Raw genomic sequence first — 72,089 nt, 5'->3', positions numbered from 1 at the left:
AGGGTAATCTACAAATGCAGCATTTTACTTTGGGAGAATAGGATCAAACGCTCTAGGAAGTTTCCAGTGTGCAGCTCTTTGTAACTCATGCATTAAGCCAACAATGCAGGTAAACATGGTAATTTAGAAATGAGTAATAACTAAAGCTTGCTCAGATACTGTCAGCAAGGCAGACTTTTTGTATCGTGTGATGTTTGACTGAGTTCCTATAATCCTAGGTGTTATGGAGCTAGACACTATCAACCTTCCATTTCTCCTGGATGTAACACTGAAACCATGTCCTTTTCTGGGTTAACAGAAAGTAGTGACTAAGAGAAATCCTTAAGCTTGTGTTACAGAGCAACAGATAAGGGAATAGCGTGTTGAAGAACTGCCTCAGCTTATTGGACTCACTTTAGTTATTTTTTTCCCTGTCTTTCTTTAATTCCATACACTCCAAGCTTCACGTAACCTAGGTAATATACAACAAAACACTTTAACCACCACTGTAGATAACACCTCCAATTATGGGTCATTATAGTAACTGGGAGGTTTAAGTTGTTTTCCAGGAATTTCGAGTTGGTTCCTGTTCAGTGCAATCCAAAATAGATTGGTTGGGACCCACCACCCCTAAAACTGGGTCTGCCCAGGGGTCTGATGAGTGACCATTTGATGTCAGAGGGCCTAAACCTCCAATCTCAGATTATGCTGACTGCCTCCATTTATGAACATGCATCTCATAGAAGCCTGTGATCCAGATATACCTGGGGAGAACACTGATGACCTCACCTTTTCCCCACCACCAACCACCTTTCCTCATGCTAAAGTCGCCCTGCTTCTTTATCCTGTAAATATCCTGAGCCCTCACCTTCCGGGAGGTGGATCTGAGATTTGTTCTCCTATCTCCTCACTTGGCTGCTTCATGAATAAACACTTCTCTGCTGCAAACTTGGCGTCTCAGTGTTTGGCTTGCTGTGCATCAGGCAAGTGAACCTGGTTCGGCAACAATATCTGTTTTAAAATTTCAGATTTAGGGCTTCCCTTGTGGCGCAATGGTTGAGAGTCCGCCTGCCGATGCAGGGGACACGGGCTCGTGCTCTAGGTCCGGGAAGATCCCACATGCCGCGGAGCGGCTGGGCCCGTGAGCCATGGCCGCTGAGCCTGCGCGTCCGGAACCTGTGCTCCGCAACGGGAGAGGCCACAGCAGTGAGAGGCCCGTGTACCGCAAAAAAATAAATAAATAATATAAAATAAAATAAAATTCAGATTTATTGAGGTAGAATTGACATAAAATTGTAAGATATGCAAACTGTACTTTAGATAAACTGTATTTATCTAAAATATGTATAAATGTGAAAAGATGTCCCCCCCCCGCCTAGTGAATTAACACATCCGTCTCCTCACATATTTACTTTTGTGTGTGTGTCAGAGAACATTTAGGTTTCAACCTCTTGCAAATTTCACTTCCAAAAACAGTGTTATTGACCATAGTCACCGTGGTTTACATTAGATCCTCAGACCTTAGCCATCTTATGGTTGAATGCTTGTTCCCTTTTACCACTCCCTCCCTCTTTACTCTAACCTGGAAACCACCATTCTTTTCTCTATTTCTATGAATTTGGCTTCTCATGGCTGTAATATCTGAGTGATGTAAGCAAATACAAAGTTGCTTTCACGAGGTCATCCCTTCAATTGTGCGTTATCTTCCATGTTATGTAAAAACACCCTCAACCAACAATGGATCAGGTCATGTCCCGAGAGCCCTTACAGAGTGGAAAGCATTACTTTGGGAGTTGATCAAGGGATTAATCAGTTTCCCAACTTAGAGCAACCTAATTTGACATCACACAAAAATGGATTTATTTATTGTTAGAAGGTTGATGTTAAACCAAACCCATACAACTGGTGTATAAACCTAGTCACCAAGGGAAATCAGATATTTACAGGTACAGATGGGTTACAATTTTGCAGGATAACATGGGTGTCTTTTGAGACTGTGATCAAAAAGACTAGCCTCCAGCCATGACCCTTCTGGTATAAACAGCCAAAGCAGCCCATCACCATGGTAATAAACATTCCAAATACGGCAACTATAGATGAAAGAAAGCTCTGGTGACAAGATTTATTTTTAAGTATAGAACTACAAGAACAGTGATGCCAGAGCTGTGGTTTTATTTCGCTGTGTTTGTTTTCAGTTATGTGGCTGAGACGTAATGAGAAAACTTGTATAGAATCAATCTTTAATAAAGCAGGCAGGCTTGTTTAATCTTCTCACCTCTTGATCATCAGGACAAGACCAAAGTGAAAATCCTGCACGTGTTGAAGTACATGGAACACTTAATAATCAGTTCATCACAGAAGAAAACACTTTAAACCAGGAAGCACAAATGTGCAAGGGCAACAATAGTAAGCAGATTTAGCTAAGGGCGAGACTACCAAGGATTCATCGTCAGTAAGTGGATGAGCTTTTTATTCTGATCTCTCCGGCGAGAATATGGGTTCCTCCTGCAAATGTCTGGCTGTGGTGCAAGAGGTGCGCTCAACCTAGGCACGTCACTCACGCTGCTAAATGGGTAGAGATCACCAATTTCAGCGAGCTTATGGGTGGAAGCAGGGACACTGCACTGCAATGAGAAGAGAGAGAGAGAGAGAGTATGTGTATCAATGATGTGACTTATAGGTCAACCAGGAAGAGATTTTTTATCTCCCAGAAATGGAAGCTTGAAGCATCCAGTTAGGAATCTCCTAATCAGCACTAGTTAGGTCATCTGCCCACAAGGCCCCTCCCATCCCCTAAAGGAAAGGATCCTTGCAATTAGCAACCAGCCTGCTGCCTATTGTAACTCTCTTGCCTCTGCTCCCTTCCACCTGTAAAACCTCTTGTTTTCTTTAGCTCTTGGAGCTCCTTTATGTCTGCTAGACCGGATGGTGCCAGATTCAAGAATCACTGAATGGAGTCAATAGGATATTTAACATTTACTCACTTGAATTTTGTTTTTTAACACTTTGAAAATTTGTCAGCTGATTTGCCAAGATATAGAGCATCAAGTTACATAAGTATCAATATGTGTAAGGAAAGATCTGTAAAATAGCCACATGTTAAGGGTAAATTGATCCGCTGAAGCACTTTTTCATCAATGAAGGGTCAACACAGGTCCTGGGAGGAAACGGAGTGTGAAATTTGGCCTCGTGGGGAATGATGACAAGGACACAGGAATCAGAGAGAAAAGCAACCCTATGTTGACTGCAAATACCCAGAACAGAGTCCTGCTTGAAACAAAGAGGCTTTTATTTGGGGTTTGTTCGGACTACAGCCCAGAAGACACACATCCAAGAAGCACTTGAACTGTGTTCCCGCAGACTACAGAATTGGGAAAGTGTATAAATCCAAAAACCTGCAAGGTTACATAAATTCTTTGTCAAGAAGTACGACTGAAGTTGCCAAGAAATAAGAGCCTTGTTAAGCAAGCATTGGTTTGGGTTCAAAACCAATACATAGTTTTGAAGGAGGGTGATTTTGAAATTCCAGGGTTGCAACTGGCAGCTGCTGGCAGACATTGTTTGGAAAATGCTAGTGGTGTCCTTGAGTTTGATACAAGTCCAAAAATTCAAGTTCTCAGTGATGCAGGGATGTATATAAAACAACATCGACAATGGCCACTCGACTCTATATGGATGCCTGAAGCATAGTTACTCTATTTTGATTTTTAAATGGTCTTAGAAATGTCATCAACCACAAATGAGCTCTGAAACCTCCCTGTTTACAAGACAGCTAGCACCCATCTACTTTCATCTTGGTCAGGTGTTCCCCTGGTGCATGACTGCCATTTCACTCTGGCCACAACTGGAGACCAAAGCCAACACTGGAGAGAGACCAACATTGATGACATCTGAAAGAGGGAAGGAGAGGGTAACTAGACAGAATGAAGAGTGCAGGCCAAGATGGAGAAGACTGAAGACCCAGTGAAGATAATTGTTGTAGGTATTCTTCCCTTGAGGTAAATAATATCCATCACTGTACCCAGTCCAGTCATCAGGATGCCCTTTGTAAAGTGTCTCTAATTTCACACAGGAAATATAAAAGACATAATAAGATGACACTGTATGCCTATCATGGCCAGGACACTGTGAAATTTTACAGGCAATTTCTTATTTAATCATCAAGACAATATTATCCTGTCGATTTTACACATAAGGTCACTGAGGCTTGAAGGGGGTGAGGTGTGAGGGACATGTCCTGAGTCACAGCTCCCACGAGGCAGAGCTGAGAGGCACCCCAGGTCTGTCTGTAATTATAAGCTGAGCTATTAGATGGAGCACGAGGTCAGTCAAAGCTCAGGTCTTTATACAAAAAAAATAAAAAATCAAAAACAGAAGTAAAAGTATTTATGTGAGATTTTTGAAGCAATGGCATTAGTTGAGGATTTCATTAACCAGGACTGTAGTATTACTATGTTATACGATGTCCTGCTGCACAAGTGCTTTCCCCTCCGTGACTGGCGGGCGGCAGGCAGGCTGAGGCTGCGGCGTCCCCTGCGGGACCGTGGCCTGACCTCTGCTGTCCGGGGGCCTCTTCCCGTTCTCTCCACTTCTCGCCTCTTCTGCTGTGACTCCTTCCACCATCCCCCCCCAGGTGCTCTGTACTCCGCCCCTTCTGCATGTCTCTTCTCTTTCTTCACTCTCTTTCCTCTTGCGGTGCCGTCGCTGCCTTTGGCTCCCATTCATGACCCAGTTTTCACATTTTCTCTCCATCTGCTTTGAACACTCATCTTCTCCTGGGGTCTGGTCTGCTCTCGGGATCCTGGGCCTCTATGGAACCTCACTCCATACTCATCTTCAAGTCGTGTTGTGTGTGACTTCCCTGGTCACAAGGACTTTTGCTCCCTCTGCCCACCCTGACAATATGGCCATGTTGACCAGGTAACTGCTCATCACTGTGGCCTTGAGGTCCGGGCTGGACCCATAACTCACGTCGTCACGGATGTTCAGTGTCAGGAAGAACTTATCTACTTCCTGATGTGGCCGAGGAACAGCAGTGGCTGTGACATGTAGGACGTCCCCATGAGGCAAGGGAACAGGCAGAGTCAAGGTGGAATGAGAGGAGACTGTCTGTGAGGGGAAGGTGACAGGGTGGCCTGGCCAGCCCTCTGTCCAGGGACAGGATGATACCCTTGTTTTCTGAAGCAAATGCAAATCAACCATCATCCCGAATTCTAACCCCCAGCAGGTAATGGCTTCAGATCTTTGCAGTGCACCACCGCAAATAACCCAAGAGGGTCTCCCCAGCTCAAGATGCTTAACTTAATCACCCTATACAAGTCCATTTTGCTAGGTGACTTTACATCTTCATACTGGAGATTAGGACCTGGACAACTTGAGGAGCCATGTTTCTGCTGGCCACTCTACCCTTCTTTGTCACTTGAAAGGACGCTATTTTACATAATTGAAAATTTTCTTCACAACACTTTAGAATACAGCTAAGTACTAAAATATGAGTTAGAGATAATCAAACAATGGGGGTAATCAGCCTGGGTCATAATAGATGGATACAGAATAATGCTTTGTTAGTTTATCACCTTCAAGAAGCAAGGCGTGCACACTATATGGGTGACAGCCTGTCAGGACAGCTTCATGGAGGACGAGGTGGGGAGGGCTGGTGGGGTCTGCACAGCCAGAGATGATCCAGGAGGGGACCCCGGGAAACACAGGCACAGAATCCAATGGACAGCTATGCCTGCTGGGGAGTTTAGGCAGGAGGAGCCCAAGACATTGGGGTGGCGGCTGGGTGGGCAGGGTGCAGCTGTGGGTGTGGGTGTCCCTGAGATGCTGACGCTGCTCACTTCAGTTATTTGCGCAAGTTCCCCACCTTCTTTAACACCTAGTCTCACCCTGGTGTCCCCATGTAGAGTCCATTCAACACAAAACACAATGCAGCAGAGTATTCGGAACACAGAGTGATGTCCCGACCATTGAGGTCAAGGAGAAGCACAGGGAAAGACAAAGGTCTTGAGTGAAGAATGGTGAACCCCACTTTGATTTGAGGACACACAGGGTGGAACAAGGGCAGAGAGCAAGGAAACGCTCCTGGCAGGTGTCCGTGGCCTGGAGTAGGTGTCCGCAGGTGGCCTCCACTTCTCTGCCCAGAACTCGCCCAGACCCTCCGGAGCTCACGTCGCTGCCCCTGCGGGTGGCGGACAGCGCTGGCCGCCTCCTTTCAGCAGCATCTCAGGGCCCGCGCTCGGGGTTGGGTTGGGTTCCTGGGATAAGAGTAGGGGCGCCCCGAGGCTATGGAAGGAAGGAAGGACAAGAGGAAGGGCTCCGTGCTCTGGGGCCAAGGGGCGGGCAGTTTGACTGTTTCTTCGGGCGGAGCAACAACCGGCCTCGTTCGGAGCCCCTTCAACGTCCAAGCATCTCAAACCCAGAGGAATCTGAGCCGGGCTGCGCTGTCCCCTCACGTCCAGACGCAGGGGCGTCAGGGTACCCTGGAGGCACAGCTGCGAGTCTGGAAGCGCAGGGACCTGCCCTTCGAAGAGCCTGCGGACATTTTACATTGTGCCTCCTGGAGCTGCCGCCCCGGATGCCCTGCACAGAGTGCGCCGTGGCCGGTGAAGAATGTCCGAGGCCCCGAACCCACGGCAGGGCCCCGTCCCGGTAAGACGCTGCCGCATCCGGGGCGGGAGGCTCTGCTTCCCCGGGTCCTCCCACGCTCATTCCCAGGACCTGCCGACCCAGTGGCAGCCCGAGCCTTTGAGCACGGCCTCCCGTCTAAGTCTGGGGTCGCAGGGACACTGCCACTTCCCGCTCCGCCTGCTGCCGGTCTGGTGCCCAGGAAGCGGGGGGACTGGGACGCTCCGGCCCCTCCGCTGTCTGCGTGCTGTGCGCGGCGCCGCTGCTGGGACACCAAGTCCACGCCGCACCCCGCGCGTTCCTTCTCTGATCCTTGTCTCTGGTGTGAACGGGCCCAGGTTTCCCTCCTGGTAATAACGGTTCTATAAAAGTATTTTGTAGAAGGTGTTCGGTCCCCTGCCAAAACAAGACGGTTCATGAATTGAAATGCCAGTCATCCTTAAGCTTTGGCTGTGAGTCTCAAGAGCTGGTCACAGTCTCAACCACATTTGGGTGCACAGAGCACAAAACAGCTGCCATGCTCCGCTGGCCATTAGCCGTCAGAGAAGCAGGACTCAGTGGCCGGACTCCACGTGCAGGGATGGGGCTGGAAAGGCAGCTTAATGTCCCTCTGGGAGACACTGTAGGTACTGGTGACTTGACGGATGACAATCTGTACCCAGCAAGTAGCTGCTGTTCAGAATTAATGGGGGCCCTGCACGCGGCAGGCCATGGGGCAAAGGGACAGGACAGCTTTCACTCACTGCCGATGGCTGGGGATGGCAAGAGGAGGAGGCCGTGCATGGGGAGCTGGGACATCTTGAGGGAGGACTTGATGGGGAACATTTTGTAATTTGGTATTTGTTTTGTTTTAATATTTTCTGGCATGTGTCAAGTGCAATCAGTTTATTTTGGAATGCTGATCTCTAAAAAGTGTCGGTTCCACTGTGGCTCTGTAGATCATTCCATGGCATCCTGCATCCCGTGCGCCAAATCCTACCCCAGGCTGTGCTGGTAGGACCTGCAAGTTAAGAATGGTTTTTATAATTTTAAATGTTAAGATATTAAAAAAAAAAAGTTGTGAGACGTGAGAATTATATGACCGTCAAATTTCAGTGTCTATAAATAAAAAAAGTTTTATTGGAGCACAGCTATGCTCATTCATTTACCTTTTATCTGTGGCTGCTTTCCTGCTGCAATAACAGGGTTGACTAGATGCAACACAGGTCATGTGACAAAGCCTAAAAGATTTACTATCTGCCCTTTAGAACATTTTGCCAGACCTGGGTTAGGAAAGTAGTATTTTTAAACACTACATGTTGGAGTTTTACCTAAAGAGCAGGTAAACTTAGGAAATTTTGCCATGTGAAATAAACCTTTTTTTGGTAAATATAAAACTGGTGACATTACTCTCAGTAATCTTGGTTAGAATAAACACTAAGACACAAAAGGTACAAGTTTTACTGCTCTGGGGAGGGAATCCACCTGCTGCCTTCTCTCATCTAAGAAAAAAACCACAAATCCCTGTTACTGAAATAGAGCTTCCACCTGGATGAGCTTCAACTATTAAAAACTACCAGGTATATTCTGAGTATAAAAACAGGGCATCAAAACCCACAAAACTATTTAGTTTGAACTTTGGTTTGGAGACATCTCTTTTGACTGTGGCAGTGTTTGCCAGAGGTCATTGAGTATGTAAATTTTTTTAAAGAATAGGGGGAGGATTCAAGAATGCAGTGTGGGAAGATGCGGAGTTAGCGTCTCCTCAGCACTAGGGCGCCTTCAGGCCGCTGGTGGGGAACTCTGACACCCAAGGAGAAGGGAGGAACCCCAGAGTGAACTGGTAGGACATACGGGGACTGAAGGGGGAGGAGAAGTGTAAGCCAGACAACATAGGCGCCCCTGAGGCTGGGGAGATCAGGAGAGGCAGGTGGGAAGGACTCTCCGGGAAGAGCCGGAGAGGAGTGGAAGGCGATCGCCTGACCCACTTGGGCCGGAGAGCTTGCTGAGCTCCTAAGCCTGTTCCCCCACTTCCAAAGCCCCATGCAGGCCGGATGGGCCCTGGGGGCATAGGAGGGAGGCCGGCTGGATCAGGAGAGGTAGGTGGGAGGGGCCCTCTCAGACCGGAGGAGAAGAGGCGAGGAGAGGAGGGCGTTTGCTCTACCCACTGGAGCACTGGAAACCTGATGGGCTGCCAGGTGAGGTCCCCTACCTTCTGAGGCCAGGGGTGGCAGGCACGCGTGGGTCCCTTTTGTTCCTTAAGCCTAAGCTCCACCTCCCAGATCCCCCAGAGCCCATTCCAGCTCTGTGGGTCCTGAGCATTGGCGCCACCCACCGCCCAAACCTCACCATTGCTTATGTCCTGCTCTCCACAGCCAAGTCCTCCCCCTCCGACCAGCCCGTTTTTTTCTTTTCCCCACTCCTCTTTTTTACTATTGTGGTACTGTTGTACCTTCCAGTTGTTGATTCATCTATATATTTATTTTTATATTATTTCTAACATATCTGTTATTTTCCTAGTCTAATATTATTTTTTACTTGGTTGTAGTTCTTTTCCCCTTTTTTTTGCTTTTTGGCTGCCCCACGTAGCTTACAGGATCTTGATTCTCGAGCCTAGGGCTGGGCAGAAACTCCTGCAGAGGGAGATCCAAGTCTGAACCACTGGACTATCAGAGAACCTCAGGCCCCAGAGAATATTCCTCAGAGTGAGGTCTCACAGAGGTGCTCATCTCAGCAGAAAGACCCAGCTCTAGCCAAGAGCCTACAAACTGCAGAGTTGGAAGGCTCAGGGTAAAAATGCAGTATTACAATATCACAATCCCAATCATAAAACAAAACAAAACAAAAAAAAGACATAGCAAAAAACTATGTCACAGTTTAAGGAGGAAGGTAAAAACCTACAAGACCAAATAAATGAAGTGAAAATAGCAGCCTACGTGAAAAATAATTCACAGTAATAAGAGTAAAGATGATCCAGAAACTTGGAAATTGAATGGAAGCATGGAATGAGAAAATACAAAAAATGTTTAACAAAGATCTAGAAGAACTAAACAACAAACAAACAGAAATGAGCAACACAATAACTGAAATAAAAAAGACACTAGAAGGAATCAATAACAGAATAACAGAGGCAGTAGAAAGAATAAGTGAGGTGTAAGACAAAACGTTGGAAATAACCGCTGAGGAGCAGAATATACACAAAAGAATGAAAAGAATTGAAGACAATCTCAGAGACCTCTGCGAGATCACTAATGCACCAACATTCGAATAATAGGGGTCCCAGAAGAAGAAGAGAAAAGGAAAGTGTCTGAGAAAATATTTGCAAACATTATAGCAGAAAACTTCCCTAAAATGGCAAAGGAAATAGTCACCAAGTTCAGGAAGCACAGAGAGTTCCATATTGGATAAACCCAAGGAAAAACACACCAAGGCACATATTAATCAAACTATCAAAAATTAAATTCAAAGCAAAAATATTAAAAGCAGCAAGGGAAAAACAAAAGTAGCATACAAAGGAATCCCCATAAGTTTATCAGCTGATTTTTCAGTGGAAACTCGGCAGGTCAGAAGGGAGTGCCAGGTTATACTTAAAGTGATGAAAGAGAAAAACCTATAACCAAGATTACTCTGTCCAACAAAGATCTCATTCAGATTCGATGGAGAAGTGAAAAATTTTTCACACAAATAAAAGCTAACGGAATTCAGCACCACCAAACCAGCTTTACAACAAATGCTAAAGAAACTCCTCTAAGTGAGAAACATAAGAGAAGAAAAGGACCCACAAAAACAAACCCAAAACAATTAAGAAAATGGTAATAGGAACATACATATCAATAATAACCTTGAATGTAAATGAATGAAATGCCCCAAGCAAAAGACACAGACTGGCTGAATGGATACAAAAACAAGACCCATATATATGCTGTCTAAAAGAGATCCACTTCAGACCTAGGGACACATACAGACTGAAAGTGAAGGGATGGAATAAAGTGTTCCATGCAAATAGAAATCAAAAGAAACCTGGAGTAGCAATACTTGTAACAGATAAAATAGTCTTTAAAATAAAGAGTATTACAAGAGATAAGGAGCGGCACCATATAATGATCAAAGGATCAATCCAAGAAGAAGATATAACAATTATAAATGTTTATGCACCCAACACAGGAGCACCTCAATACATAAAGCAAATGCTAACAACCATGAAAGGAGAAATCAACAATAACACAATAATAGTAGGAAACTGTGACACCCCACTTACACAAATGGACAGATCATCCAAACAGGAGATAAATAAGGAAACACAATCTCTAAATGGCACAATAGAGCAGATAGACCTAATTGATATTTGTAGAACATGGCACACAAAAGTGGCAGAATACACTTTCTTCTCAAGTGCACACAGAACATTCTCTAGTATACATCACATCTTGGGTCACAAATCAAGCCTCGGAAAATTTACAAAAATTGAAATCATATCAAGCATCTTTTCTGACCACAACGCTATGAGATTGGAATTCAATTACAAGAAAAAACTGTAAGAAACACACATACATGGAGGTGAAACAGTGCACTAGTAAATAACAAAGATATCACTGAAGATATCAAACAAGAAATTAAAAAACACATAGAAACAAGTGACAATGAAAACACACTGACCAAACACCTATGGGATGCAGCAAAATCAGTTCTAAGAGGGAAATTTATACCCATTCAATCTCACCTCAAGAAACAAGAAAAATCTCCAATAAACAAGCTAACCGTACACATAAAACAACTAGAGAAAAAAGAACAAAAAACCCAAAGTTAGTAGGAGGAAAGAAATCATAAATATCAGAGCTGAAATAAATGAAATACAAATGAAGAAAACAGTAGCAACAATCAATAAAACTAATAGCTGGTTCCTTGAGAAGATAAACAAAATTGATAAACCCTTAGGCAGACTCATCAAGAAAAAAAGGGAGAGGATGCAAATCAATAAAATTAGAAATGAAAAACTAGAAATCACAACTGACACTGCAGAAATACAAAGGATTATAAGAGACTACTACAAACAACTATATGCCAATAACATGGAAAACCATGAAGAAATGGACAAATTCCTGGAAAGGTACAATTTTCCAAGACTGAACCAGGAAGAATTAGAAAATATAAACAGATGTATCACAAGTAATGAAATTGAAATCATAATTAAAAATCTTCCAACAAGCAAAAGTTCAGGACCAGCTGGCTTCACAGGTGAATTCTATCAAATTCTATTCTATCGAATTCTATCAAATACTATTTAGAGGAGAGCTAACACCGATCTTTCTCAAACTCTTCCAAAAATTTGCAGAGGGAAAAACACTCCCAAATTCAGTGTATGAAGCCACCATCACCCTGATATCAAACAAAACTAGAAAAAGATATCACAAAGAAAGAAAACTACAGGGCAATATCACTGATGAACATAGATGCAAAAATCCTCAACAAAGTACTAGCATACAGAACCCAACAGCATGTTAAAAGGATCAGACACCATGATCAAGTGGGATTTGTCCCAGGGGTTCTTCAATATGCGCAAATCAAACAACCTGATACACCACATTAACAAATTAAGGAATAAAACCCATACAAACATCTCAATCGATGCAGAAAAAGTGTTTGAAAAAATTCAACACTGATTTATGATAAAAACTCTCCAGGAAATGAGCATAGAGGGAAGCTACCTCAACATAATAAAGGTCATATATGACAAACCCACCACAAACCTCATACTTAATGGTGAAAAACTGAAAGCATTTCCACCAGGATCAGGAACAAGACAAGGATGTCCACTCTCACCACTCTTATTCGACATAGTTTTGGGAGTCCTAGCCACAGCAATGAGAGAAGAAAAATAAATAAAAGGAATCCAAATTGGAAAAGAAGAAGTAAATTTTTCACTATTTGCCTATGACATGATACTACACATAGAAAATCCTAAAGATGTTGCCAGAAAACTACTAGAACTAATCATTGTATTTGGTAAGGTTTCAGGATACAAAATTAATGCACAGAAATCTCTGGCAATCCTATACACCAACAACGAAATATCAGAAGGAGAAATTCAGGAAACACTCCCATTTACCATTGCAACAAAAAGAATAAAATACCTGGGAATAAACCTGCCTAAGAAGGTGAAAGACTTGTACTTAAAAAAGTATAAAACATTGATGAAAGAAATCAAAGATGACATAAACAGATGGAGAAATATACCATATTCTTGGATTGGAAGAATCAATATTGTGAAAATGACTATCCTACTGAAAGCAATGTACAGATACAATACAATCCCTTTCAAACTAACAATGGCATTCTTCACAGAATTCGAACAAAAAATCTTGCAATTCGTATAGAAAGAAAAAAGACCCCGAATACCCAAAGCAATCTTGAGAAAGAAAAACGGAGCTGGAGGGATCATGCTCCCTGACCTCAAACTATATAACAAGCTACAATAATCAAGACAGTACGGTATTTGCACAAAAACAGAAATATAGATCAATGGTACAGGGTGGTACAGGTACCCACACACATATGGGCACCTAATTTATGACAAAGGAGGCAAGAATATACAATGGGGAAAAGACAGCCTCTTCAATAATTGGTGTTGGGGAAACTGGACAGCTACATGTAAAAGAATGAAATTAGAACACTCCCTAACAACATACACAAAAATAAACTCCAAATGGTTTAAAAACTTAAAAATGTAAGACCAGACACTATAAAACACTTAGAAGAAAACATAGGAGAAACACTCTTTGACATAAACCACAGCAAAATCTTTTTTGACCCACCTAACCTACAAGAGTGACAGAAATAAAAACAAAAATAAACAAATACGACCTAATTAAACTTAAAACTATTGCACAGCAAAGGAAACCATAAACAAGACAAAAAGACAATCCTCAGAATGGGAGAAAATATTTGCAAATGAAGCAACAGACAAAGGATTAATCTCCAAAATATACAAACAGCTCATGGAGCTCAATATCAAAAAAACAAACAATGCAATTAAAAAATGGGCAGAAGACCTAAATAGACATTTCACCAAGGACGACATACAGATGGCCAAGAGGCACATGAAATGATGTTCAACATCACGAATTATTAGAGAAATGCAAATCAAAACTACAATGAGGTATCACCTCATGCCAATCAGAATGGCCATTATCAAAAAAGCTAGAAACAATAAATTCTGGAAAGGGTGTGGTGAAAAGGGAACCCTCCCACACTGTTGGTGGGAATGTAAATGGATACAACCACTATGGAAAACAGTATGGAGGTTCCTTAAAAAAAATAAAAAGAAAACTACCATATGACCGAGAAATCCCACAACTGGACATATACCCTGAGAAAACCATAATTCAAAAAGAGACATGCACCACAATGTTCATTGCAACGTTATTTACAATAACCAGGACATGGAAACAGCCTAAATGTCCATTGACAGATGAATGGATAAGGGAGATGTGGTATATATATACAATGGAATATTACTCAGCCATAAAAAGAAATGAAATTGAGTTATTTGTAGTGAGGTGGATGGGCATAGTCTGTCATGCAGACTGAAGTAAGTCAGAGAGAGGGAAAAAAATACCGTATGCTAACGCATATATATAGAATCTAAAAAAACAAAAAAGGTACTGATGAATATAGTTACAGGGCAGGAATAAATAGGTAGATAAAGAGAGTGGACTTGATGATACGGGGTGGGAGGGCGAGGTGAGCTTAGCGTCGACGTATTTACACTACCGAATGTAAAACAGTTGGCTGGTGGGAAGCAGCAGTATAGCACACGGAGATTGGCTCGATGCTTTGTGATGACCTAGCGGGGTGGGATAGGGAGGGTGGGAGGGAGCCTCAAGAGGGAGGGGCAATGGGGATATGTGTATGCATATGGCTGACTAACTTTGTTGTGCAACAGAAACTAACACAGTATTGCAAAGTAAGTATACTCTTATAAAGATGTATTTTAAAAAAAAGATATGACTTTAAGAGTGATCACAGATTTAATTTTCCAGGTATACTGAAAGAAACCAGAGTAGTGAAATTGCACTAAGGATGATGATAGCAACCGACTTCATTTTTATTTTATCTGCACATTGCACAAGAACTCTTAAGCCTGTGCATCACTGCTTTTTAAAAGAGAAGCTTCTTTCATTATAGGATCCTTTTTTTCTAATAAATATATTTATTTATTTAATTTATTTAAAAAAATAATTTATTGATATAAAACTATCAGGAGTTAATGAGTTCTAATCTACACTTGGGAGTAAAGCAAATTCGAAAAATCATCACATTGATGAAATAATGAATACATAATTTAATATGCTACTCAAAACTTAAGAAAAATAACTAAAGTCTAGAACTACATAATTTAGGTTATTAAATACAAAAGCATTTTCATGCAACTTCCAGAGATTCTTGCATGTCGTATAACATTTCTTTCTTAAAAGTGCCTTCCTGCATAATAATAACACAAACAAAATACATTTTTTTCTTTTTCTTATGTATTTATCAATACATTTCATTTCAAATTTATCAATAATGTATATAGCTTATAGCACATTTCAGGAAATGTCTATATGACAATATTGTGTTGTTTGGGGTGTTTTGGATTCTCTAAAATTAAGAGAAGATTAGGAGCCCCAATAATGATTAAAATAGAGATCCTCTTGTACAGTATTCTTGAAAATGGTGCCCCATGGATGGTCAAATAAAATGGCAGATAAATAGAATTTTAAGGGGCATGTGCAGCCGATTTTCTATTCTAATAAAAGCCATTATTGATTTTCAAAACGTTATTTTCGAATCCAAACAATTAATTTTAAAAATAATTATTTCATGATCCAGTAAACAGGAAACCTGGCTCTTAGGAAAAGAAATCTAGCTTTACTCTTCCTAAATCTTGCAGAGTAACTTTACAGAAGTTCAGAATTTTAGGCAGTATTTTTAATAACCCAGCCTTTCTGAAAATATACAGGCTAATCAAGGATCCAGAACTGATAATGTTTTAAATGTCAACTTTATTTTGTAAAGTGCCAACTTTTCTTTGTAAACTAGTAGCAAAATTTTGGAATTATACAATGTGTAAACCCTTATTTACATTTAATTTTTAATATCAGAAGTTTTATTTTGCAGGGTAATTTAATTTACTGTGTTAAGAAGTAGAAGTCTATGAAGGTAAGGACATAGTACTATTTACCTTTCAATCCTCATAACAGTTCACATTCTGAAATATTGGAGGTTCTCAGAAAATAGTTGTTAATAAATGAAAATTTGATTAAGGACTGAATATGGTGATTTAGATGATCTTTCTCCTGAATGACACATTTATGTGGTTGATTCCAGAGTCATATTTTCCCGTAGGATCATATGGATGCTACAGTCTCTCCTGTGTGTTTGTGTGTGTATGCTTTAGTTTTTATTTTTAGCACCAGTGGAAGTCCTACAACTTGCTATTTCCATTGAACAGTCCATCATCAACATCTTTCCAAGTCAACATCTTTCCACCTATAGATTTACTTCATTTAAAAATATCAAAAAGTAAAACACAAATTAATAATATTGCATTGTGTAGACATACTAGAATTTCCTTACCTGATCCCTCTTAATGGCTATATTTATTGAATGTTCGTTTTCATATTAAATAATTCTGATATCAGTAATCTTATTACACATGTATTTGCACAAATGTTGCTCACACACCGGTTTCTTATCATTGGACTTTGCTTGTGGAATATGTAAAGATGAATTTGTGGTCAAGTTTATCATTCATTTCTTTGATGGTTTTTGGACTTTAAAAAAAAATGCTTTACAAGGGCTCCATTTTGAAACCACAGAATAAAAATCATTCATACATGTTTTCTACGTGTCCTTTCATGGTTTCAGTTTTACAGTCCACGCAGCCCAAGTCCCCGCAAAATCCCCAAGTGCTCCCAGGAGGAGGGACCCGCCCGAGCGCTGTGGGCCGCTAGTGCGCCCGCCCCGCCGGGAATCGCGTGGGGAGCGCTTCTCCGCGGCAGCCTCCCGGCGACCTCTTCCCAGTACCCGCCCTCTTTCCGTTGCCGGGGTCGCTTCCCGCGGTGCCGATCCCCGAGCTAGCTCCGAGGCGGAAGCCGCGGGACGAACTCCGGCGTTTGGGCGGCCCGCGCTGTACCCTCGCCGGCAGGCAATCGGGATCAGTCCCTCGGACTTTCCCGCCGCTTGTCGGGCGCCAAGTGGCCGCTGCTTGGAGACCGTCCCTTCCATCCGGAGCTTCAGTGACCTTCGCGAGGGCTGAGACTCAGCCTCCGGGCACGAGGCAGAGTTCCGGGAGGCCGGCGACGCTGGCGGCGACTGTGCCGGTGGTGCCCGCCGTTCATGTTGTCGCCGGCGATAGGCCGCCGAGGAGGCCTAAACCTTCTGAGGCTGTCGCTGAGCCCTGGGAAGGGTTGGGTATACTGGATGGGTGGACCAGCACCCCGTGGTGCCCCTCGGGTCACGGTGACCACAGGGACTGTTGTGTGTGACCAGGAGAGTGTGTCCGTGACTGGCGTCGTCCTCCGTGTGTCCCGTTGGTCGTACTTTCTCATATTTTCCAACTCGCCTGGAGGTTAGGAGCAACACGGATGGACGCAGACATCACCAACCCTAACCCTAACCCTAACCCTGACCCTAACCCTAACCCTAACCCTCCCTTTTTGACCTTCAATGAGCCTTTCTGCGTGTGTGTAGTTGGGAATGAGGAATATGTGCTCTTTTATCTCTTATCTGGGCAGGGCCCAGCCTCCTCTCTCACTCCTGGTATTTTGGAGTATCTGTCCACAGGGGAGAAACTCCAGCTCTTCACCCTGGGACCCATCTATCTCCTGCCTCATAGGGATGGTGCAGGGGCTTAGACCACAGACTTCAATCCTGAAAGCTGTTACAGTGGAAGTGGCAGTTCCAGGACTCTGGAGAGGGACGCTGCTAGACCTCCAATGGCCGACCCTGGCCACTTTCATACAGTGCTTCACCACCCAGGCCCTCTCCTGGGCCATCATGCCCAGGTCTCCGAGGCAGGTGGTGATGATGCACTTGGCCACACTGTTGAACTGGGTGACAGTGGCATGGATGGTTGGTGCCATGTGCTCATTTCCAAATGTGTTTTCTGGGACCAGATGGAGCCCAGGCACTGAGCGGGTACCACCTTCTTCAACACGTCCCGGGGAGCAGGGGGAACGTCACATGGGTCTGCCACACCCCGTCTTTGCATGCCCGGCAGGGGCATCACTGACAGTGGGAGCTCAGAAGTGGAGGATATAGCCAAGCCTGCCCATCTCCACTAACTGCCAGCTCCACAAGGCAGCTCAATTCTGCTCAACCCAAGGGAGCATCTTCCACCCACCCCAGTCACCCTTCTGCTCTAATTCCTTGTTCAAATGCACATTCCTCTGTGCAGCTACAACCAGGGGATTTGCCTGTTTCTGTCCCTTGAGGTTAAGGACACTTCAGATGTGTAATAGGTGCTGAGGCTGCTGAGTCTCTGGGCAGATTGGGGGGTGACCCGGGTACCTGGCTGCACACAGTGAGCTCTCCTCCCCCAAGCGATGGACCAGGCTCTGCCTGATGTTCTGCCTGTTCTACCTCTTTTAATCTGCACAGCCACTGTGTGGGAAGTCCTCTCATTGTCCATCTCTACTGATCTCAGGTGGACAGTGAACTTGCCCAGCTTACGTGGTTGATAAGTGGTGGATCTGGGGATCTGCACCCTGATCATAGGAGTCCACGCCATGAAAATGCAGGTGTGGGGCCCCAGGCCAACCATGAGTACCCACGTGCTCCGCACGCCCATCGGAGCCAACGGTCCTGGTGCAGCTGTCTCTAGCACTGCGTTGACCCTTCTTCTGACCCTTCAGCAAGCAAGAACCTTGGAGCTGGCACTAGAGCAGGATAAAGAGAAAGGTTCACCCACATAACTGACTTTCCCTGTGCCTTCCCCCAAACAGAAACATCTACTGTCTTTAAAAGGAATACCCAGCCCCTAAACCCTAACGCAGACAATCTTCCCTGCCTGCAGTCCCTTTACCCTCTGGCTTTGCCTCAGTGGACTCTAAAATCTCCTTCTGGACCAGGAAAATGGGGCATGGTGTTTCATGTCTGAGGCAGGCAAACTGACCTGCATGTATGCCAACTTTAGCCTAAAAAAGGGACAGAGCAGGGGCTGCCAGGTAAGCTGCAGGTACTAACACAACCAGGTGCCTAAGATGAGAGGCAGAGCGTGGGGGGAGTCACGTGTATAACAGAGCCGGATGCCTGGCCTCTCACTCAATGCTGTGCACCCGAAGCACCCTCCTTTGGCTCTTGGACCCAGATGATGGCCTCAGCCCACTTCCAACCCCACTGTGGTTATCCTTGTACTGGAAGGCCTGAGCCCGACAGAGATTGTGTGAGTCTGGTCTTCTTATTGACACTCTCCTCTCCAAGGTCATGGGCACAGCATACTCCATCCTCCATGCACATGAGCACCAGGACTGAGCTTGAGACAGCTTTGTGAACATGTTGCTCACCTCACCTCCTCTTCTGGTCCCCAGTTATGGGTGTCAGAGGAGGGTAGGTGGATTGAGATGGGGCTACGGAGGGGATGAGTCTCTCGGGGACCAACTCAACCCCTCTGATTCCCAGGGAGGCTGGGACCCTATCCACAGCTTTCTGCCCCATTTGCTTCTTCGGGGGAAACCCCCAGACATAAGCGTTCCCATGGGAACTGAAAGGTGTGCGGGCTCCAGCGTTCTGCCTGTCCTTGCCCAGCACGGCCTCCACACTCCCACTCTGTGCTGAGGCCTAGCACAGTGGTATTTGGGTCGACAGAGGAGCCTGTGAGCCCAAGGCCACTCAGAGTTTTAGTTGGTCCTGCCGTTTATATTTGTGTTCTAATATGGGAGGAGCACCCCTATCCAGAGGCAGCCATGAGGACATCACTTCTCATGCACTGTGGACATGACTACTTAAGATGTCTAGAGAGATGATCTGAAACTCAGTTTATAATTTAGCCCCAGGGATTGTGTCTGTTTTATTCTTTAAATTTAGTGTCTAGGAAAATGCCTGCATGTACTGGGTACTTAATCTATATTACTGAATGAGTGAGTGCCAACCAGAACCATCCCAGGTATCTGGGTGGGCCTGGAGTTCCTCTGCCTGCTCCCAGAAATTCCTAATCTGGCCACACCAAGGACTAGGTCCAGAACCAGATGGATGCAACCACAAAACTTCTTTGCAAATAGGAAATCAGGGTGATTTTCATGTGCTTTTCCAAACTCAGAAAAACCACAGGCCGGTGCAGGATGAGGCAGAGAGCTTCTTCACTGGGAAGAGAGAAATATAAATGTGAAGACACAGAGCATGGCCAGCAGCCCTCTCTGCAGAGCCAGCCACCAGGCAAGCATCTACCGTGACTTGCTACAGTAACCCTACGAGGTTCATACTTTTATCCCCCTACTTGTGTGAAGAGGAAAGTGAAGCTCAGAGAGGTGTGGTGACATTCCAAAGACACACAGACAAAGGTGGGACACTCGCCACCATGCTGTGGCTGGCACAGCCCTCGCCTATGAAACTGCTCATGTAGGACCTGTTGGGCAGTAGTGAAGGCCTGATAGGAGCACAGGGACAGCGTGGTGGAGGTGATGTTTCTACCTGGGAATGCTGGTACCAGGGACTCTCTCTGATTCTTCCTTGTGCCTGCTTTGAGGGGCAACATTATTCAGGCATCGTCCGGGGACAGGGCTGTCTGTTTTCACACCGTGTGGACAAGGAAGGACATATACACAATGGCAGCATCATAAATCACCAGTAGGATCAGGATGTGGAGCTCAGACCAGAAACTAGTAGCATAGCAGGAAGTGGTGCAAGAGGAGGACCTGAGTGCCCATCTCGAAAAAAGTTCTAGGTTTAAAAGTATAAGTTAAGTGGAGGGGGCTGATCGACAGTCGACCCTTCAGGACATTCTGTTATCTGGTGAACACCAGCACCTCCCTGTTTTAAGTACATCAGCCCAGTTAGGCATCAGTAAACATCACTGTTGACATAAGAAAATAGACGGTTAGGAATTACAAACAAGTACTCAAGATCATACAGGTCAAACAGGGAACTGCCCAAAGCACGGGCTGAATGACATTCCCTCTAAGCTGCCTGAGGCTTGGTCTGCTCTTGATGTGGAACAGAAGGCCCTGGAAAACCACATTCCTCAGAGGACCCCAAGCACTTGCCAGATTCATGTTTGTGTTCTAGGCCAACTCTGATCACCTGTAAGTCTTGGGATTTGAGACTCCTCTGCACCTGTTTTCACTGAAGACCAGAATTTGATGTTGTTGGCGGCCTGCCCCTTGCCTCGAAACGTGGAAGAGTTGAACCCATTGACCAGCTCCACAAAGATCTTTGGGTGGAACTCTGCAAAGAACTGTCTGGTAGGTGGGCCAGGATTGATCAGGAGCCTACCTGAACATTGCCACAGGGAGAGTCCCCATGAGAATTTCTGTTCCTCAGTTCAGGAACAGAGAGGCATCTGTCAAGTTCCCCAGCCAGGGGGGAGAGCAGATGAAAGCTCTAGGGATCAGGTTTAACATGTGCACAGATGATCTTGGTCTCGAGCGCTCACCTCACATCCTGCCAGCTACGAACTGGGGTTTGGGCATGACAGACCCCCCGGGCTGCTGACACTTGACAACCTGCTCCTGCCCTGGAAGGACGTACCCCTCATCCCCTGTCCCCACCACCCCCTTCACACACAAACAATGCTGGGCTGCTCTCTGTTACCTTTCGGTGCCTCCTGCCAAATGGCCAGAGGTATCGGTGATGAGGGCTGAGCAATGTCCACAGCAACCAAAAAGTCCCTCAGCCCAGAGCCTCTGAAAAGTGGGGCACAACAGGAGAATAGATTGTTCTCTTGAGAGTCTCCAGTCGAGTGAGCTCTTGGGGGGCTCTCCCTATAATGTGGTGGCGTCATAACCAGTGTTTAAGTTCTGTTGGGGCCTCTCACCAAGGAAGTGAGGTCACTTATTCAAGATTTTATTACCTGGGATCCTCCCTTCAATCAAATCTACCCAAATCCGCTTCTATGCTGTTAACTGCTCCACCCCCCCATGTCATCCTCTTTTTTGTACACGATGAGGTGATACAGCCCTGGACACAGCTGTCTGGAAATGTAACTAGGGTCCTAACTTTCAGGAGATAGAGCTGAAATCACTCCCTTTTCTCACCAGTTCTGTTTCCTGGAAAACACCGTGCTCCTCTCAGCTGTTCCTCAGTCTTCCAACCTGCACAGTGGAGATCGGGCTAGAATGTTCTTTCTAGGAGCATCACCATGTGCATTGAGATAATATCTATAACAGCTGTGGCTAGTGTCACATGTGTCTAAACCGCAAAGTAGAGACTGGAAAATTACAAGAAGGGGGGTGGGTCACAGCATAAAATAACTCAAAAGATGTCCGAGTTTCAGTAAGGTGAAATTGGAACTGTCACTTCCCCTCTTGGCCTCATTTTTAGGTCAGCAGCATGAAGGGGTTGAAATTAATGGAAATTCACTCATTGTCACCCTTCAGAGTAAAACTGTTCAGTTGTTTCCTGTTATAATTTGAATGAGACCCAAGTGACTCAAATTGGCCTGTGCGGTGGGCAGCCTCCACATGGCACCCAGTGACCCCATCTTTGCTATACATACCGCTGTGTAACTACTAAGTGGTTAGCAAATACCCCAATCAGTAGATTTTAGTCAAAGTGTTGGAATGTCACGTGTATGCTTTAATTTCAAAAATCGCTCACCTTCCTTTTATTCCCCAATTTTCCACTTCCCTCTCTCCTATCCCTGAATTGAGGAATCAAACACAGATATTTTGAGCTGTCATATAAAGAGCCACACAAAGGAGAGAATCGAGGCATTGCCCAAGTCAACACACAGAAAGGAACTCAAACTCCAAATCCAACCTGCATCCTGAACCCTGTGAGTAAAGTTGGGACCAAATCCTCTGTCACTTGAGTCTCAGTTGAGGCTGCAGCCCCAGCCTGTGAGGCACCTTGAGGCAGAGGAGTCCATTAAGCTGTGCCTGTATTTCTTACCCACAAAAATTGCGAGCTATTAAATGTATGTAATTTTAAGATGTAAGGTTTGGGGTAAATGTTGTTAGAAAGAAACAGATACCTACCTAACAGTCTAGCACACCCCAGGATATGGCCCTGACTTCCTGACTCCCCCTAACCCCCGCAGGTTTTTCTCCAGTTCTACTCATCACTTTCCAGCTTCTCTGACCCACTCACTTCTGCCCACATGTGTCTGCAGAAGTGGTGACTTCTCCCTGACATGCTGCTCCCAGATGTGTGAGGTCTGGCTCGCTCTTGTCATTCTGGTCCCCGTAACTGTCACTCCAGTGAGGCCTCTGAGACCCTCCTACCCAGGGATTCCCCAAACCTCCCTCAGAGCACAGTCTTTATTTCCAGTCTCACACTTGCTCTTTTCTTTCATATGTCTTGTTCCTGTACTTCTGGCCATCTCTGCTCCAGGCTGTGAGCTCCTGGAAACTAGGGAACTCTTGGTCATTTTGTGCCCCACACAAGGGCACCTGGCAGAGAAAGAGTGCTTGGTGCATAGTTGCTGAAGGAATATATGTGATTATCTTGGCGTCCTCCTCCCTTTTAACCAGCTGGACTGTGGAGGTGAATGCTACTAACAAGAGTTTAAAGGTGTATGTGTAGCAGGGGGGACAACATAGCCCTCTATGTGGCCCTCAGTGGGTATCAGTGATGCAAAAGCCTGTCTGCTCCTAGGTGACCAGCACTACAACTGTGGTCCCGGGCCTGCACACCCCTCAAAACCTGGTCCCTTTATTTGGGTGTCCTCAACACAGAGGCTCCTCAGAGTCACAGGGGCATAGAGGAGACCATACAGGTTCCAGGGCAGTGCAGTGAAAGTGGCCCCAGAAGCTTCCTTTTCCCCACCGTTTTGTCCATCACTGTGGTGTCTCTTTGCTCGTGAGGGATGACCTCAGCCAAAACAATGATATTCCCACATCCAAATGAGGACCACGAGGCCCCAACAAAGACTGGTCTTCTTCCTAGAACCCTGGCTCTGGGTCTGAGGCTCTGCCCGCTTGTGCTCACAAGGCCTCATTTCCCCAGCTAATCCCTCCTCTAAGGGACCTCCGTGAAGTGGAAAGCATTTTGCCAAACTCTCAGAACACAGTAGTCAGTGGTGGAGAAACAAGGTTCTCAACAGTCTTTCCAAGCATGCAGAACACTTGCAATCCACCACGGCAAGCACACAATTTGAAGAGAAAGAAAGCCCTTCTCCCCTGCAGCACTGTCTACACTGGGGAATGGGGTGTGTGCTCAGCCTTGGTCTAGAAGATCAGAATGGTGGACTGTAAGACCCCAGGCCCTGTCCCCTGGAGAACACTAGTGAGATGGCCCACGCCCAGGCAGGTCTGTGGGAACCTGGAGAATCCCCCTCATTCTTTCGACCTCTGGACACACTGCCAGAGGGGTGGACGCCCCTGCTCCATGGCAGAGCTGTCTCCAACATTTTCCTGCTCTCCTCGGCACTTACATATTGTTTTCTCTTCCTTAACCACCCTCGCATCACCCCCAGCTGTGAACCCGATTTCTATTTGTACATACATGCGTCTGCATGGAGATGCGGAGAGAGTAATGGCCCAACTTGCGCCGGCTTGGCAGGGGTTCACCAGGATCTTAAGGGCTCTTATTTCAAAACTAAACGTGATGGGAGGGACTGAGTACTGGCTTAGGGAGCTGGATTCCTCACTCTTATTCTGGCCTCTGGTCACATATGATGTCCTAGACAAGTCCCTGCCTCTTTCTGGGCTTCAGTTTTCAAATTATATAAAGAGGGCTTCGATGCAGAGATGCATAGGCACGTGCACAGCCAGACAGGTCCTCAGGCTCCAGCAAGAGTAGATGGGTTGTTGGCGTGAGTGAGCTCAGGCAGGCACAGGTACACAGGCCTCCTAACATGGGCAGATGCAGGCGGACATGTAGCAGGAGTGACCAGGATACCTATGTCCTAGCACAAGCAAGAGAGAGGGCACCTGTACCCCACCTTCCTGCACCAGCATGAACACTGCAAGAAGGGCTCTCCTCAAAGGTGAGCTCTGTCTGATGCCCCCACCTGCTGTGTCTAAAAGGTCCACATTCTCTGGAGCCCTAAGGACGAAGATCATTCACAGTGAAGTGGTTCCCAGCAAGTAAATTGGGGATGGAAGTGATATTTTCTTTGTAGAGGCTCAGGCCCTGGAAACACGCTCCCTGATTTGCCATACATTTTCCCTTTACAATTGAGTGGAATAAACCCAAGGAACATACCCGTAGTTGAAAGCACATGTTGTTGTTGGACAATCCACAAATTGAACGTTGCTGGGTCCCTGAATCTCTTATTGGAAGAAAATCAACAAGCAGAATCATTTGCTATTTCGAAGCCTTTGTTGAGCTGTTATATGATGTGAGTGTAAGTTTATGAAAGGTTCAAACAACTGATATTTTCATGTATATCTGTTAAGCAGCTAATTTTAAAGTCTGTAACAAAAGTATGTTCTGAAGAAATTTTTTCAAGAAAAATTACTTTCCAAAGTCTGAAAACAGAAAATCCCACGTGAAGTTCTGAAAGGATAAGTTTTAAAATGTAATTCATGAGTTTGTTTATTTAAGGAACTGATTATGAATTTTGTAAATAATTTTGGATATTAGAAATGTGTATCTTAAATACATTATCATTTTGTTTTCTGATATTTTATATTTAACGTATTTTACATTACTTTCTTGTGCATAAAAATATAATTGAATAAAGGTGGTCATAAGCAGAACGTTTTTTCTTGTTTCCTTATTTTTTGAGAGGATTTGCTAAATGAGGGAAAACACAGTTTGATTCCCTCCCTGACAAGCTCCAAGGTATGTCAGCTGTATTCCACTGCTTCAGATAGCTAACGATTTCTTGGAATTAACTGTGGACTCCTATTCTCAAATGAGGAAAAGTCCATAGATTTTCTACTCTCATCTTCTGTCTCAGTTATTTGTGATTGTGATCAACTCTGTATATTACTATAGAGAATTTTATTCGAAGCAGAGCAGCTGTCCTCTGTGTCTAACAGGTTGAAGATCCAGTGGAGAATCTGATGGTGGAAATTGGTGGCTCTTTTTTTAGGGACCTGAAATGGATACTGTCATTGTGGCATAGAATAGAGGTTATTATCATTTTTGGGGGAATGACCTAAAAACCAGATGACATGGCTCCAAAGAGTGGGGCACATCTCAGGCAAGAGAGCGGGCATGGCTGGATCAGAGCATCACCAGTGCCATCAGCAGAGAGGCTGGGGCACTGAGATTTTGAGTAACTTAGCATCCTGGCTGGGAGGGGCCACATGTTCTCCAGTGAGTTCGAGCATCCTACACTTCCCCCAAGGGCCTGCAGGGGGGGCACGAAGCCACTATGTCACAGGCGATGGGGCGCATGCGCAACTGCACCCGGACTTGATGGGCGGTCTTCCCTGAGGACGGAGTGGAGGCGCCATGGCGGTTGCGGGCCCGCGTGTGGGGCTGGCTGGTCTGCGGGAGGAAGACGTTCCCCGCCCGCGCCCCGGCCGGTGCAAAGGGGCTGTGCCCGCTCCTCGAGGCTCCGCGTCTTCCTTTCCGGCCACCCCGCGCGGTGTATCCCCACCTTCTCAGGTAACGTTCGATGTCGCTTGTTGTCCCTCGGATCCGGTCTACGAGGGGCCGGCGGCGTGGAGGCTGTTCCCGGCGGGGCGTCTGTTCCGGACGCGGGGCGGTTGGCGGGAGGAGCTCCGCCCGAGGCGGAGCGCGGGGAGCGCGTGTCCTCGTGGGCGGCGCGGCTGGGCCCCGGACCCTCGGGCCGCGGGGAAGGAGCTGGGGCGCGGGCGACCGGGAGAGTTCACCGTCGCGGACAGACTCTGCTGCGTTTCCTCAGACGCCCCCGGAAGGTTGTAAAAATGTCTCTTTTTTTTAGTGGCCAAGAGAAATGTTTCCGCCCCTTGTCCTCAACAGCACGGAATTATCCACTTATTCCTTTGTTCAAAGACCTTAACTAACAGACTATACACGGATGATGTGCAGGTAACGTGGATCTAGTTGAAAACGTATTGAAAGAGTAAAAAAACAGGGCTTCCCTGGTGGCGCAGTGGTTGAGAGTCCGCCTGCCGATGCAGGGGACACGGGGTCGTGCCCCAAAGAGTAAAAAAAACAGTGTAGTAAAACACACTATGTTAAGTTTTATAGTTTAAACATGTCAGAATCAGAATTTATTGTACTTTACTTTTCCGTCTTAAAGGAATAAAATTATTTGGAGCGTATTGTCAGCTATGGATCGGCACTTGCCATCTACCTCGACAAGGATTAAATCAGGTGCTGGTGCAGCTGCTGCAGCCGCTGACCTTCAACACCCCCTGAAAGGAGTTCAGGGTGGAGAGCGGAAATGACCCGCTCTGTGCTTGGGGGAAGCTGGCAGGACAGCTCTTCAGAGAGTTAGATACTTTCAGGAAGAGCTTTTATGAGCCCAGTTCTTGTATCTCCTCGTGTCTAGAGAAGCACTGAAATCCTTTATGGTGACGTCACTAGCCGGAGCCTGCATGAGCCGAGCAGAAACCTTCTGCAAAAATTAGATGTGCTCGATTGCGTGTACTCCCCCTTCACCAAAATTACATATACACTGACCTTCCCCCTGCCTCTTTGGAACAGTTTCTTGGAGCTATCTGAGATTCTGTCTCCCTGGATATAGTCTTTATTTTTCCCCCAATAAAACTTAACTCACAACTTTCATGTTGTGCTATTTTCTTTACGTCACCAATATTTATTATTATTATTTTTTTACAAATCATTCTTTTTAAAATTTATTTAATTTATTTTACTTTTGACTGCATTGGGTCTTCGTTGTTGCATGGGCTTTCTCTAGTGGCGAGCGGGGGCTACTCTTTGTCGCGGCGTGCGGCTTCTCATTGCGGTGGCTTGTCTTGTTGCAGAGCACGGACTCTAGGTGTGTGGGCTTCAGTAGTTGTGGCTCGCAGGCTCTAGGGCGCAGGCTCAGTAGTTGTGGATCACGGGCATAGTTGTTCCGCTGTATGTGGGATCTACCCGAACCCGGGCTCAAACCCGTGTCCTCTGCATTGGGGGGTGGGTTCTTAACCACTGCACCACCAGGGAAGCCCCACAATGAGCAATATTTAAGATGTAGTTCTTAGCTTTTTTCTCATTTTCAAGTCAAAATATTGCTGTGTTTGAAATTTTCTCATAATACAGTGACAGTCTTAAATATTTATACACATAAGCTGATTGAAAATTTTTCTGCAATATTCCAATGTGACTAGTATTATTAAAAATCATAATATTCATGTCAATACCAAATTTTTATAAGAATGTAATTTAAAAAATCGTGAATCACTTTTAGAAGTTCCAGGCACAGTGACGATTTTTAAAATACCAACCATTGCATACTTCATAAGACCATTTAAGATGAAATATATTAAAACTTAAAACTTCAACAGAATACTTAAAAGGTAAGACGGGGCTGCTTTTTGTAAATTAAATACATTCATAGCAAATAAATTTTCTGCTAATAGAGAATATGAAAGTTTTTAGCTTAATGTTGTATAGTGCCATTCAAAGGTGAAATTAGGATATCGATAATCTCCTTATTATGTATTTTAAGCCTCTTTCCCATAAGAATTGATATTTCTATCTGTAGAATCTTCGTAGCTTATTCATTTACTTTTTATTTTGGTTTATTTTCTACAACAGAAAGAGTATTCCTATGTTGTGTTAAAGTTTTTATTCTCCTAACCTAGTTCAAGGTTACTTTCTGACATTGGTTGTAAACAAGGGGAGAGGCCTTATAATAAGCATGCGATTTTTCCTATAGTCAAGATGTTTTTCTTGGATGACTTTCTTTACAATTTCCACTTTGGTCACAATATTATCCCATTGTGACAACTGCATAAAAATTTGTAATCTATTTATACCTATATGCTTCTTATTTCACCACAGTGTATTTGTTAATATGATTTTACATTAAATATTAATATAACATAGTTGATTTTATTCATATATGCTAACATGTTTTATATAGGCGCACACATATATGAATATTTGTTACATGCCATTCATTTGCATAGAATGATAGTTGATTGTATCTGATCTTTCTGACTGACAATTAGATAGATTTATGTGTGTTTAAAGTACTACTTAGAACAGACATTAAAATATCACATCGTCTCATTATACAGTATTTTAAAGGTCATATTTTAAATTGTGGGAGCAGAAATTTTGTCCATTAAGGTTAAGAAATGATCAGGTCACAATTTTGGCATTGTCATGCTCAGTGGAGGAAAGTGGCTTCTACGTCTTCGTACATATGCCACAGTTACACCTGTATGATATCTGTGAGCATGAGCATTTTTATGTCAACATTATCTTTTCCCAATATACTCGTAATTACCTGAGGTATATCATATCTAGTTTTTCCTTTTACTTCAGTACAATCAATAAAGCTTTCTTTTGCAGTGATGGCATTTTTTTCTTTTTTAACATGAAGGTACCTTGTCATCTGACATATTTGTACATGATGGGCTACTGCTCTTGTACAAAGCAAAAGTACTTTCATTTCATATTTTCATCTGTATTCCAGATCTAACCTGATTTCTTAGGAGCATTATATACTTTTTTAAACTGTATTAAACACATAAGAACAGATCACTTTTTATCTTTACCTACCTCATGAGCTAAATGGATATAGACATTATAATAACATGTAAGGTTGACAAAATTGGGAAGCATTCCAGGGTTTGAGCTTCAAGTAATTTTATGTAATCTTCTAAGAGGTAATTTATTTCTGGGTTATTATATGACAACATCTACAATCACTTGCAAGTTTGTGTGCCATTTGGGCTTTCTGATATTGTCACTTTCAGCTATCCCCTAGGAACTGAGTTTGAATTTTTTTTTTTTCTTTTTGCGGTACGCGGGCCTCTCACTGCTGTGGCCTCTCCCATTGCGGAGCACAGGCCCCGGACGCGCATGCTCAGCGGCCATGGCTCACGGGTCCAGCCGCTCTGTGGCATGTGGGATCCTCCCGGACCGGGGCACGAACCCGTGTCCCTGCATCGGCAGGCAGACTCCCAACCACTGCGGGACAAGGGAAGCCCTGAATATTTTAAAAAACACTTCTGATTAGAAAATATCAGGATGAAACATTGAATTTTTGTGGTCAGAACTCTGTTCTCATTATTCTAATGTAATATTTGAGTTGGCACATAATTTGACTTTGTTCCATTAGTATGAAATGTAAGCATGGAAACAAAATTTTAAAAAGCATTCTTGGAATAAATGAACCAGTCACAATGAATTATTAGTTATTTTATTTTTATTTTATAAATGGGCTGTTTGAATATGTTCAGCCATGAAGTGACATGTAGACTCACTTCTGAGTCCTGACAGACATCTCTGGTGAGTGACTTCTTAGAAAGTGACTCAGGATACAGCCATACCAGTAAAATGACAGCAGCCAAAAGAAAAAAAAGAAAAACTCCCAAATAACAAAATATATAATAAATGATTATACACATGTGCATTCTTAATTTAACATAAAATATGTAAAATTGGTGTTATTGGAAATTTTCTACTATAATGGGTAATTTACTTCTCTCTGTTATAAATTCTATTTAACAAAATGAAACAGTACAGCTAGGTGACAGGGAAAATTAATAGTAATTACTGGTAGGACAATTTAAAAATAATATGTGTTAGAAAAAAATAAAAATTTGTTTAATACATTTTCATTTTAAAATTGTTTCAGATTTATAGAAAATTTGCAAGAATAGTGCAGGATTTCACAATTAGCCCAGACTCGGTTTCCTCTCTTATTACCGTTTCATGTCATTAGGGTACATTTTTACAGTTAATGAACTAGTGTTGACACCTGATGATTAACTATAACCCACACTTTTTTCAAATTTTCTTAGACTTACCTTTTCTTCTTCTAGGATTGCATTCAGGATATCTCACCCTCATTCCATTTAGCTGCCATTTCTCTTTAGGACACTGTTAGTTATAGTTTCTGAGACATTTCTTGTTTTTGATGACCTTGACAGTCTCGAATTGGGATTTACCTGTTGTCTCCCTCGTGATTAACCTGGGGTTATGTGTTTCACTTCATATCAAGGGCACATGCTCTGCAGATGACTTACTACTGTTGATGTTGCCCTTGATCACCTGGCTGAGGTGGAGTTTGTCAAGTTCCTCACTGTGACATCAATCTTTACTCCCTTCCATTCAGTGTGTACCGTTTGGAAGGCTGTCACTGCGTGCAGGACACATTTAGGGAGTTGGGAAATTATGCTCCACCTTTCTGATAATTAAACATCTGTATCTATTATTTGGGATTTTGCCTGAGCGATTCCTACACTCCCATATTTATGTATCTGTTTTTTCCAGAAAAAATAACCAGTAAGTTTATGAAATGATGCTCCATCTCAGAAGGATCAGAGAGATGCTGGGTCCAAACATCTGTGCCTTGAATACTGTCCAGCACATAGTCTTGCTCAGTAAATACCTGTGAATAAGACTTAAAAGATATGAGAGAGGGCATACACAGTGTGCATAGGTGGCAAAAGCAGATTCCAGGCAGAGGGGAGAGCAAGGTAAAATGCTGTAAAGAAGGAACATGGCTGGCTTGTTTGAGGAAAGTTGGGAATGCTGGGTGGTTGAAGTTAAGTGAGCAAGGGATAGAGCCCTTGGTGTTGTCAACAGATTGTCGGCCATTTAAAGGACATTGGCTTTTACTCTGTGTGAAGCAAAGGACCAGTGAATGGTTGTAAGCAGAGGAGGGCTATCATCTGACTTCCTCTGGCTGCTGTCCTACCAACTGACTGAAGGGGCAAAAGCAGGATTGGGGCGCCAATTAGGAGACTGCTGTAGTAACCAAGGTGGGAGCTCAGGCACGTTGTTAGCCCTGGTGATGGGGACCAGTGGTCAGATATTCGTTGTGGTTTTGCAGGTAGAACTGGGGCCAGCTACATGGATATGACACAAGGTTCTTCACTCAGAAAGGCCCATGCTTGGTTTCATGCTCTTGTGTCCATCTTGAAATTCTTCTTTTTTTTCTTTTCTCCTCCAGATTTATTGAGACATAATTGATATACAGCACTGTGTAAGTTTAAGGTGTACAGTGTGGTGATTTGATACAGATATATAGTGTGAAATGATTACCGCAATAAGGATTCCTCTATAAACTCACATCATTAACTATTTTGTGTGGTAAAATTTTTGAGATCTACTCCCTTAGCAACTTTCAAATATATAATACAGCGTTGTTAGCTATGGCCACCATAATGCATGTTAAAATTCTCAGAACTTACTCATCTTAAAACTGAAAGCTTATACTCTTTGATGCAACGTATGATTTGCAGATATTCTCTCCTAATCTGTATGTAGACTATATATATATATATATATATATATAAAGCTTTTTAGTTTCATATAATCCCATCTGTTGGTTTTTACTTTTCTGGCTTATGCTTTTGGGATCATATCCCAAAATTATTGCCCAAACCAGTGTTAAGTAGATTCTTCTTTATGTTTTCTTTTGGAGTTTTATAGTATCTGGTCTTATGTTTCAGTCTTCAAATTAATATTTGTGAGTGGTATAAGATAGGTGTCCAGTTTCATATTTCTGTATGTGGTTTTCCAGTTTTCCCAACAGAATTTGGTGAAGACACTATCATTTCCCCTTTCAAAATTGCATTAAAACGAATAAATATTTAGAAATAAACTTAACGAAGGAAATGAAAAATTTGTCCTTTGAAAACTACAAGACTTTGATCAAAAAAAATTGAAGAAGACAAAACAAGTGAAAAGATATACAGTACTGTGTTCTGTGATCAGAAGAATTATTGTTGTTAAAATGTCCATACTACCCAAAGACATCTATAGGTTCAATGCAATCTCTATCAGAATTCCAGCAGCATCTTTTACAGATATAGAGAAATCAATTTTAAAATTTTGTACGTGACCACAGGAGGCCGCAAATAACCAGAGCAATCCTGAGAAAGAAAAAATTGGGAGTCATCACACTTCCTGATTTAAAATTATATTACAGGGGCTTCCCTCATGGTGCAGTGGCTAGGAATCCGCCTGCCAATACAGGGGACACAATTTCAAGCCCTGGTCTGGGAGGATCCCACATACCACAGAGCAACTAAGCCAGTGCACCACAATTACTGAGGCTGTGCTCTAGACACCACGAACCACAACTACTTAACCCACGTGCCACAACTACTGAATCCCGCGTGCCTAGACCCCATGCTCTGCAACAAGAGAAACCACCACAATGAGAAGCCCGTACAGCACACGGAAGGGTAGTCCCCACTCGCTGAAACTAGAGAAAGCCCGCGCGCAACAAAGACCCAGCACAGCCAAAAATAAGTGAATAAGTAAATAAATTTATTTTAAACAAAAAGAAACAATATTACAATGCTGTAGTTACACGACACTATGATATTGGCACTAAAATACACACATAGACTAAAGGAACAGAATAGAGAGCCCAGAAGTAAACCCCAGTGTATAAGTAAGTAATATTTGAGATGGGAATAAAGCACACTCACTGGGCAGGATAGTCTCTTCAACAAATGGTACTGGAACAACTGGATACTACTTATAATTTTGGGGGGAACCTCCATACTGTTTTTCACAGTGGCTGTATTAATTTACATCTCTACCAACAAGGCACAAGGATTTTCTTTTCTCCATGTTCTTTCAAACACTTGTAATCTCTTGTGTTTTGGCTGTAGCCATTCTAACAGGAGTGAGATGATCTCGTGATTTTGATTTTCATTTCCCTGATGATTAAAGACATTGAACACTTTTTCATATATCTGTTGGACATTTGTATGTCTTCTTTGGAAAATATATCTATTCAGATCCTTTCTCCATTTTTAACCAGTTGTTTTTTGTTTTGTTTTGCTTTTCTGTGTGGTTTTATTTTTTTCTGTGCAGAAGGTTTTTTAGATTTTCTTAGTCCCAGTTTATTTTTGCTTTTGCTTTGTTGCCTGTCCTTTGGGGTCATAACCAAAAAATCACTATTCCCAAGACCAAGGACAAGGAGATTTTCCCCCAGGATTATTTTAGGTGTTTTATGGTTTCAAGTCATACATGTTTGTCTTTAATCTCTTTTGAGTTAATTTTTGTGAGTAGTGTGAGATAGGGGTCCAGTTGAATTCTTTTACATTCATTAGACTGTACCAGTTTACATTTCCACCAAATATGCACACAAGTTGCCTTTTCTTCACATTCACACAAACATTTGTTTTTTCTTCTCATTTTTATAATAGCCATTCTAACAGGTGTGAGCTGATGTATCATTGTGGTTTTGATGATTATTGGTGTTGAGCATCTGTTCATGTACCTGTTGGCCATCTGTATGTCTTTTTTGGGGAAAAATGTCTTTTCAAGTCCTTTAGCCCATTTTTTATTTAATTTTTGACTGCTATTATTTTATGTTACTTCTCATATATTTTGAATATTAGCCCCTTATCAAAAAAATGGTTTGCACATATGTTCTCCAGTTCTATAGCTGCTTTTTAGTTTGCTGATTGTTCATTTTGCTATGCAAAGTTTTTCGTTTGTTTGTTTGCTGTTCCACTTTTCTTTTTTTTTTTTGCTTTTGTGGCTCCCACATTTGGTATTATATCCGAAAAATATTTGCCAAAACTATATTGAGAAATTTGTTCTTTATGCTTTCTTCAAGTAGTTTTACAGCTTTAGGTCTTATATTTAAGCCTTCAGTCCACTTTGAGTTAATTTTTGTGAGTGGTACAAGAAAGGGGTCCAATTGTATTCTTCTGTAGGTTGTTATCCAGTTTTTTTCCAGCACCATTTATCCAAGAGACTGTATTTCCCCTACTACATGTCCTTGGCTCCCTTGTCAAATATTTGTTAACAGTAAATGACTGGTTTTATTTCAGTGCTCTTGATTCTGTTTCATTGGATTAAGTCTCTATTTTTTGCCAGAATCTATTGTTCTGATTACTATAGCTTTGTAATAAAGTTTGAAGTTAGGAATTGTGATGCCATTAGATTTGTTCTTCTTTGACCAGGTTGATTTGGCTATTAGTGGTGTTTTGTGGTTCCATACAAATTTTAGGGTTGTTTTCTCTTTCTCTGAAAAAATCATTGGAATGTTGACAGAGATTGCACTGAATTTATAGACAGCTTTGGGTAGTATAGATATTTTTACAATATTGTTCTGTTTCATAACCATGGAAACGTTCTTCATTTATTTGTATCTTCAGTTTTTTCATCAGTGTTTTTTCATTTTCAGTGTATGGATATTTTACCTACTTGGTTTAATTTATTCCTAAATGTTTTATTTATTTCTGATGCCATTTTAAATATGATTGCTTTTTACATTTCTTTTTCAAATTGTTGTTAGTATATAGAAGTACAATTGCTCTTCACATGTTGATTTTGTATCTTGCAACTTGACTGAATTTGTCTATAATTAGTAATACATTTTTTTGGAATCTTTGGGATTGTCCCTATATAAGATTATATTAAATGCAAACAGAAATAGCTTTACTTCATCCTTTTCAATTTGTATTTCTTTTATTTATTTTTCTTGCCTAATTGCTCTGGCTGTGGCTTCCAGTATTATGCTGAAAAGGAGTGGTGAGAGTGCACAAAACTTATTTTGTTTATATTTTTAGCAGAAAAACCTTTCAAACTTTCACCATTGATTTTAATGTCTGCTGTGAATTTGTTCAATATGACTTTTATTGTGTTGAGGTACATTCTACGTATAGCAATTTGTTGAGTATTTTTTATCATGGAAGGTTCTTTAATTATTTCACATTCTCTTTCTGTATCTATTGAGATAACCATATGATTTTCATATTTCATTCTCTTAATGTGGTGCATCACATGTTTGAATTACATAGGTTGAATTACCCTTGCATTCTAGGGATAAATTCCACTTGATCATGGTGTATGATCCTTTCAATATACTGTTGAATTTTGTTTGCTAGTATTTCACTGAGAATTTTTGCATCTATGTTAGTAATACTTGACGGTTGTTTTTTTTTTTTTTCTTGTAATGTTCTTATGTAGCTTTGGTATCAGGATAATGCTGGACTCATCAAATGAGTTTGGGAATGTACCTCAAAGTTTTTTTAGAAAACTTTGACATGGAGTTGTTTTAATTCGATTTAAATGCTTGGTTGAATTTCCCAATGGAAATTGGAAAATTTCCATCTGGTCCTAGCCTGTTTTTTTTTTTTTTGGTAAATCTTTTATTACTGATACAATCTTTTCACTCATCATTGGTCTGTTTGGTTTGTCTATTTCCTCATGATTCAGTTTTGGTAGTTTTTATGTTGCTAGGAATTCATTTCTTCTAGGGTATCAAACTTGATGGTATATATGTGTTGACGGTCACCTCTCATGAGCTGTTGTATTTTTGTTGCATCAGTTGTAATGTTTCCTTTTTCATTTCTGATTTTATTTGAGTATTCTCTTTTATTCTTCATTAGTATAGCTAAAAGGTTAATTTTGTTTTCATTTCAAAAACCACCTCTTGCATTGATGTTTTCTATTGTTTGCATGTTCTCTGTTTTATTTCTGTTCTCATATTTCTTATTTCATTGCTCTGCTACTTGTGAGCTTAGTGGTTTTTCCTTTGTTTGCTAGTCCCGTGAGAAGTAAGGTTGTTTACTTGTGATCTTTCTTTTTTCTTATTGTAGGCATTTTTTTCAATAAACTCTCTTATTACTGTTTTTCTTGCAGCCCATAAGTTTTAGCAAGTTGTGTTTCAATTTCCTTTTAAGATTTTTTTTTAATTTCAAAGATATTATTGTAAAGCTGTTGTAATTTTCCCTCCAGTTTTATTGAGATATAATTGAACACAGTACTATTTAAGTTGAAAATGCACATTATAATGATTTGACTTCCATATATTGTGAAATTGTTACTGCAGTAAGATTAGTTAACATACATCGTCTTATATAGATGCAAGAAAAGAAAAATAAGGAAAATATATTTTCCTGTGATGAGAACTCTTAAGATCTACTTGCTTAACAGCGTTCAAATATACCATATGGCAGTGTTAACTCTATTCATCATGTTGTATATAATATTCTCAATACTTATTTATCCTGCAAGTTGGTACTTTTGGACTTCATCAAATTCTGCCTCTTCTCACCTCCCTCCTCTGGTAACCAAAAATCTGACCTTTTTCTATGAGTTTCTTGTGGTTTTTTTTTTTTTTCCCACATATAAGCTTGGTCTGACTTCTCTCACTTAGTCTAACTCCCTCAAGGTCCATCCATATTGTCACCAATGGCAAGATTTCCTTCTTTCTTATGGCTGAATGTTACTCCATTTTCTAAATATACCACAAGGTTTATATCCACTGATCTGTTGATAGACACACGTTTTTTCCATGTCTTGGCTATTGTAAACACTGCTGCTATGAACATGGAGGTGCAGATATCTCTTCAACATAGTGTTTTTAATTCTTTCAATATATTTCCATAGATGAAAATGCTGGACCATATGGTAGTCGTATTAACTTTTGAGGGCCTTCTCTAGTGTTTTCCATAGAAGCTGAACCAATTTATAAGACAAGCAAAAGCACACAAATCATCCTTTTTCTCCACATCTTTGCTAGCATTTACTAGCAGATCTCTTGTCTCTTTGATGAATTCCATTCTAACAGTCCTGAGGTGATATCTCATTGTGGTTTAGATTTAATTTCCCTGGTGTGTAATGACGTTGAACATATTTTCATGTATTTGTTGTACATTCACATATCTTCTTTGAAAAAATGTCCGTTGGGGTCTTTGCAACAGGTATTAATTAGCTTAATTTATTTTGTGCTACTGAGTTCTATGATGTATTTTGGATAACAACCCCTTATTTGTTGTAAGGTTTGCAAATATTAGTTTTGATTACATAGGCTCTTTTCGTTATTTATTTTATTTTGTTGTGTAGCAGATTTTTAGTTTGGTATTGTTCTACTTGTTAACTTTTTAAATTGTTGCTTGTGCTTAAGGTATCATCAAAAATAATATTAAAGACCTGTGTTAAAAAGATTTTTACTGTTTTCTTCCAGGAAGAAAAGCGTCCCGTCTTACAGTTGTCTTTACCTTATCTTATTTCTATTTAATTGTCATGAGTGGTGTTAGACAGGAGTCTAGTTTAATTCTTTTGCATATAACTATGCAGTTTTCCAAGCACTGTTTAGTGAAGAGATTGTCTCTCCACCGAGTGTTCCTGACTCTCTTATCAAATATTAGTTGACCTTATATGCATGGGTTTATATCTGGATTCTCAGTTCTATTCCATTGTTGTGTATGCCTTTCTACATGACAGTACCATACTACTTACATTACTATAGCTTTATAATACAGTTTGATATCATAGAATGTGATACCTCCAGGTTTGCTGTTCTTTCTCATGGTCGCATTACATATACAAGTTCTTTTGTGATTCCTCATACATTTCTCTGTTTTTTTTTCTACTTTAAAAAATGCCATTGGATTTTGATAGGAATTGCATTATATCCATAGATGGCTTTAGGTGGTATGGACATTTTGAAAATATTAATTCTTCCGATCATGAACAAGGGATAACTTTACGTTTATTTCTGTCTTTTCCAATTTTTTTCATCAGTGTATTGTAGCTTGTAGATACCTTTCATCTCCTTAGATAAATTTATTCCTTATTATTGTATTAGTTTTGATGCTCTTATAAATAGAATGGTTTTCTTTTTTCAGATCATTGTTAGTATATAGAAATATGACTGATTTTTGCATTTTAAGTTTTTATTTTGCAACTTTACTGATTATGTTGATTAGTTTTAACAGGTTTTTGGTGAAGTTTTTCAGAGTTTCTATATATAAAATCATGTTATCTTAATATAGACACATTTTTACCTCTTAATTTCCAATTTTGATGCCTTTTATTTCTCTTCCTTGACTGATTGCCCTGGCTAGGACTTCCATTTCTATGCTGAATGAGTGGTGAGAGTGGACTCCCTTGTCTTGTTTCTGGTATTAGAGAAAAAGTTTCACACTTTCACTCTTGAGTGTGCTTTGAACTGTGACCTTGTCATATTTGGCCTTTTAAAAAAATTATTTACTTTTGGCTGCATTGGGTTTTTGTTGCTGCATGCGGGCTTTATCTAGTTGCAGTAGGTGGGGGCTACCCTTCGTTGTGGTGCGTGGGCTTCTCATTGCAGTGGCTTCTCTTGTTGCAGAGCATGCACTCTAGGCATATGGGCTTCAGTAGTTGTGGCACACAGGCTGAGTAGTTGTGGCTCACGGGCTCTAGAGCGCAGGCTTAGCAGTTGCAGTGCACGGGCTTTGTTGCTCCTTGGCATGTGGGATCTTCCCGGACCAGGGCTTGAACCCATGTCCCCTGCATATCCTGGCAGATTCTTAACCACTGCGCCACCAGGGAAGCCCCGATATTTAGCCTTTATTATGTTGAGTTACATTCATTTTATACCTAACTTAACAAATGCTTTTTCTGTGCCTATTGATATTATATTTTCCTTATGTTCTCTTAATATGATGCATCCCATTTATTTGATTTGCTAGTATTTATTCAGAATTTTTAAACCTATATTCATCAGTGTTATTGGCCTGTAATTGGCAGTGTCCATTTCAGATTATTATATCAAAGTAATGCCGGCCTCGTAAAATGAGTTTGGGAGATATTCCTCCTCATCCATTTTTTCTCTTTGTTTTTTGAAGACTTTTAGGTTTGACATTAATGCGTTAAATATTTGGTAAAATTTACCAGTGAAGCCATTTGATCTTGAGTTTTCTTCATTTGAAGATTTTTGATTACTGATTTAATTTCCATACTACTAATTGCTTCATTTAGATTTTCTCTTTCTTCCTAATTCACTTTTGGTAGGTTGTATGTTTCTAAGAATTTTTTCCATTTATCTAGGTTGCCCAGCTTGTTAGCATGTAGTTGTTCAAAGTAACATGTTATCCTTCTTATCGCTGTAGTAGAGTTGTAATGTTTTCTCTTTTATTTATAATTTTGTTGATTTGGGTCTTCTCTCCTTTTCCTTGGTTAGTCTAGCAAAAGGTTCGAAATTTTATCTTTTAATGAACCAACTCTTAATATCACTAATCTTTTCTGTTGTTTTCCTCTTCTCTATGACATTGATTTCTGCTGTAATCTTTATAATTTTCTTGCTTCTGCTAATTTTGGGCTCAGTTTGTTCTTTTTCCAGGTCCTTGAACAGAAGAGTTTGGTTTTTTATTCGAGATATTTCTTAATTCGTAAGGTAGGCATTTGTTGCAATAAACCTCTCTCTTAACGCTCCTTTTGCTGCATCCCATAGCTTTTTGTATACTGTGTTTCCATTTCAGTTTGTCTCAAAATACTGTCTTATTTCTTCTTAAATTTATTCTTTGATAAATTAGTTGGTCAGGAGAGTGTTGATCAAATTTTTTGTATTCGTTTGAGTTCCAGTTTTCATCCTGTTATTGATTTCTAGTTTAATAATATGCTCAGACAATATACTTGGTATAATTAAAGTCTTCCTGAGTTTACTAAAATTTGATATATGGTCTATCATGTGGTCTTTTCTAGAAAATATTTTTTCTGCACTTGAGAAGACTGTGTATTCAGCGTATGTTGGATAGAATGCTCTGTATATGACTCTTAGGATCATTTGGCCTTTAGCGTTGTTCACATCAACTGATTTTTTTTTAATTGGAATATAGTTGAGTTACAATGTTGTATTAATTTTTGCTGTATAGCAAAGTGTCTCACGTATACACATATATACATCTGTTTTATATTCTTTTCCATTATGGTTTAGCTCAGGATATTGAATATCCTGTTCCCTGTGCTATACAGTAGGACATTGTATTTATCCATTCTATATGCAATAGTTTGCAGCTTCTATCCCCAAACTCTCAGTCCATCCTTCCCCAACCCCCTCCCACTTGGTAACCACAAGGCTGTTCTCTATGTCTGTGAGTCTGTTTTGTTTCATAGATAGGTTCATTTGTGTCATATTTTAGATTTCACATATAAGTAATACCATATAGTATTTGTCTTTCTCTTTATGGCTTACTTCACTTAGTATGCTAATCTCCAGTTGCATCCATGTTGCTGCAAATGGCATTATTTCATTCTTTTTATGGCTGAGTAATATTCCATTGTATATATGCACCATATCTTCTGTATCCATTCATCTGTTGATGGACATTTAAGTTGCTTCCATGTCTTAGCTATTATAAATAGTGCTACTATGAGCATTGGGGTGCATGTATCTTTTCGAATTATGGTTCTCTCTGGATATATGCCCAGGAGTGGGATTGCAGGATCATATGGCAACTCTATTTTTAGTAACCTCTATACTGTTCTCCATAGTGGCTGTGTCAATTTATATTCCCACCAACAGTGGAGGAGGGTTCCCTTTTCTCCACACCCCCTCCTGCGTTTGTTATTTGCAGACTTTTGATGATGGCCATTCTGACTGGTGTGAGGTGGTACCTCATTGTAGTTTTAATTTGCATTTCTCTAATAATTAGTGATGATGGGCAACCTTTCATGTGCCTATTGGCCATCTGTATATCTTCTTGGGAGAAATGTGTGTTTCAGTCTTCTGCCCATTTTTTGATTGGTTTGTTCGGTTTTTTGTTATTGAGTTGTATGAGCTGTTTGTATATTTTGGAAATTAAACCCTTGTTGGTCGCATCATTTGGAAATATTTTCTCTTAGTCGGTATGTTGTCTTTTCATTTTGTCTATGGTTTCTTTTGCTGTGAGAAAACTTATAAGTTTGAGTGGGTCCCGTTTGTTTATTTTTGTTTTTATTTCTATTGTCTTGGGAGACTGACCTAAGAAAACACTGGTACAGTTTATATCAGAGAATGCTTTGCCTATGTTCCCTTTTAGGAGTTTTATGGTGTTATGTGTTATATTTAAGCCTTTAAGCCATTTTGAGTTTATTTTTGTGTATGGTGGGAGAGTGTTCTAACTTTATTGATTTGCATGAACCAACTTTTCCAACACCTCTTGCTGAAGAAACTATCTTTTCCCCCATTGTCTATTCTTCATCAGAGATGAATTGACCATGGTTCTGTGGGTTTATTTCTGGGCTCTCTATTCTTTTCCATTGATCCATATGTCTGTTTTTGTTCCAATACCAGGCTGTTTTGATTAGCATTGTAGCATTGTCTGAAGTCTGGGAGGGTTATGCCTCCTGCTTTGTTCTTTTTCCTCAGGATTGCTTTGGCAATTCTGGGTCTTTTATGGTTCCATATACATTTTAGGGTTATTTCTTCTACTTCTGTGGAAAAATGTCATGTGTAATTTGATAGTGATCCCATTAAACCTGTAGACTGCTTTGCGTAGTATGGACACTGTCACTTTAAACAGCTGCAGCCTGTTCTCAAGTGACCAGCTCCCCTCTGGAAGCAGGTGTCCATGCAGAGCTCTTAGAAATAAGACAGACAACACCACCCACGTGGATTCTTCGCACACACCTCTGACCACTGCGCCTTTGCTTTCTAGAAGTAACCTCCTTAATCAAGTGGGTGGCATCTGGGGATGGGGCAGCCATCACCCTCCAGGAAGAGTCGGTGCCCCTCCTACCACTGAGGAATGAGTGGTCCTGTGCCTCATTCCCACCAAGGGTTCCAGTTTCAGGAGTTTGGGGAGCTTTTGTTTTGCTGCTTTAGTGGATGAAAAATGACACATAACCCACTGTCTCCTTTTCACTTCTCTTCTGATGATTGAGGCTGGACTTTCGTCACTTTCAGTTATTTCCAGAATACATCCACTTTTCCCAGTTCTGGGGGAGACCACTGAACATGCCTTCCTGGGTGTTCCCAGCCACAGACTGTGATCCACATGCAGCGAGGAAACTCCACTCTTTGTGCAAGTACTAAGTAGCTAGTGACTGGCTTCTGACCAACAGAATATAGCAAATCAGGGGAGGTCAGTATTAAGATTCATTGACAGAACCTCTGTCACTTACATCTCACTTGCTGCATCCTGTGTTCTCTCTCTGTTTCTGTCTGTCTGTCTCTCCTATCCCTGGACCTGGGGAAGCCTGCATGGGTGTTACTAGGTGCCATATGGAGAGGCCCACATAGGAGATAACACAGGGAAGTCCCAGGCCTCCAGGCAGAGGCACTAGGCTCTCAGCTCAGACTGCATCCTGTCAGTACCCATCTCAGTGAGTCTGGGAAAAAATCCTCCCCTGTGGAGCGACAGCTGAGACCTCAGCCCCAGCTTCATAGAGACCTTGAGTCGAGGGCACCCAGCTAAGTGCTGTGGGAGCTCAGGAGTAACTAGGTGTATGTATTTTGTATGTTGGGAAACCCTCCATAATGATCTGCAGTAAATCAGACAATCTTTAGCATAGAGCAGGTCTACTCAATGTTATGTAGAAACAACCACAAAGATAATGCATATTAATAAAGGTAATAAAATGGACTAAAAACAATAATAGTGAGAATTATGATGATATTACCATTACTACTGTTAAAGAGAAAAGTAAACATAGAAAGATTGCAGATTTGCGTACAGACTTCTCTAAGTAAATTTCAGGGTACCTATATCAGATGTCCTCTGGGATAGTTTAGAGTCAGAATGCTAGGTTTGCACAAAGAAATTTGTCCTGAGAGGAGAAAACAAGCAGGTGATCCTGGGTCAGCAGGGAGGATGATATGTTGGCACAAACAGTGCAGGGGCTCCCTGGGGGACTTCGAAAAAGAAATGGTTACTTGAGCAGCCACGTCACCATCTCTATGTCTGCCAGTGCCGCACCAGCTTTTCCTGGATCCCTGAGTGAATTTAGAACATGTTCCCAGATTCAGGCATGTCAAGGATACACTCCTTCCTCCTCACTTGTCACAATGTCAGCTCCTGGTCTGACTTTTCTAATTCGGAGGACTGGACTCCAGGAGCGACACCCTCTCCAGCCTTCCCAGGAGACATGATAGTGGTTCCTGGCACAGAGTTGAGGTGGAAAATCCTGTGCTGAGTCTGGCAGGACAAGGGTGTCTTCCAGGGCTCTTGCACTAGCACCACTTTCTGGTCACTTAAGAGGACTTAAACATTTTTCTAGAGGCTCAAGAAAGTCAAGAGTGTACTCCCTGGGGTTCACGTACCAGTAACAACTGTCCCTTCCTCCACTGGGTATGTCTGAATATGTCAGGAGGCTCTCTGACCCACAAGTACCCATAAGCACAGCAGGAACCAGGAAGCACCGTGTTTATGTAAGTCTGTTGAAAACCCTCCACAATACTCTTCAGTAAGTTGGATATATTCATGAGCAGAGAAACTTAATAAGAAATGCAATAACAACAATAGTGATAAATAATAATATCAATAGTGATTACAATCATGAAGATATTAACTGTACTACTACCCATCATAATACTAATAAACTTAAGGACTGAGGGATTGTAGACTTCCCTTATTGAGTGACAAGTTTCCTGGGGTATTTTGGAGTCAGAGTCCTAGGTTAGCACAGGCTTTGGAGCCACAGTTGTAGGTTTGCATAGTGGAGGTATAAATAGAGCAAAAATAAACAGCAGCAGGTAAAAGAGATCCATGGGAGGGCATGGGCTGACTTAAGTCTCATATTCCAAGCCCAGAGGAGAGCACTATGTAGAAGAGAAAAGTTGATCCTGGGCTTTCCTGACACATGGAGCCAGCAAATCTCATGAGTTCTGACGACTGGTGTCTGCGGCTCTAACCCGGGAAAGAAAAGCAGGACTCCAGATACACATTCAATACGTGAAAAAAACACGTAAAATGTACATGGAGCTTCAGCTCTATCTCTACCCCCACTGCCTGTCGATTGACAAAGTGGCAGATCAGGGCTATTGATTGCCTTTTGATGCACCTACAGACTTACTTGGAATTGGGAGGAGAATATTACTTATGAATTTGCATGTAAAATTTTTATAATAACCTATCTGGAAATTGGATTACCACTTTCTTGGGAAATTGATAGGTTATTTTACACAACACCTCATATGTTTCCTTTAGTAACATTCCTTCACAGTATATCTATTTCTGAATATGTATGAAAGGCACATGCCACATCAGCCCAGAGAATCCATTGACGGGGCTTTAGAGATCAGTGACCTTTGAGGACGTGTTTGTAGAACTCACTCATAAAGAGTAGGACGTGCTGGACACATTGCAGACAAAGATGTACACAGACGTGATGCTGGAGGACGCCCGTTGTTTCATCTTCTGGGTGCGTCTCTCAATATTTACTTCCTTATGCATGTCTTATTGAGATAGGCTCTGCAGCTTCCACATATGCTGCTGCACTCTTGGCCCTGACTCATGCTTCTGTAACACTTAGAGCAACCTGGAACGAATGTGTTCCTTTACTTATCACAGCACATGTGTCCCTGCATTGAGATACAGTCTCCATTACCACAATCGCACGTACTCCTTACTAGTCTGCCACCAACACGCAGAATAATGCTGGACACAGATAAGGGCTATTTTATCTAACAGACAAGTGACTTTATGTTGCTAAGTAATTCTTCTGCTCGGGGGACTACTATGAGGTTTGAACACAGCAAAATACACATAACAGCTTTTATCCCCCTTTCTACATGAACTCCAAGTAATAATCTCATGGGTCTTAAGTTCATTGGATTCTGTTAGAAAACAGTGTTAACCACATTATGAAAACGTTGCTTCCTTCCTGGCTGAGACGTCTAGGCAGCATGCAGCCTGTCTTTCCTCTTGGGCAAGAAGAGCAGCAACCAGAGACTTTTACTGTCTTTGAGTGAAGTGTCGGGTGACAACCTTCAGTGTTTCCCCCCTTCAGGGTGCTCGAACTTGGGCTGCCATTGATGCCCTCACACTTGAGCCTTGGCATGTTGTCCTGCACTTGCATTGCATGCACTGTTCTCAGCACAGAACTTCAGATCCATCTAGCATTTCCCACACGTACCAGGGCATCCGCTCTGCCAAACAGATATAATTTCCCAGTTGGAGCAAGAAGAGTAGGTGTGGAGGGAAGAGGAGGGTTTCCCCAGGCTGGGGTCCAAGTCAGCTCCAGACACATGTGTTCTGTGTGGGGAGGGAGCAGGGCACTTGGAATGTCAACTGGAAGTTGGCTCGACTAAAGGATATTTTTAGAAATGTATGTGAAGCCATTGAGTCAAATTATCCAGATTCTGTCATTATGCATCACACATAAATTTCTCTTCACGCTTCCCCCTGTACTTTTCACCTCAGAGAAGCAAAATTCCTGTCCGCGTGAGAGTTAAAATTTCATGTTTTTGTCTTTGCCACGGTCTCCTTAATAATTTTTCCTCTCATATTCCCTGTAGCGTCTGAATTTATTTTAGTTTTCTTTTACCTAAACACTGAACATCTTATTAACATTTTTCTAAACCATGTTTCTATTCCACTGGTGTATTCCTCAAATTCATGTTCTTTCCCCATGTAATGTACTTTTCAACAATTTAATCCCCAAATGTCACATGTGTCGTTTCTTATTTATTTATTTAATTTAATTATTATTTTTGTCTTATTTCAAGCAAAAATTTTGACCATTAAAAGCAAGAAATGATATCCAGGCAAGTTATTTTCCTGGTGGAACAATGTAGCTGTAAGAAAATAGTAAATTTCTTCAGGTGTGAACACTGGTCATCCACATGTGAAACCTGGGAATGAGGTAAGTGAGGAATTCAGCAGATTCATAGAACTCAGTTATGGTGCAGTGTAAACACTAGCCCAGCATAAAGTGTTCACTTTATGGACTAAATTAGACTGAATTTTGATGATATCTAGTAGAAATGTTACAAAGAGGGGATGTCCATGCAGAGGATTTACATACTATGTGTATGTAACTGACATGGAGATCATTTTAACTGGAGAATATCATTGAATAGACTTACATACACATGAGTTTTCAAAACATAGAAAACACTTTTACTGTAATGAATGAAGGAGAGCCCTGAGAGATTTTTAATTCCGTAGTCAACATTGAATTATCTCACTGGATCTATCAAAGCTAAAATCAAACTGAAATGCCGGAGTTCATATCAAAATTCTGACATGGAAAAACTCTTATCAAGAATGTTTTACCACACATTTCAGCTATGAATTCATAATTTTGGCTAATAACCTCTTATTTTATAAATAAGTAGAATAAAAATATAGATTTGTTAAGTAATCTTAGAATGATAAATACAAAATTTTGTAACAATAAGTACTTTTGTAAATAGGTTAGCATTAAGAAATATATATAAACAAAGTTATATGTGACAATTATTATGATCCACTTAATTGTGATTGTCAGTAAGGTTGTCAGTTGCTTTCTCATCAGAAATTTTGCAGGCCAGAAGAGAGTGAAATGATATGCTTAAAGTATGGCGGAAACTACCTACCAACAATTCTATATCTTACAATATTATTCTTCAAAAATGAGGAAAATGAGAGACAGTCTCAGACAAAAGCTGAAGGAGTTCAGTACCATAATACCTATCCTTCAAGAAATGCTAAAGGGAGTACTTCAAGTTCAAATGAAAGGACACCAGTAACTTGAGGCCATATGAAAATACATATTTCTCTGATAAAGGTAAATAAATTGACAAATAGAAAAAAAAACTAAAATTTTGACTTGTAACTACACTTTTTATTATTCTAGGATATTTTTTAAAACCAAAATATTAAAATAATTATAAATTTATTGCTATTGCGTGATTGTTTCCCCAAAAATTCATATGTTAAAAATACAACCTCCAAATGTGTTGGTATTAGGATGTAGGGCCTTTGGGGGGTGCTTAGGTTATGAAGGGAGAGCCACCATGAATAGGATGTGTGTGCTTTTATTTATTTTAAAATATGTATTTATTTACTTATTTGGCTGCATTCGCTCTTAGTTGCAGCACGTGGGATCTTTGTTGTGACGCACAGGCTTCATATCTAGCTGTGATATGGGGGCTCTGTAGTTGCAGCACACAGGCTCTCTAGTTGTGGCAGACAGGTTCTAGAGCCAGCATACAGGCTCAATAGTTGTGGTGCATGGGCTTAGTTACCCTGTGGCATGTGTGATCTTAGTTCTCTGACCAGAGATCGAACCCATGTCCCCTGCATTGGAAGGTGGATTCTTAACCACTGGCCTACCAGGGAAGTCTCTTGTGTGCTTTTAAAAGAGACCCCAGAGAGCTCTCTAGCCCCTTCCTCCAGGTGATGATATAATGAAAAGTCTATGACTCAGAAAAAGACCTTTACCTAACCACCTTGATCTCACACTTCAGCCTCCAGAACCATGAGAAATAAACTTCTGTTTATAAGCTACCCAAGCTGTGGCATTTTGTTATAGCATCCCCTAATAACGAATTCGTACATCTACATTAACAGAAAACAATGTATAAATATGTGACTTGTGACATTAATAACATGTAATTAATGCGTAAATATGTGATTTGTGACATTAATAACATGTAAGTAATGTGTAATGTAATTGGAGATGTAATAGAGATTTTGCGTGTGATTAAGTTTATGTTGATATCAGTTTAAGCTAGTTTGATAGGATTTTATATGTAATCTCCATGGTATCCACAAATTTATTATCTATAGAATATACACAGAAGGAAATTAAAAGTAAGTCAAGTCAGTGGACTTCCCTGGTGGTCCAGTGGCGAAGACCCCACGCTCCCAATGCAGAGGGCCTGGGCTCAATCCCTGGTCAGGGAACTAGATCCCCCATGCCACAACTAAGAGTTTGCATGCCACAAAGAAGATCAAAGGTCCCCCATGACACAAGTAAGACCTGGCACAGCCAAAGAAATTAATTTTAAAAATGGGTCAGTACAAAAAGTAAGAACAAAGGACGTCAGTATGTGAGAAAATATGGGACAGAAAAGCTATATGACATTACAGAAAACAAATTGGCAATTAAATGTCATTCCATATCAGTAATTTATATATATATACATATATATATATATATATGGCTTAAACTCATCAGTTAAAAAATAAAGATGGCCCCAGCCTTTTTCCGGCATCCAGGCCTGGAGGGGCTGCTCTGAAGACGGGCGAGCAGCAGGGAGGCCCACGGTGAATCCCTGCCAGACACGAGCTGTTCGTCGTTTTCCCGGGACAGCTCCAGGGTCTTGGTGTCCAGAGAGCTGCTGATGGAGGACAGCGGCGGCCGTGGAGGTATATGGGACAGGTTGCTCATCAACTCCAAGCGTAATTTCAGAAAGAATTCCACTCTTCAAACAGTTCGGATAGAGAGGAGTCCCCTATTGGACCAAGTACAGAGCTTTCTCCCACAGATGGCTCAGGCAAACGAAAAGCTAAGGAAAGAGATGGCAGCTGCACCACCTGGTCATTTCAATATTGAAAATATTGACACTCTCGGAAAAGTTATGCAAATGGATATGGCCTTGTTTGAGATGAATCAGTCTGATTCAAAAGAAGATGACAGTTCACAAGAGAATTCACAAGACAGTTCAGAGGACAGTTCAGAATTTGAGGATGAAGATGATAGCACCTCTTCTGAAGGTGAAGTCACCACCGATACCATTAAGCTTCCTAACTCAGAAGATGGAAAAGGCAAAATAGAGGTTCTGGACCGCCCTGCCAGTGAAAAAAAAGAAAACAGTGACATTAACAATCTGAGAAACAGGTGATAGTTCCCGCTAATGCTGTGAAAAAGAATGTGGCTTGCTGGTTATTTTGCATTTCAGATACCTATGGTGCTTGTTTGCAAAAATGAATGTATTTTGCTTCTTGGAGAAAGAAGCTAGCTTTTTTTTTTTTTTTTTTTTTTTTTTTGCGGTACGCGGGCCTCTCACTGTTGTGGCCTCTCCCGTTGCGGAGCAAAGGCTCCGGACGTGCAGGCTCAGCGGCCATGGCTCACGGGCCCAGCAGCTCCGCGGCATGTGGGATCTTCCCGGACCGGGGCACGAACCCGTGTCCCCTGCATCGGCAGGCGGACTCTCAACCACTGCGCCACCAGGGAAGCCCGAAGCTAGCTTTTAAAGAGTTGGAAGAGATAGCATTTGGGGATCTTCTAAGAGCAGACTGTTTTTGATCTCATGCTAAAGAGATTTAGTTTAGAAAGCTTAACTTTATGTATGATGATGAGTGAATTTGTTGACATCCTCTTTCATCAACATAGACTTCAGAAATCTCAAACTTATTTTAAAGTAAAAATACAAGTTACCCATTTGTTTTTGTTTTAAATTGGCCTCTTGGGGCTTCCCTGGTGGTGCAGTGGTTGAGAGTCCGCCTGCCAATGCAGGGGACACGGGTTCATGCCCCGGTCCAGGAGGATCTCATATGCATGGAGCGGCTGGGCCTGTGAGCCATGGCCGCTGAGCCTGCGCATCTGGAGCCTGTGCTCCGCAACGGGAGAGGCCACAGCAGTGAGGCCCGCGTACTGAAAAAACAAAACAAAACAAACACTTATGTTGGTTTTTTTTTTTAGGTTATTATAAAGTCACATTTATTTGTTACCATCAAAATAGGTTCAGTGAGGGAGAATTTTTTTTTTAAACATCTTTATTGGAGTATAGTTTCTTCATAATGTTGTGTTGGTTTCTGCTCTGTAACAAAGTGAATCAGCTATATGTATACATGTGTGCCCATGTTCCCTCCCTCTTGCGTCTCCCTTCCACCCTCCCTATCCCACCCCGAGGGAGAAATTTTTTACAAAGAAAATACTTATATTTAGATGCCCTCAGACATATCTACTTTAATTTAAAAACAAATCCTTTCCAGTTTGAGCTGGAAAACTGGTGCTCTGGTTTAATCACTGTCAGTGACTCTGTAGCCTCTCGATGCATGTAGAATTTGCTGGTTGGAAAATTTTGTGGTTTTTTTGGTTTTCTTTTTTCTTTTTCTCATAAAGGAATTTTTTGTTTGTTTCAGCTATTAAAATTATTCCTTCCAGTTGCCCACAGTTTTGAAACCTATTAATTGTAGAGAATAGGGACACCCTAGGAAAATAGGTCACAGTACATAAAAAGGTAGTAACAGGTTTTCCCTTTCAAAAGGCAAAATGATCCTGCATTGGAGTTGCCTTTCTGCCACATTCTTGATCTTATTTAACTTGTTTGGGACCTCATCTGCCATGGGACTGGCTTTGCTCAGGATATAGACCTGAGAGTTTAAAGGACTGTCCCCAAGTGCATTGAGTTGATGAGACTTTGTTGCCTAATATTTTAGGGGTTTGTTTTAACTATTTTTTCCTACTCCTCTCATTAGCTTATGACATCTTGTAAATACTCTGAAGATAATTCTCCAAGTTCCTTCTGGTATTTTTCATTGGGAATTGGAAATCGGCTGTGCACTCAAAGTATGCAGAAGTGAACAGATCTGGAAACGAGACTTCTCAGCTGCAAAGGGTATTATGCTGTACTTTGTAGCACCAAACACAGCTGTGATGAATTATTGGTGTGTTTAAGGATTGTCTTCTACCAGATAATATTCATGCCACATTGTGGGAAGAGTTGTATTTGTCTGGTTCACCCCTTAGCTTGTTGCATGGTAGACAGTAGGCACCGAATGATGTCGATAAATGAATTTACAGGTATATTGAGGATGTACAGGGCATTTTAAGCCATAGTATCCATGCGGATATGAAAGTGTAACTTCGATGGTCAGTGAAAGAGAGTAGTCAGTCTAGAATACATACTAGTGTGTAGAATTATATTTCTCTCCTGCCATGGCCTTCTCATATAATACGACTAGGTGTTCTATACAGTTAAAGAAGTCAACTAAATTCAGTTCCTCTGGACATTCTTATGACATAGGAGGAAAAGGAAAAACAAAAATTTAATATGTGATAGGGATGTCGTTTTAAGTTAAGTGTAAGATAGTTGAATTATTTAATATACAGAGTCAGGGGTGGCTGTTTTTAAACAAATTTGGATACTACGATAAATTATGTAGGTCTTAAAGATTTAAATATAAAGAAATAAAATTATGTTTCATACTAAAATATAGGTGAATATTTAATAACATTAAAAAAAACAAAGATGGACAAGATAGACATAAAAAGGGTCCAACTATATGTTGCCTACAAGAGACTCACTTAGAAGTAAGGACATTCATATGCTGAAAGTGAAAATATTGGAAGAGATATTGCATGAGAACACTAAGCAAAGAGAAGAGGAGTGGCTCTTCTGCTTCTGCAGCTGAGGCTGTGGCCCCTATTTTTCAGGGAGTAACCAAAGGCAGGGGGCAGGGGCAGGGGCTGGGGCTGGGGCTGGGGCTGGGGCACCCCTCCCACCCTCTGCACCTTGAGCCAGGGAAGTCAGAGGGACTTGGTACCCCTCCCGAATTCCATTCTTCCTCCAATGAGAATGGTGCTAATCAATAAGGACCAGGCTATAGAGCTGATTCACTTTGTTATAAAGCAGAAATTAACACACCAGTGTAAAGCAATTATACTCCAAAAAAGATGTTTAAAAATAAAGAAAAATAAAGATCTGGGGAAAAGAGATGGTCCCCATGGAGAATGCCTATATCCTAAGTTTATCTGCTGTTGGGTTGGCTTGAGAGAGGGCAGGAGCTACATGATGTGTTCTCTCCCTTCAAATCCATTAACTTTTTCTTTCTTGATGCACGCACACACCCACACACACAAAACCAGTATAAAGCCCATATATATAGAAGGCTAAAGGGTTGGTCTATGAGCTTGAAAAGAGGGAAATAGAACACTTGAGACCGACTGCAGCAATGTGTTTGTGTCTGTGCATGTGCATTACTAGGTGGAGTGTCCACAGTATCCATCAGATACTTAAGGGAGAACATATCTCCCAAGTGTTCTGGATTTTGTAAATTATCACAGGACAACAGTCTTCAAGAAAAATCAGCTCTCTCACACACCACTCATTAAAGTAACAAATATTTATTGAGAGTCTCCAGGATTCCAGCATGTGGAATTTTCTCGAGACTAAGAGGTGAAATGTATAACATAACCACCTTCACCAAGTATATAGCTCAGTGGAGGCAATAAGAATATCTCCCATTTTTTCTATTTAAGTATGACTCAGGGTTTAAGGTAATTTTTTGCACCGTGTCCACAGTGTCCCAGGACTGACACCTTCCTCAAGCTCAGCACCTAGAACATAGATCTGATTGAACTAAACTGGTGATGCACCTGCTTCCAGTGAGGCTGTGGCCTCTAATGGCTGTCTCCTGCTCCTGTGTCCGTGGCCTCCTCAGGATATGGGAGACACTTAGGTTGATTCCTCAGTGCGTTGTGTACTTCCAAGGCCGAGAACTTGCTGAGCAAAACATAACTTCTTTACTTTTGTGAACACCTGGCCTCTAAAAGGCAGAAATATTTAGTGACAATGTACTAAGGACGTAATTCCTTAGTCATTCCCTGACCTAAACTCTCTGTCACAGAGACAGGTTAAACCACGGAATCAGGCTTATGGGTCATGACTTGGCTGTGTCAAGAAGTTCTAGGCCATGTGGGAAGACTCGTCTCTCCTCCGAGATTTCTGCTTCAACCAACGGGGAGCAGCTTCCTTAAGGTCTGAACTGAAAAACCCTATAAATTCACATATTGAAGTCCAGACGCTTGTACCTCAGAATGTGACTGTATTTGGGAATAGGGCCTTACGAGAGATGATGAAGTTAAAGTGGGTCACGTGGGTGAGCCCTAATCCAGAGCTGTGCCCCTGTGAGAAGATTAGGACACAGCCATGCACACTCAGCTCATAGAGTTAAGTCCATCTGCAGATGCAGCAAGAATGCGGCCATCTGCAAGCAAGGGAGAGAGGCCTCAGAAGAAACTGAAGCTGTAGACACCTTGATCTTGGACTCAAAGCCTCCAGAGCTGTGAGAAAATTAAGCCTCCCAGTCTGCACTATCTTGTTCTGGCAACCCTAGCAAAACCCTAATACAGCTTTATTTCTCCTCTATCCTCCTCCTTGCAAATAAAACTTATGAAAATACCACCCAAAAACACAGTGTATCAAGTATTTGAAAGAAAAACGCAGGGGAACCACTGCAGGGGCTGATGAACTACACAGCCATGATTCCACTGGTTTTCTTTGTCTCCTACCAAAGTAAGGGAAAATAGTCAAAATCACCATGGAAGGCTCGAGTAGACATTTTAGAGAAAGCATAGCTCCGTGGTAAAACACACTTGACATGTACTCATTTGGTAGAAATAGTAAATGCATTTTAACCCTTGGAGGTTTAAAAAATTCGATTTCTAGAGAGGTTGTAATACATGTAACATGGTTGAAGATCCTGAAAATTGCATTACATTGTGCCCCGCACCGCCTCCCCCTCTTTGCCCAGGAGCCCCTGCCCTCCACAGGTAGCCATGTATCTGGTTTTCCACGGCAAATTTCCAGAGTGTCTTTATGTGCATACAAGCAAATATGAATATACATTTCTCCTTGGCACCCTAATTAAAAACACAAATAGAACACTAGGCACGGTGTTGTTATAGCTTGCTTTTATTCATTTGACAGTATCTTGCCAATTATCCTCTATCAAGACATCGTTTCCTGCACGACAGTGCACTGAATGGATGATGTACTATAATGCACTTTGCCAATCCACGTTGGGATGAACGCTGCTATTCAATAATCTGTATATTACAAACAATGCAGCCATGCATAATTCTGCTGCTAGCGAATGTGTAGGGTATGTTTCTAAAGGATTTATAACCTGGAGTGTTTCTCAGAGCATTTGATAAGATACTCTGTTGCTGAATCCTTCTGTGGAGACTAGCAATGAGCCTTTCTCTTTCTGTAAACTGCAACTTATCAGATCTATCCCCCCCCCCATTTTAAGAATGCTTCCCAGCCTCTTGTACCATTCAGAAACCCTCCATAATCTTCTCAGCACCTCTCTTTATTCTCACACCCGTCACAGCCTTACCTGGCACATACCTGCTGTCTCCACCTTGCCCTCTGCCCATTTATAGCAGGCTTTAGAAATACTGAAATCCCCCCTTTGATCATCTTCAATTAATCAGCTACTGTGTGACTCAACTTTACTCAGTTTTATCACTAATTACAAACAATGGTAATCACAATACTGTTGAGTAACGACAATAGTAATTTTCAGTTCTGTAGAATTTCTCACTCCACCAGTGTCTACACTAGTGGATCTCCAAACAAATTCTCAAGTCACAAATTGTTTCTTGCCAGGACAACGCTGTATGGTCATCTAGTCGTCCTTGCAGCAGCAGACGCCAGGTAACAAGCAAATGGAGGCAAAACCACCGGGGTAGATCTGGATGGCACGGAAGAGAAGGTGCACCTCCACCCCTCCGCACTCATCCCCTCTGGACCACCACAGGTCACATTTCTCTCCCCGAGTTGTCTCCTCGTCCACACGCGCGTTCAGAGACCATACCGGTATGAGATTCTCACGAGGAGCCTCTGACAACCGCGCCCACACAGGACCGCGCATCGCCTCATGCCTCCTCACGACCATCACCAGACGCCCCAGGCAACTCCCCATTTCCCCATTTGTTAGGTTTCTCCGACCACCAAGCCACAGGCGGGACCGTGGCTGCGCCTGGAGCGCCCTCCCCGCTCGCCCGAGGCTGTCCTTGCTGTCACCTGTGGTGAGAGGACCTGGTCCACACAAGCGCTTCGCCGACGAGGCCAACAGAAGTGGGACGCCGGGCGCTACCCCGTAGACGCACCTCGTCCTGCAGGGGAATACCGTCTGCGGAGCCCCATGACCGCTTCTCGCGGATTTCGGAGAAAGTGGCCGCAGGGGAGGAGCTCCACCACGGCGACGGGACCGGGACGCACCGTTTCCCCAAGGCGGCCAAGAAGCAGCACCGGGCGTCCTATTGGACAGGACGTCGCGGTCCCTTGTGAAGGAGGACGTGAAGGCAGGGGTCTCACTTCCAGTGCCTCCGCGTTACGCCATTCGGGCCCTACCCACTGCGGAGAAAAACATATTTGGAAATAAGGGCGAACAGGATCAAGAGAGAAGGCCGGCGGAAACTTGGCGGCGTCCACGTCCGTAGGAGACTTTGAACCACTCTCAGGCGACACTAGGAAAGCGAAAGTACTACCACATGGCCACACGGACGACTCCGGGGATGGATACCCTCTCTTGGCCACGTGCTTCAATGTGGGCGTTTCACGCGCAAGGGAGTGCCGGTCGAACCGCCCAGACCCACCACTCAACGATTTCTAGGGAGCGCAGCGCCGGCCTCACACTACACATGTCTACACGTCCAAGTCCCGCGAGAGCAGCAAGCGCCCATGCCCCGGAGACCGGGACCCAAGCGCGCCAGCCAACAAGCATATCGGGCCCTCCAAGGGCCTCAAAGCCCGTGCCCGGTGCGTTCCCCACGTCCGGAGTGGGACGCTGGTGGACCGAAGTGGTAGAAAATGAACGCTCCTAAAGTGGCTCAGAAGGACGGACCATTAAGCTTCAGGCGCCCCGGAGGGCTCGCAAGACCCTCTCCGTACACAACGCGGCAGGCTGCCCAGGTAGGTTCGAGTCCGCTCAGTTCCCGTGGCTGGAGGGGCACGGGCGGTTGCTGGTCGACCAAGCCAGGCAACCCTCACTTTCACCTAGGAAGCGCGGCAACGATCACTGCCTCAAATACCTACACACCCAATCTCCAGCGACCGCAGGAGGAGCCCATGTCCCGGGACCACCGGGACAGTCGCCACACGCATAGCCGGCCTCCCGGAACGCTGCCTCGCGCCCGCCGTCCGAATGTCAGCCCTCGCAAAGATCGCCGAAGCTCCGGAGACAAGGGACGATATAAAAGCGGCCGCCAGGTGGCGCCCGACAACCAGCTCGAACGTCCCCGGGCCGGATCCCGATCGCCGATCGGCGAGGGCGCAGTGCCGGCCGCGCAAACGCCCGAGCTCGTCTCGGGGCGCCCGGCTCGGCACGACACGGCGCGACCCCGGCAGCAGACGGGGGACGAGGAGCTGCGAAGATGGTGCCGGGAGGCTGCCGCGAAGGAGACGCGCTCTTCACGCTATTCCTGGGCCGCCGGCCGCTGTAAACAAGGAAAATTCTGCAGGGGGATGGACTGCGTGAACTGTAAACTGAAACCATGAACGTACCAATAGAAAACATGGACGACATTTTATTCTGTAATTGCAGAGTGGAGATGTTACTAAAACATAAAAACCAGGGCCCAGAAGCCATAAAGGAAACGATTGATAACCTGACCACCTAACTGATCTTTACATATTCCACAAGCAAAGTCAAATGACAAGAAGTGGGTAGGTGGGAACATTTGTATTTGTGCAAATACATGTGTACTAAGAATATTGATATCAGTATTACTTAAGAACAGAACATTTAGGAAACAGCCATTGAGAGGGACCAGGTAAGTAAATTTCAAGTACATTCAGACAATACAGTACTATCACTTTGTGCTTTGATTTATTGATATATTTTTTAAATGAGCTAGATGTATAGGTATTGACTTGGATAAAATGTTGATGACAAGCTGTCTAATGAAAATAGCGAGTTTATATATATCTTTTGAAAAGAGTAAATGGAAAAGTAGAGGATTGGAATAGGTAAAGCAACTTTGCAAAACAAGAGTAAATTCCTCCTTATAGCCTGGTGTCAAGAACCAGAACGATGAGTGTGTCAGAAACAAACATGAGCCACACTTCCTGCTTTTCTGCCCCCTCCTTCTGCAGTCCTGGGACAGGCAGCTGGCATCTCAGCCCCTCAATCTCTCCTCCACCCACACCCAGAGCCACCTACAGGCAAGAAGAACTTTCACTCTGCAGGCCTGGCCTCCCTATGTCCTCAGCCTGTTTCCTCATATCAGGAACCCTTAGCAATTCACTTGGTTTGCCCAGTCGTCCATGCCGAGGGTTGCTCGCCCCAACCTACACCTGTGCAGCCTTTCTCTCCAAAAGCTTTGAGCTGATTTCCCAAGGGAAGAACATTCCCCTGACATAGCAGGTATGAGCCAAGAGGACAGCTGGAAGTTTGCGCCTGGATCCATCATACAAATGTTGTGTGCACTCAACACCCAAAGACACAAGAGCGATGGAGGGTCCACTGTATTGTTAGCGCAGCATGGCCATTGCTTTCTAAAAACACGCAGGCTCAATCAGCAAGTCCAGCTGTGGCACGAAGAAAAAAGAAACGCACACACACATATCGGCAGGTAATCCATACTGCTGCCAGGTCTGAGAGTGCTGGGAGCAGAAAACAGATCATTGTTGCCACTTCTTGGGTCCCCTGTGCTGAAAAATCCTGGTGGCTGTATTGATGTTACTGGCGGGGAGTGAGGGCTTCGAGCTCCCTAATGCGTCATTTCCTGTCCAGTGCCCTATATTTCATTCTGTCTGTCATACACTTTCTCCTCAATACACAGTTACAATTAGGAAAATAATAATCTGCATATGTTACATTCAATTTTCAAGTTTGAACAAAGGTGAAGAACACATAGGGAGGGACTTCCCTGGTGGCGCAGTGGTTGAGAGTCCACATGCCAATGCAGGAAACATGGGTTTGATCCCTGGTCTGGGAGGATCCCACGTGCCGTGGAACGGCCAAGCCCAGGAGCCACAACTACTGAGCATGCGCCCCTGGAGCCCGTGCTCAGCAGTAAGAGAAGACACCGCAATGACTAACCCGTGTCCCTCAACGAAGAGTAGCCCCTGCTCGCAGCAAGTAGAGAAAGCCCGTGCTCAGCAACAAAAACCCAACACAGCCAAAAATAAATAAAATAGGAAACTATTTAAAAAGAAAAGTACACATAGGATAATTGAGTTATTGTGAAGGAAGGAAATTTTATTTATCTTCTTTTATAGACTTAAAAATGTTCAAATATAGTCTATAAAAAGTTTAATATTTTAAAAATTAGAAATAGTCAATAATTCCTCATTACTCTTTATTGTCCAGCACCCACCTCCACCCCAGCACCTTTCACATCTGCTCCACCCTCCACCCCCACCCCGGGTCTGCAAACTTGTTTCTCTCATTACTATCACCTGTGTTCACCACACACCTAAGGCTGTTGTAGTCATTCACATGGTAATTAGGGAGTTTTTCTTTACTGAGCCTAAGGGCTGTATTTATTGTTTTTAGTGAAAATCTCTCCCGTGTGTTCTGTGAAGTCACAGCATTAATGGAGTCTGGAACAAGTGGGTGTGAATGACGGAAGGAGATTATTTCCACATCAGTCTCCCTAACAGGGTGGTGAACATAACTGGCATTAGTATTTCATGGGTGCACTTAGAAGATCCAGGCCAAAAGGAGAAACCTGACCATTTGGCAAAAGACGGACCAATTCAAGAATAAAAATAAGTCTCTTCTCGCCTGTTGTTTCATTGTAAGGAACTCAGCCAACACTTGTCCGCCTCTGCATACTTATGCAGGGTCAGTTGAAAAACTGAGCAGTTAAAGATGAGGAAAGGGAAATCAACCAAGAGAATCCAGGCATTTAAAGCATTGTTAGGCATGCCAGGCATGTATCCCCAGCCACCCACCTGGGAATGAGCTCTATTACCTAACCCCCAGGCGTGTGTAGATATGGTGAACCCCCCTCTCTCCAGGGTCAAAAATAAGGCAGTGTAGGCTACTGCACATAATCAAGACAGTAATATTTTCATTTACACATAAAACATGAAAATCCTTGGGTGTTGTACTTTTTCAGAGTTATTTCATTAATGTTCAGTTCCTAGGAGTTACACCAAACTGCAGGAAACCCGCACAATGATCAGTTGGGGAATGTTGACTCCACAGAAAGAACAACACTCTCAAATGTTTCATGAAATAATCCTTGATCAAACGCACCAGGATTTTTTCTCCAACACCCGCCCCAGTGCTTCAGAGGCCCCACCCTCCCTGCTGTGCCCTCTCCCCACAACCCGGATGCCCTTGCCCTCAGTCACCTTGGTTCCTCCCCATGTGGGAATCAGGCAACATGAGAACCTCAGCCCTATTGCTGCCCTCCAAGGCCTTGGACCATGTGGCCAGGCCACTTTGGATCTACTTCATGGTGGGGAAAACAATCCAGGGACTCATGTCTTGTTGGAAGGTCTTGTCACACAAATCAGGGCTAAAAACCTCTTGCACAGGAAAGCAGCAGGAGTACGTACATCATAAGCCCACTGTTGGGTACCACAATCCACACAGGGCAGACACGCTCATCAAATATAGAGTGAAGTTTAATTTGGGGTGAAATTTAGTCGACACCTTCCGATACATTAGTGAAAGAGTAGGTGGAGTTCTGTCCTACTAAATGTCATGGGGAGAAACATTCTTCATTTCATAATTTTTCTATAGCCAAGTATGTGTCAAGTGTCAAGTGCTACCTAAGTCAATGTTCATCATTAACTACTGCATAGACAAATACTGATAATGTGTCAGGAAGAGGCGTGGATCACAACCCTTTGATCCTGAGATCCTGAAGAGAAAACATTCCTTTTGAGACCCTGTGATTGAGATTTACCTACGTTTGCTCATTTATCTTTAGTACAACCCTGTTACTTATAGATTAGTTACCTTTTAACAAGTAACATAAGCTAGGTTCTGAAATTTTGCTTCTGTGAGAAGATCATGCAGCTAGGAAATGACAGAGCTAGAATTCAAACGTAGCTCAGGCTGTTTCTGAATCTCAAATTCCTAAATATGCTGGTGTTGAGGTGTGGATCCCAGATTCAAATTTCACCTGGCTATGTCACCTATCAAATCAGTGGTTGGAATCCTCCCTGTTATCATAACACCTCCCCTCCAGTCTGTTCACACAATGACTACCGTGCTTAGGTTCTCCCAACACAGGAATCCTCCAGTGCATTGACCCAGCCTCCCGATCATTCCCATGTCTCCTAAGTTTTATGGAACAATTCTCAGGTCCCTCTGACTTCTCAGCACAGCTGATGATCAAGGCCCCAATGAGAGATGACAAAAAAATCCGCTTCCTATGGCTGCATCTCTCATACGTATCTCCCAATGAGTTTTATAAATATCTGGCATCCTACCAGGACGTGATCATAAACCATTCTCCCATGCTTTGCACACACTTCGAATGTTCCCCTTGTTTTTTTGAATCCCTGAAATTCTCACCTTCCCTCACTTTCAACACTGTGCTCACCTCCTACCATGCAGATGAAGTAGAATATTCGAAGAAATGTGTCAGCTCACTATCATGAAGTTAACACCTATTCCTGAATCTTCACCCATTGGCTATGCCACTCCTGTTGAAACTGAAAGTCATTTCTACGCCTCGATAAGCCCATTTTTCTCAAATGTATCCCCTTCTCTCCTGCTCTCTGGAGGATGTTTTATTATTAATTGTAAACTGAAGCTCTTCTACCAGCGAACACCCATCTCTTCCCAGTCCATTCCCTTTCATCTTTTTCAGTTTCTTCATTCTTGAAACAAAATCTCTGAACCAATATATCTCTAGTTCCTGCCCAATGAATTTCCTCCTTCCAAAGTAAACTGAAAGTGCAGTGCTGGATTAGTGACAATCTCTGGGCGCCCCTCCCACAGTCTGATTTACTAGGGATGATCTCCCTGTTACTGCTGACTTGCATATACATAAACCTTTATAACATTATAGTTATCTCTCCGTGATTAAATCCAATGAATGTTTCTCAGTATTTTACTTGGACCCAAGCAGAATTGGACTATGACCTCCGTCAGGAAATTTATATCTCCAAGGTCCTCTGACATCACAAACTCCCCACTGCCTTTAAACTAGTCAGTTCCTGCCAGTACTGTGCGCAGTTCTCCTCAAACAATACTATTTCAACATCTCAAGACTCCATTGTAGCCCTCTTCTCTCTTTTTACTATATACACCATCTTCGAAAACTGTTATAATTATTCAGTCTTCTCCTGTTACCACTATGATAACAATGCATAAAAACGAATGCTAGATTTCATTTCTGAGGTCTCATCCATAATTGCATGGGAAGCAGACACCTACAATGAAATGTATATCAGACAGAAGCCAGGAACTTCCTCCCCAAATAAAAACTACTACTCCTCTCGTCTGCAGTCTCAGATAGCGGCTCCACTAATTATTTGGGGCTCAGTCATTGACATAACGTCCCAGAACCACACAAACAGAACCAAGCATCGATTTTATCTCTACAATGAGCGCTCTCATCTCTGTTCATCACCTCCCTGATATACACATACATAGTTCCAGCTACACTTACACTGCTTCACTTTCAGGTTAAATGTCAGTGCCTCAGAGATTCCTTCTTTAAATTACTAGCTAAGTAACTCTCCTCTCTCTGTTGTCTTGAATAGAACCTACAGGCAACACACGTAATATTTCACGATATCTCTACTCATCATTTTTTTCTTTTCTTTTTCTCCTGTTTTCCTCTCTGCACAAATTGCAGAAAAGTAAACCGTAGAGTCATAAAGCAAGTTTCTCTTGACTATTACATAAGAATTGTAAATGCACAGAAATTCCATGTACACAGTAACCTAATCTACTCTCAGATGGCCTGTGACCAATGTTCTTTAATCAAATTAAAAAACTATCTTTAAATTAATAATTCTTTGAATAATAAATGACTTTGATTCCTCCTGGGGAAAATTTTATTTAGTAATCACCAGAAACAGAATGTGTGGGAAAACTGAGTTTGTGTCTTTACTTGAGTATACAACTACCACACTCCTGAGTTCAAAGTTTTAGTCTCTTTCTATAGAATCAGGCATAGAATTGTCTGCGGGCTCCTGTTAATAGATCTGATAACCTCATATATTTTATAATCATAAAGAAATAACTCCTTTAATCTGGATGCCAATCAGGATAAATCTAATCAAGGAACAACTTCCCTGACACAAACTTTTCCTTCTCAACACGTTAACCACTTACATATATGTAAGGAAAGTATAAGAGATTCCTTTAATTTGCTAATATTCTAAAAACCTCCAAAAGCAGTCTTGATGCCTTGGCCGGAGGTCTCACTGTTTTGTGAATTGTGGCCAGTTCTGGGAAGAGAATTGCAGCTGGAGGATTAGTCTTTATATAAATATGTTTAACCTACCAACAACCCATCAGGCTGTGGTTTTGTGTGGCTTTATATAAGGACTGGTGTTGTTTGATGATATCAAACATTCAAGGAAGATATTTTTAGGGTTTTATAGCATTTGTATTTTAATACCAAGGTAAATAATAATTAAATTATAATCAATTACATGAAGTTTCCAGGGAAGCAGGAGAGAAAAGAATACAATTGGAGAAAATGGGCTTGGCCAAGGAAGAGATGATTCTTCAATTCTTACTATGGGCTTGGGAATAAACCGTGAGGAATATTTGTAGATTTTGTGACAGTGAGCTGAAGGATTTCCTCAAATTATTTGATTAATCTGTCTAGTAGAAAGTGGTCCCTTTTGTGGAAAGTGGCGAAAGTACTGAGAACGATTAAAAATCAAAAGATATGGAGAAGGTCTGAAATATTTGTGAGGCATAGAATAAGACTGAATCATCTAGATATAGTACAATGGCCAGCGATATTTGAAAGATGTTGGGAGGTTTGCGAACCCCACCAGATTTAATATCCTAGTTAGATTCAGTCATGGAAGAAGCAGGTACTTGGAGCCCTAAAAGATTGGAGTCTTGACCAGCAAATGTGATGAATTTAGAAGGAATATGGAAAGGGGAATATGGAAATTGTTGGTCTTCATAACTATATGTTGAAATCACTTGATTTGATTAATTTGGAATAAAAATGAAGACGGTTGGCACACATGTTAGGAGAGTGGGGTCAGTGCACTGGAGGTTCTCCTAGCATTTGGGGCGAGAGAGGAAACTGAATAATAACTTGGAATATCATGGGTTAATTACCTTTAAAAACTCTTTGATTTTTATTTCCTAATAAATAAATTTGGGATACTAATATTTCCCTTATGAGAAGCAGTAGCCAAAGCCTGCTTAGTTTGACCGTGGGAAACAAGATTACTCCTCTTTTCTCATAGACCAGTTCACATTTGCAGGTGGGGTGGTTGTTCACTCCCAGGTAAAGATTTATGGGTTCATTACTCTTAGGTCTGAAAACTCTAGATAGGATTCAAGTCTCATGGCTTTCTTCTCTTTCCTTGGACTTTCCTGCTTAGAGTAAACAGTGTCTCTGAGAGAGACTACTAGCAGCTGAGTTCTTGGCAATGTGTCCCCAGGTGAGTGGGGACTTTTTTTTCTCCTGAAATGGTAACTCTCTTTCCGGTGGATAGAAAGGTGTCACCACTTGGACTGAGTGCTCTAAGTGTATCCTGGTGGGAGTCAAGTCTCTGAGCACTAGTCCTGTCGTCTGGCATCTCTGTGAGGATGGTGGAGTAGGGCAAGGGCTAATACAGCAACCGTCTCCTTTCCAACATTTATACCGACGTGCTCCAGACTCCATGAAAGCTGTGTTGGTAAAGAGGGCACATGAGAGGTTGTATTTCTCTCCGCTCAGTCATGGGTTTGACGGGGGTGTGACTCACTCCATAAGCGAGTCGGCAATGCAGTGAGCTCTGTCATGTGATGGACACAAGTGGAGGGATGAGCAAGAGCAGAAGTTCAAGGTCTGGCAGGGGAGGAGGTGTGTGGACAGGTGAGATCAATACGTCCAGGGTCAGAGATGCTGGCTAGACGGCTGTGCAGGGCTGAGGGGGCAGGAGAAAGAGAAGAAGCCCTTCAGCAGGACTGGCCCAGAGAGGACAGTGGAGCCAATTTTGCTTTTTCTTTCTTTGTTTTTCCAATTTTTAATCTATTTTCTGAGAATACAATTGACTATTTTGAAAACTCTAAAAAGTCACAACAAAATATTCCCTTTCATTCTTGTTCCAAACCAGCCATTTCCCCCCTGTTTAGGTACCTTTGTTCAGAAACTGGAAGCACTTTCCAGAAAGCATTTTTCCCTTAATTGGTGCATTGAGTAGGATATAGTAGAAGAGGAACACTTAGAAAACTGTGGCGATATGTGAAGCCCTGGAGAGGCCTGAACCATCGAGAGTCTCCGATTAGTCTCTGAGCAGGCATGACAGGAGGAAGCTACAGGAGAGACAATGATAGTCAAAGCGGTGAGGTCCCAGGAAACCAGGAGGGAAAGAGGGACCTCAACCCACAGGAAAGGTCAGTTGGGGATCATCTTACAGTTTGGCAACCCCGGGACCGCTGGCTTGTAAAGTTGAGCCCGTCTGTCCTCATATCTGGTGATGAATGCATGCTCTGTGTTGAGGTTAGGTAGGCAGCGACTGCGGACCCCAAGTTGTATACACAGTCTGTTCACTCACACAAAATGGTGGACATTGCATCAAGGCTCTCTGACTTTTTAATGACTAATTCACCTGTAGCTTTTATTTATTGGGTTTTGTTATGTTCAAACATGTCATGTCAGCTCACTTAATCACTCAACTCTCGTGAGAGGTTATTAACGTATTTCCCACATGAGAACAGTGAGGTATGTATTGGGGAATACTTTGCCTGTAGTCACTGCTGATAAGTGGCAGAACACGTATATTGCCTGTCTTGTGCTAAGTCCGTAGACTTAACTGAAAGTAGTGGGGAGCAGGGATATTTATGAAATCCCAAGTACACGTTTTTTAATTGCCAGTCAGCTCAGAATTAACATTCTTTTGTGGACTGTGCAGGTTATTTCACACCACCCCTCATGTGATACTCCTTTACCATGAATGTCACTCTGTATTCAGAGTGTGCCCATCTCTGTGATGCAACTGAAAGGCATACGCCAAGTCAGCCCAGAGGAACATTGGACTTGACGTCAAACAGGTTTGAGCTTTTGATACACACAGCTACCTATTCTCAGTACTGTCACCCTCGACCATCACCTCTGGACATTTGGGTAAACGGGGCAGCCTGAACCAGAATGTTCTGCATGTTTTTAGGAATCACTGATTTTCAAGACATGTGACTGTGAACTTCATCCAGAACTGGATTAATGTCAATTGCAGGTTTCTTTGAGTGAAATGTCTCTGGAATCTTGTTGAAGTCAGTGTAGAAAAATCCCTCCGACAGTGTCACAATTCTGTGAACGTATCAATCTTATTGATCTAACCTGCATATTCCTTGGCCTTAGAGGAAAGGATGGCTCTGTGGCTACTGGTGCTAAACGTCAACGCAGCACCCATTGTTTCAGTCCCTCCCTTTCGGTGCTTTTCCTCATCTTTATCTCGCCAACAACCCACCCATTTTATTTTTCGTTTGTTTTACCCTTAAAGATATATTCTAATTGTCAATATCCTATAATATGTTTCCAATTTCTTATATATTGCTCCATTTCATACCTTTTCTCTGTGTTAAAGATCAACATTTTAAACATGTTCACAGACAGTAGCTTCAGGAAGAAGCCATTTATCTGAAGGTCAATAGTAAGTTTATGAGGATAAACCCCACTGTCCACATTAGAGACATGATCTTAGGGTAAGAGGAATTCAGCCCAACCATCTGACTGAAAGTGGACTTAAACGCTGGCCCGGCAGAGGTTTTTGAATAGTTTGCATTTGGAACCATTTTTCCCCCCCAAAAAACTGTACCTTGAGTTTCAAAAGGGCAGTTGCTTAAATGTAGCTCGTATATATAGTGTTTGAAAAATAAAGAAGACCTAAAACTTAATCAGAAAACGATGGCTGTGAGAGGCTACAAATTAGAAAAATCTATATGAATTCAGCAAAGTGAGACTCTACGTGAATATAAGTAACATGGTGGGGGAGGGTAGTTAGTGGAGACCATCACTGAGGGAGCAGCCTAGAATTCATGTGTAGAGAACTAAAGAAATGAATTTTATGTGAGCAAACTTTTAACAGTCTTTCCTTTCTTTATCAATAGCAGAGACTTCACACTGGAGAAGAGCCCACTGAATGTAACAAATATGAGGAGATTTCACATAGAACTCAACTATCACGCCACATGAGTGACCTCTCACAGGACAGAAACCCTATGCTTGCAATCAATTTGGAAGAGCCTTCAGCCTTTATTCATCATTGAATTAACATAAGATAATTTAGACTGGAGTGAAACCATGCAGGTCTCATCAATGTGGGAAGGCTTGTAGACAATGCTGTAACCTTAGATGACATGAGAAAACTCACCCTGTAGTGAACCCCTATATATGCTATAAACATGGAGGATAGTTTAGCTGGAGCCTCATATTTAAATACACCAGAAACTCACACTGGAGAGAACGCTTAATGTGATAAATGTGGGACACACTTCAGCAGAGCCTTAACTTTTATTCACACTGATGAACTCACAAGGTGAGAAGGCCTCTGTCTCAAAACACTGTAAAATCTGGTGCTTCAATTATTCTATTCCATTTATATTTTCTATTAATGTGCCTCTCATGACTTAAAATTGAATTACAAATAAATTTAATTTTTCACAAGAGTCCTAGTCCTAGAGAATTTGTGGACCCGGCCATGAAAATTCCAAGAATTCAGTCAGGCAGGGGTTTATTCCTGCAACAGAATTTTTTATCCAAAATGTTTTTTCCCCCACCTAGAACAGATAGATATGTCAGAATCAAGAAGGTGGGAGACCATTCCAGAAACACAATATTGTAAAGCAACTATACCCCCAATAAATAAAATAAGGTAAGATAAAATAAAATAAATCATTGCAGACATGGAGAGTTCCATTTTCAGATTTGGAGAGGGTAGGGGCTTCCTGATAAGGTCGGGCTCCTCTTCAGATACATTGCTTTTACTTTGTTGGTCTAAAAACATTCATTATAACCCTAAAGTCCACGGATGTCTAATGGGTGAAAGCATGGTATTGTAGGGGTCTATAAAGCATGGGATGTTGCCTGCAACATTTGTGTGTCTGTGCTCCTGTCTGTGTACATGCACACGCACACAAACAAACATGCAAGCAAGGGAGAGAGCATAGAGCATCCATCTGATCCTAAAGAGAAAATGTGAGTCTGGAATCAATGGTATAAATGTGTCATCAGGAGAGAGAGCATCCAAGATACCTTAGTCATTAATTTATCAAATTTTCAATTATTAACAAATATTTACTGAAAGCTTCCAGGATTTCAGAACTTGGCTTGTTATGAGGACTAAATTGTAAATAATACAATGTTCCTATCTTCGTAGAACTCTACATTCTAACGCAGTCAGTTCAAATACACTGCAATATAAAATTTCTGATATTGAAAATCAAACATACATAAGGGTTTACAAATTGTGTAACTACAAAATGCTTGCTACTATTTACAAAGAAAAGTTGCCACTTTAAAAAATAAAATTGAGATTTATAACAGTGTCATGATAGAACTTTGGAAGGCCAAAAATTGTCAAAAAGACTGGGCTTTAAAAAAATATTTTACAAAATTCTGAACCTTTGAAAAGCTATTCTGCAAGATTTGGGAAGAATAAAGATAGATTTCCATTTCTAACAGCCAAGATAATTGTTCAAAATATTATGAAATAACTATTTTAAATTAACTGTTCAATTACAAAATACACTTTTGAAAATCAATAATGGTTTTTATGAGAATACAAAAACTGCTGCACATGCCCACTAAAATTCCATTTAGCATCCATTTTAATCGAGATTCAATGGGGCATCGTTTTATTTATTCATTTACCTTCTTCCACTTTTACTGAGATATTACTGACATAGAGCACAGAGGAACTTTACAGTGTATAATGATTTGACTTACATATGTTATGAAATGATTATCACACTAAATTTAGTGAACATTCATCATCTCATATAGATACAAAATTAGCGAAATAGAAAAATGTGTTTTTCTTGTGATGGGAACCCTTATAATTTATTCTCTTAACCAGTTTTATGTGTAGGAGACAGAAGTATTTATTTTCTTTATCATGTGCTATATTGCATCCCTGGTACTTCATCTCTCTTTCGGCTGGACGCTTGCAGTTTGGGCCACCTTCATCCAGTCCCACCCCTTCCCACGCTCTGCCTCTGTGGACCACAAATTGGACTGTTATTGGATGAGTTTTTTTGCTTGTTGGTTGGCTGTTGAAATATAACTGATCTAAAACGCTATGTTACTTCTTGTTACACAACAGAGTAATTTGGAATTACTATACTTTTCAAAATGAGCACCGGGTCCTCTGCTTGGGGAAGGGCCAGGGCACCGGCGCGTCTGAGGCCCTGGGCCCCGCCGCCAAGCTCAGGGACAGGCCCCTGTGTGCGGAGGACGAGGCAGCCTCCGCGTGCCAGAGGATATGTTGGGATCGCACCCCTTCTCTCTGTCCTCCGACCCCAAGTTCCCTCGGCGACGGCAGAGACAGCGGGCTGGGATGTGCGCCTAGGGAGGGAAGCAGGTGCGGTTCCGGCCACGGGGGGCTGATCCCGGCCGGTGGGAAGCCCTGTGCCAGGCCGAGGACCCGCTCTACCGCCCGTGGTGCTCCCATGACTGCCGCTTCTCCTGAGCGCAGAGGAGCGGGACAGTCTCCTGGGCCTGCAGGCCGCCACGCTCCTCTCCTCGCCGCCTCCAGGGCTCCCGCCACGCATCCAGCACCTGCGACGTCAGCGAGGGGGGCGGGAGCTCGTGCGGGGATGGACCCAGCTGCAATCGCCGCCCCAGCCCGGAGCCCTGTCCTGTGCTCCGCCCGACACACGGTCGCGCTTTCCCGGACCTGCCGGCCGAGCTGCAGGCGGAGCCGTGGAGACACTGACGCCAGAGGCGCAGTCGGGTTTTCCTGGCGGGTCCTGGGACACCGGGCCGCTTCCACTTCTGGCTCCACGTGCTTCCCGGTCTGTAGCTTAAGAGCCGAAGGACGCAGCGCCGGGACGCTTCGCTGGCTGCACGTTGCGCGCAGGGTCGGCACTGGAACAACAGCGCGGGGGTCAACTACACAGTGCACCCCGCGTGCTACTTCTTTGATCTTTGTCTCTGGTGTGAAAGGGCCCAGATTTCCCATCCTGGGCAACAGAAGTGTTCTTTATAAATGTTTTGTAGAAGATGTTCTGTCCCCTACCAAAATAAGATATTTGGTGACTTGAACTGTCAGAGTCATCCGCTGGTGTTGGCCGTGAGGTTGAAAAGCAGGTCACTGCCGCAACCACATTTGGGTGCACAGAACCCACAACAGCTGTCAGACTCTGGCCATTAGCCCTCAGAGAAGGTGGACCCTTAGCGGCTGGACTCCAAGCCAGGGGTGGGGCTGGAAAGGCGGCTTTCTGTCCCTCTGGGAGCCACAGAAGTTAGTGGTGAATTGATGGAGGAGGATCTGTGCCCAGCAAATACTATTGCTCGGAACTCTTTGGCCCCATGCATGCGGCCGGACAGGGAGCACAGGGTCAGGACAGTCTCACTCACTGCTGGTGGCTGGGGACGCCAAGAGGAGGGGACCATACATGAGCAGGGGGGGCACCCTGGGGGAGGAATAAGTCCCCTCCCATCTTGGGCAGATTTTGGTAACTTGTTTTTTGTTTTGATTGTAGTTTTCATATTTTCTGGCGGAGGGCTAGTACAATCAATTCGTTTTGAAATGCTGGTCTCCAAGGAGGGATGTTTGCACCGTAATTCGAGAGAACAGGCCATTGCATCCTACATCCCATCGGCCAAATTCCACACCCAGCTTGTGCTGGTAGGAACTGCAAGCTAAGAGTGGTTTCTATATATTTAAATGGCTGAAAATAATTCATAAAAAGATTATTTGCAACGCACGAAAATTATATAGCATTCAAATTTCCTTGTCAATAAATAATGTTTTATTGAAACACAGTTATACTCCTTTATTTACATTTTACTGTAGCTGCTTTTTGGCTACAATGACTGAGCTGAGTAGAAGTAACAGACATCCTATGACGAATCTAAAATATTTACTCTCTTGGCCTTTACACAAGTTTGCCAACCCCTGCTCTAGAAAAGCGGGAAAAAAATTTTTTTTGAAACTCATATGCTGGGATTTATACTTTTAAAATAGTTAAACTTTTAACGAATTTTCTCCCTGGAAACAAACTTTAGGTAGATGTAAATATGTTAAATTACTCTCAGTAATCTCAGTTAGAATAAACACTAATTCACAGTTATTCCTGCACTGAGGAAGGGAATCCACCGGCAGATATTTTTATTTTCATCTCAGAAATAATCACAAATTAGTGTAACTAAAACCTAGCACCCATACAAATTAACATCAACTGCATAAACTGCTACATATTTCTGAGCCTCAAAATAGGACATTGTAAGCCATAAAAGTATTTACTTTAAATTCTGGTTTGGCGACATCTCTTGACTGTGGCAGTGTTTACCAAAGTTAATTGATCACGAAGAATTTCATCAAGAATCATTTTCTAATAGAAAAGTATCAAGAGTTAATGCACCATAATTCACACTAGAGTAAAATAAACCAGAAAACAATCACATTGATGAAACAATGAATATGTAATTTACATAAGAATATAAAAATGTATAACAACAAAAAAAATCACTTATTACCTTATTTTCTGTTATTAAATATAAAAACATATTATGCAACTTCCAGGTATTCTTGCATCTGGTAAGCCATTTCTTTCTTAAAAGGGCATTATTGCATAATGAAACATATAGGTGAATGCATTTTTAGACTTTTATTTTGTATTTAGGAATACATTTAAGTTCAAATTCACCAATACTGTATATAATCGCATTGGGACTATATACACTACAGAACACACTGGGAAATTCTAGATTTTATGATAATAATGTGTTATTTTGGATTGCTTTGGGTTATCAAAAAAATCAGAAAGAAATCAAGAGCCCAATATAAAGAGCAAGATAGCAATCCTCTTGTCTGTTATCCTTTAAAATGGTATCCGGTTGAATTTTGAATAAAATGGATAATGAAAGGAATTTTAACAGGCACGTACAGGGAATTTTTATCCTTACAAAAATCGGTACTGATTTTCAAACATGTAGTTTTGAATTCTAACAATATAAAAAATACTTATTTTGGAATATAGAGAAGAGCAAACCTGGTTCTTAAGACAGGAAACCTAGCTTTGCTCTCCCCAATTCATGTAGACAAGCTTTTCCAAAATTGACAATTTTGTAAAATATTTTTACTGAGCAGTCTTTCTAAAAATATATAACTTTTCAAAGTTCCAGAATTGAGACTGTTTTAAATGTCAATTTTATTTTATGAAGTGCCAACTTTTTAATGTAAACCAGTAGTGATAGTTTGTAACTATACAATGTATGAATATGTCTTTTTTTTAACCTCTGGAATTTCATTTGGCAAATTATTCTTATTACCTGCGTTAGAATATAGAGTTCTATGAAGAGAAAGGCGTTCTGCTATTTACAGTTTAATCATCATAACAATCCAGGTTCTGAAATGTCAGAAGTTCTCTTTAAATATTTAATAATTGAAAAGTTTATAAATGAACGAACAGGGTGATTTAGCTTATTTTTCTCCTGCATGAATCCTTTATGCTAATAATTCCTAAATGGCATTTTCCCTTTTGATCAGATAGTTGCTACAGTGTCACTCCCTTGCATGGGTGTGTGTGTGCACTCAGATGCACATACATACAGTAATGTTGCAGGTAACATCATGGGTTTTCTAAAGGAATTTTTTA

The 72,089-nt window shown here is 42.2% G+C and overlaps 1 protein-coding gene across 9 annotated transcripts; it reads left to right on the top strand.

Annotated features, from left to right (window-relative positions):
* Positions 1-25,694: 25,694 nt before the first annotated feature.
* On the top strand, positions 25,695-66,935 carry LOC111171318 (uncharacterized). Of its 9 annotated transcripts, XR_016391710.1 has the most exons (7): positions 25,695-26,286; positions 26,585-26,691; positions 46,178-46,314; positions 46,969-47,220; positions 54,779-56,946; positions 65,183-65,321; positions 66,378-66,935. XR_016391710.1 is itself a non-coding variant. In XM_089906100.1 (6 exons), exon 6 carries the CDS (start codon positions 55,985-55,987, stop codon positions 56,669-56,671), a length of 687 nt encoding a protein of 228 aa, XP_089762226.1. In that variant the 5' UTR covers positions 25,695-26,286; positions 26,585-26,691; positions 46,178-46,314; positions 46,969-47,220; positions 50,862-51,001; positions 54,779-55,984; the 3' UTR covers positions 56,672-65,167. The 9 variants fall into 9 exon arrangements, 4 of the variants coding, with proteins under 4 accessions (XP_089762226.1, XP_089762228.1, XP_089762227.1 ...); XR_016391711.1 differs by lacking the exon at positions 65,183-65,321 and having other exon boundaries at positions 54,779-56,839; XR_016391709.1 differs by lacking the exon at positions 65,183-65,321.
* The last annotated feature ends 5,154 nt before the right edge of the window (positions 66,936-72,089 follow it).

Source organism: Delphinapterus leucas, unplaced genomic scaffold (genome assembly GCF_059928025.1).
Source record: "Delphinapterus leucas isolate spDelLeu-1000000601 "Yukka" unplaced genomic scaffold, BTC_Dleu_Yukka2 spDelLeu_asBTCV2_sq67, whole genome shotgun sequence".
NCBI lineage: Eukaryota > Metazoa > Chordata > Mammalia > Artiodactyla > Monodontidae > Delphinapterus > Delphinapterus leucas.
The sequence above is the reverse complement of the archived record's forward strand: the minus strand, read 5'-3'. Positions and strand labels throughout refer to the sequence as shown.

What these genes read in the sequence shown, in the direction of transcription:
- LOC111171318 (XM_089906103.1), top strand. Translation starts at nt 55,985, where the DNA reads ATGAACGCTCCTAAAGTGGCTCAGAAGGACGGACCATTAAGCTTCAGG.